The 72,089-nt window shown below is 48.1% G+C and overlaps 1 protein-coding gene and 1 long non-coding RNA gene across 2 annotated transcripts in view; both read right to left on the reverse strand.

Moving 5' to 3' along the window:
* Positions 1-18,362: 18,362 nt before the first annotated feature.
* Positions 18,363-59,206, reverse strand: rpusd2 (RNA pseudouridine synthase domain containing 2). The gene is made up of 4 exons (XM_073040374.1): positions 58,953-59,206; positions 57,502-57,716; positions 54,405-54,701; positions 18,363-19,524 (listed from the first exon to the last, which is right to left on the reverse strand). Exons 1-4 carry the CDS (start codon positions 59,182-59,184, stop codon positions 18,895-18,897), a joined length of 1,374 nt encoding a protein of 457 aa, XP_072896475.1. The 5' UTR covers positions 59,185-59,206; the 3' UTR covers positions 18,363-18,894.
* Positions 59,207-68,978: 9,772 nt separating this feature from the next.
* Positions 68,979-72,089, reverse strand: part of LOC140725218 (uncharacterized) — a 7,149-nt gene continuing 4,038 nt past the window's right edge. The window contains exon 2 of the long non-coding RNA XR_012098299.1: positions 68,979-72,089. This exon is cut by the window's right edge and continues 2,983 nt beyond it. This is a non-coding gene — a long non-coding RNA (uncharacterized lncRNA).

Below are 72,089 nucleotides of genomic sequence, written 5' to 3' on the forward strand. Positions count from 1 at the left end.
GAGAGATGTGTGAGTGAGTGAGAGAGAGAGTCAGAGTAGAGAGTGTGAGTGAGAGATGTGTGAGTGAGTGAGTGAGAGAGAGACAGAGAGAGAGAGAGTGTGTGTGAGTGAGAGATGTGTGAGTGAGTGAGAGAGTCAGAGAGAGAGTGTGAGTGAGAGAGAGAGTGTGAGTGAGAGATGTGTGAGTGAGTGAGAGAGAGAGTCAGAGAGAGATTGTGTGAGTGAGAGAGAGAGTGTGAGTGAGAGATGTGTGAGTGAGTGAGAGTGTGTGTGAGTGAGTGAGAGAGAGAGAGTGTGTGAGTGAGAGATGTGTGAGTGAGTGAGAGAGAGAGTGTGTGAGTGAGAGATGTGTGAGTGAGTGAGAGAGAGACAGAGAGAGAGAGAGTGACAGATGTGTGTGAGATGTGTGAGTGAGTGAGAGAGAGAGAGAGAGAGAGATGTGTGTGTGAGTGTGAGGGAGAGAGAGACAGAGTGAGTGTGTGTGTGTGAGAGGGTGTGTGAGTGAGTGAGAGAGAGAGAGTGTGTGAGTGAGAGATGTGTGAGTGCATAAGAGAGAGAGAGAGTGTGTGAGTGAGTGAGAGAGAGAGTGTGTGAGTGAGAGATGTGTGAGTGAGTGAGAGAGAGTGTGTGAGTGAGAGATGTGTGAGTGAGTGAGAGTGTGTGTGAGTGAGTGAGAGAGAGAGTGTGTGAGTGAGAGATGTGTGAGTGAGTGTGAGAGGGAGAGAGTGAGAGTGTGTGTGAGAGAGAGATCTGTGAGTGAGTGAGAGACAGAGAAAGAGAGAGAGTGAGTGAGAGATCTGTGAGTGAGTGAGTGAGAGAGACAGAGAGAGAGAGACACAGAGAGAGAGAGAGAGTGTGTGAGTGAGAGATGTGTGTGAGTGAGAGAGAGAGTCAGAGAGAGAGTGTGAGTGAGAGATGTGTGAGTGAGTGAGAGAGAGAGTCAGAGAGAGTGTGAGTGAGAGAGAGAGTGTGAGTGAGAGATGTGTGAGTGAGAGAGAGTGCGTGAGTGAGATAGAGAGAGATGTGTGAGTGAGTGTGAGGGAGAGAGAGACAGAGTGAGTGTGTGTGTGTGTGTGAGAGAGAGTGTGTGAGTGAGTGAGAGAGAGAGTGTGTGTGAGAGATGTGTGAGTGCATGAGAGAGAGTGTGTGTGAGTGAGTGAAAGAGAGTGTAAGTGAGAGATGTGTGAGTGAGTGAGAGAGAGTGTGTGAGTGTGAGATGTGTGAGTGAGTGAGAGTGTGTGTGAGTGAGTGAGAGAGTGTGTGAGTGAGAGATGTGTGAGTGAGTGAGAGACAGAGAGAGAGAGAGAGTGAGTGGGAGATCTGTGAGTGAGTGAGAGAGACAGAGAGAGAGAGTGTGTGTAAGTGAGAGATGTGTGAGTGAGTGAGAGAGAGAGTCAGAGAGAGAGTGTGAGTAAGAGATGTGTGAGTGAGTGAGAGAGAGAGTCAGAGAGAGTGTGAGTGAGAGAGAGTGTGAGTGAGAGATGTGTGAGTGAGAGAGAGTGCGTGAGTGAGCGAGAGAGTGAGAGATGTGTGTGAGTGTGAGGGAGAGAGAGTCAGAGAGAGACAGAGTGAGTGTGTGTGTGTGTGTGTGTGAGAGAAAGCGAGAGAGTGAGAGTGTGTGTTTGTGAGTGAGAGAGTGTGTGTGAGTGAGAGATCTGTGAGTGAGTGAGAGAGACAGAGAGAGAGAGTGTGAGTGAGAGATGTGTGAGTGAGTGAGAGAGAGAGTCAGAGAGAGAGAGTGTGAGTGAAAGATGTGTGAGTGAGTGAGAGAGAGACAGAGAGAGAGAGAGTGTGTGTGAGTGAGAGATGAGTGAGTGAGAGAGAGAGTCAGAGAGAGGGAGAGAGACAGAGAGAGAGTGTGTGTGTGAGTGAGAGATGTGTGAGTGAGTGAGTGAGAGAGTCAGAGAGTGAAAGAGAGCGTGTGAGTGAGAGATGTGTGAGTGAGTGAGAGAGAGTCAGAGAGAGTGTGTGAGAGATGTGAGTGAGAGAGTCAGAGTGTGAGTGAGAGAAGTGAGTGAGAGAGTCAGAGAGAGAGAGAGTGTGTGTGAGTGAGAGATGTGTGAGTGAGAGAGAGAGTGTGAGTGAGAGATGTGTGAGTGAGTGAGAGAGAGTCAGAGAGAGAGAGAGCGTGAGTGAGAGAGAGAGAGTGTGAGTGAGAGATGTGTGAGTGAGTGAGAGAGAGAGTCAGAGAGAGAGATTGTGTGAGTGAGAGAGTGTGAGTGAGAGATGAGTGAGTGAGAGAGAGTCAGAGAGAGAAAGAGAGCGTGTGAGTGAGAGAGAGAGTGTGAGTGAGTGAGAGAGTCAGAGAGAGTGTGAGTGAGAGATGTGAGTGAGTGAGAGAGAGTCAGAGAGAGAAAGAGAGCGTGTGAGTGAGAGATGTGAGTGAGTGAGAGAGAGAGAGAGAGTGAGAGTGTGTGTGTGAGAGAGATCTGTGAGTGAGTGAGAGACAGAGAGAGAGAGTGAGTGAGAGATGTGAGTGAGTGAGAGAGAGTCAGAGAGAGAAAGAGAGCGTCTGAGTGAGAGATGTGAGTGAGTGAGAGATGTGAGTGAGAGATGTGAGTGAGTGAGAGAGTCAGAGAGAGAAAGAGAGCGTGTGAGTGAGAGAGAGAGAGTGTGAGTGAGAGATGTCTGAGAGAGAGATCTGTGAGTGAGTGAGAGACAGAGAGTGAGAGAGAGAGTGAGTGAGAGATCTGTGAGTGAGTGAGAGAGACAGAGAGAGAGACACAGAGAGAGAGAGTGTGTGAGTGAGAGATGTGTGAGTGAGTGAGAGAGAGAGTCAGAGAGAGAGTGTGAGTGAGAGATGTGTGAGTGAGTGAGAGAGAGTGTGAGTGAGAGAGTGTGAGTGAGAGATGTCTGAGTGAGAGAGAGTGCGTGAGTGAGAGAGAGAGGGAGAGAGTGAGAGATGTGTGAGTGAGTGTGAGGGAGAGAGAGTCAGAGAGAGACAGAGTGAGTGTGTGTGTGTGTGAGAGAAAGCGAGAGAGTGAGAGTGTGTGTGAGTGAGAGATCTGTGAGTGAGTGAGAGATGTGTGAGTGAGTGAGAGAGAGAGTGTGTGAGTGAGAGAGTGTGAGAGAGATGAGTGAGTGAGAGAGTCAGAGAGAGAGAGCGTGTGAGTGAGAGAGAGAGAGTGTGAGTGAGAGATGTGTGAGTGAGTGAGAGAGAGTCAGAGAGAGTGTGTGAGAGATGTGAGTGAGTGAGAGAGTCAGAGTGTGAGTGAGAGATGTGTGAGTGAGTGAGAGAGACAGAGAGAGAGAGTGTGAGAGAGAGAGAGTGTGAGTGAGAGATGTGTGAGTGAGTGAGAGAGAGAGTCAGAGTAGAGAGTGTGAGTGAGAGATGTGTGAGTGAGTGAGTGAGAGAGAGACAGAGAGAGAGAGAGTGTGTGTGAGTGAGAGATGTGTGAGTGAGTGAGAGAGAGTGCGTGAGTGAGAGAGAGAGAGTGAGAGATGTGTGAGTGAGTGTGAGGGAGAGAGAGTCAGAGAGAGACAGAGTGAGTGTGTGTGTGTGTGAGAGAAAGCGAGAGAGTGAGAGTGTGTGAGTGAGTGAGAGAGTGTGTGTGAGTGAGAGATCTGTGAGTGAGTGAGAGAGACAGAGAGAGATAGTGTGAGTGAGAGAGAGAGAGAGTGTGAGTGAGAGATGTGTGAGTGAGTGAGAGAGAGAGAGTCAGAGAGAGAGAGTGTGAGTGAAAGATGTGTGAGTGAGTGAGTGAGAGAGAGACAGAGAGAGAGAGTGTGTGTGAGTGAGAGATGAGTGAGTGAGAGAGAGAGTCAGAGAGAGGGAGAGAGACAGAGAGAGAGAGTATGTGTGAGTGAGAGATGTGTGAGTGAGTGAGAGATGTGTGAGTGAGTGAGAGAGAGAGAGTGTGTGAGTGAGAGAGAGAGTGTGAGTGAGAGATGAGTGAGTGAGAGAGTCAGAGAGAGAAAGAGAGCATGTGAGTGAGAGAGAGTGTGAGTGGGAGATGTGAGTGAGTGAGAGAGAGTCAGAGAGATTGTGTGAGAGATGTGAGTGAGTGAGAGAGTCAGAGTGTGAGTGAGAGATGTGAGTGAGTGAGAGAGAGAGTCAGAGAGAGAGAGAGTGTGTGTGAGTGAGAGATGTGTGAGTGAGTGAGAGAGAGAGTCAGAGAGAGAGAGAGCGTGAGTGAGAGAGAGAGAGTGTGAGTGAGAGATGTGTGTGAGTGAGAGAGTCAGAGAGAGAGAGATTGTGTGAGTGAGAGAGTGTGAGTGAGAGATGAGTGAGTGAGAGAGAGTCAGAGAGAGAAAGAGAGCGTGTGAGTGAGAGAGAGAGTGTGAGTGAGAGATGTGTGAGTGAGTGAGAGTCAGAGAGAGTGTGAGTGAGAGATGTGAGTGAGTGAGAGAGAGTCAGAGAGAGAAAGAGAGCGTGTGTGAGAGATGTGAGTGAGTGAGAGAGAGAGTCAGAGAGAGAGAGAGTGTGTGTGAGTGAGAGATGTGTGAGTGAGTGAGAGAGAGAGTCAGAGAGAGAGAGAGCGTGAGTGAGAGAGAGAGAGTGTGAGTGAGAGATGTGTGTGAGTGAGAGAGTCAGAGAGAGAGAGATTGTGTGAGTGAGAGAGTGTGAGTGAGAGATGAGTGAGTGAGAGAGAGTCAGAGAGAGAAAGAGAGCGTGTGAGTGAGAGAGAGAGTGTGAGTGAGAGATGTGTGAGTGAGTGAGAGTCAGAGAGAGTGTGAGTGAGAGATGTGAGTGAGTGAGAGAGAGTCAGAGAGAGAAAGAGAGCGTGTGAGTGAGAGAGAGAGAGTGTGAGTGAGAGATGTGTGAGTGAGTGAGAGAGAGTGTGTGTGAGTGAGAGATGTGTGAGTGAGTGAGAGAGAGAGTGTGAGTGAGAGATGTGTGAGTGAGTGAGAGAGAGAGTCAGAGAGAGGGAGTGTGAGTGAGAGAGAGTGTGTGAGTGAGAGATGAGTGAGTGAGAGAGTCAGAGAGAGAAAGAGAGCGTGTGAGTGAGAGAGAGAGAGTGTGAGTGAGAGATGGGTGAGTGAGTGAGAGTGTGTGTGAGTGAGTGAGAGAGAGAGTGTGTGAGTGAGAGATGTGTGAGTGAGTGAGAGAGAGAGTGTGTGAGTGAGAGATGTGTGAGTGAGAGAGAGAGTCAGAGAGAGAAAGAGTGTGAGTGAGAGATGTGTGAGTGAGTGAGTGAGAGAGAGACAGAGACAGAGTGAGTGTGTGTGTGTGTGAGAGAAAGCGAGAGAGTGAGAGTGTGTGTCAGTGAGTGAGAGAGTGTGTGTGAGTGAGAGATCTGTGAGTGAGTGAGAGAGACAGAGAGAGAGAGTGTGAGAGAGAGAGAGAGTGTGAGTGAGAGATGTGTGAGTGAGTGAGAGAGAGAGTCAGAGTAGAGAGTGTGAGTGAGAGATGTGTGAGTGAGTGAGTGAGAGAGAGACAGAGAGAGAGAGAGTGTGTGTGAGTGAGAGATGTGTGAGTGAGTGAGAGAGAGAGTCAGAGAGAGAGAGTGTGTGAGTGAGAGAGAGAGTGTGAGTGAGAGATGTGTGAGTGAGTGAGAGAGTCAGAGAGAGAGAGTGTGTGAGTGAGAGAGAGAGTGTGAGTGAGAGATGTGTGAGTGAGTGAGAGAGAGAGTCAGAGGGAGAGAGAGTGTGAGTGAGAGAGAGAGTGTGTGAGTGAGAGATGTGTGAGTGAGTGAGAGTGTGTGTGAGTGAGTGAGAGAGAGAGTGTGTGAGTGAGAGATGTGTGAGTGAGTGAGAGAGAGAGTGTGTGAGTGAGAGATGTGTGAGTGAGTGAGAGAGAGAGTGTGTGAGTGAGTGAGAGATGTGTGAGTGAGTGTGAGAGAGAGAGAGAGTGAGAGTGTGTGTGTGAGAGAGATCTGTGAGTGAGTGAGAGAGACAGAGAGAGAGACACAGAGAGAGAGTGTGTGTGAGTGAGAGATGTGTGAGTGAGTGAGAGAGAGTCAGAGAGAGAGAGAGTGTGAGTGAGAGATGTGTGAGTGAGTGAGAGAGAGACAGAGACAGAGTGAGTGTGTGTGTGTGTGAGAGAATGCGAGAGAGTGAGAGTGTGTGTGAGTGAGAGATCTGTGAGTGAGTGAGAGAGACAGAGAGAGTGAGAGTGTGAGAGAGAGTGTGAGTGAGAGATGTGTGAGTGAGTGAGAGAGAGAGTCAGAGAGAGAGAGTGTGAGTGAGAGATGTGTGAGTGAGTGAGAGAGAGACAGAGAGAGAGAGAGTGTGTGTGAGTGAGAGATGAGTGAGTGAGAGAGAGAGTCAGAGAGGGAGAGAGACAGAGAGAGAGAGTGTGTGTGTGAGTGAGAGATGTGTGAGTGAGTGAGAGATGTGTGAGTGAGTGAGAGAGAGAGTCAGAGAGAGAGAGAGAGAGAGAGTGTGAGTGAGAGAGAGTGTGAGTGAGAGATGAGTGAGTGAGTGAGTGAGTGAGAGAGAGTCAGAGAGAGTGTGTGAGAGATGTGAGTGAGTGAGAGAGTCAGAGTGTGAGTGAGAGATGTGAGTGAGTGAGAGAGAGAGTCAGAGAGAGAAAGAGAGCGTGTGAGTGAGAGATGTGAGTGAGTGAGAGATGTGTGAGTGAGTGAGAGAGTCAGAGAGAGAGAGTGTGTGTGAGTGAGAGAGTGTGAGTGAGAGATGTGTGAGTGAGAGATGTGTGAGTGAGTGAGAGAGAGAGTCAGAGAGAGAGAGAGCGTGAGAGAGAGAGAGAGTGTGAGTGAGAGATGTGTGAGTGAGTGAGAGAGAGAGTCAGAGAGAGAGAGAGTGAGAGAGTGTGAGTGAGAGATGAGTGAGTGAGAGAGAGAGTCTGAGAGAGAAAGAGAGCGTGTGAGTGAGAGAGAGAGTGTGAGTGAGAGATGTGTGAGTGAGTGAGAGAGAGTCAGAGAGAGTGTGAGTGAGAGATGTGAGTGAGTGAGAGAGAGAAAGAGAGCGTGTGAGTGAGAGAGAGTGTGTGTGAGAGATGTGTGAGTGAGTGAGAGAGAGAGTGTGTGTGAGTGAGAGATGTGTGAGTGAGTGAGAGAGAGAGTCAGAGAGAGAGTGTGAGTGAGAGAGAGAGAGTGTGAGTGAGAGATGAGTGAGTGAGAGAGAGAGAGAGAGAGTCAGAGAGAGAGAGTGTGTGAGTGAGAGATGAGTGAGTGAGTGAGAGAGAGAGAGTCAGAGAGAGAGAGTGTGTGTATGTAAGACATAGTGTTCGTGTTTATTAGCAGAGGGGAAATTACTACTTTGCAAGCAATCTCTCTACAACAGACAAGCTTTAAAGAAAAACCAGAACCTAACCATACGGAACTATGCTTCCCAGCACAGCCCCATTACCTGTTTGAATTGAGCTGGATTTTGGAGGGTTTCAGTCATGCAGACTGAGGTCCAGCCTAAGAGTGACAGACAAGTTCAAGACGAGCTCCAACTTAACTGCACATTTGGCTGTGTAAAAGTAATGGGCCCTTTTTGTTTTTTTTTAGAAAACATACAGCGTAATACAGGTCCTTCAACCTACAAAGCTGTGCCGAACATGTTCTTACCTTCAAAATTACCTAGGGTTACCTATAGCCCTCTATTCTTCTAAGCTCCATGTACCTATCCAGGAGTCTCTTAAAAGACCCTATCGTTTCCGGCTCCACCACCGTTGCCGGCAGCCCATTCCACGCACTCACCACTCTCTGTGTAAAAAACTTACCCTGACATCTCCTCTGTACCTACTTCCAAGCACCTTAAAACTGTGCCTTCTCGTGCTGGCCATTTCAGCCCTGGGGAAAAGCCTCTGACTATCTACACAATCAATACCTCTCATCATCTTGTACACCTCTATCGGTTCACCTCTCATCCCCTGTCGCTCCAAGGAGAAAAGGCCGAGTCCACACAACCTATTCTCATAAGGCATTCTCCCCAATTGAGGGAACATCCTTGTAAATCTCCTCTGCACCCTTTCTATGGTTTCCACATCCTTCCTTTGGTGAGGCGACCAAAATCGAGCATAGTACTCCAAGTGGGGTCTGACCAGGGTCCTATATAGCTGCAACATTACCTCTCGGCTCTTAAACTCAATCCCATGGTTGATGAAGGCCAATGCACTGCATGCCTTCTTAACCACAGAGTCAACCTGCGCAGCAGCTTTGAGTGTCCTATGGACTCTGACCCCAAGATCCCTCTGATCCTCCACACTGCCAAGAGTCTTACTATATTCCACCATCATATTTGACCTACCAATATGAACCATCTCACACCTAACTGAGCTGAACTCCATCTGCAACTTCTCAGTCCAGTTTTACATCCCATCGATGTCCCACTGTAACCTCTGGCAGCCCTCCACACTATCCACAACACCCCCAACTTTTGAGTCATCACCAAATTTACTAACCCATCCCTCCACTTCCTCATCCAGGTCATTTATAAAAATCACAAAGAGTAGGGGTTCCAGAACAGATCCCTGAGGCACACCACTGATCACCGGCCTCCATGCAGAATATGACCCATCTACAACCACTCTTTGCCTTCTGTGGGCAAGCCAGTTCTGGATCCACAAAGCAATGTCCCCTTGGATCCCATGCCTCCTTACTTTCTCAATAAGCCTTGCATGGGGTACCTTATCAATGCCTTGCTGAAATCCATATACACTACATCAATTGCTCCACCTTCATCAATATGCTTAGTCACATCCTCAAAAAAATTCAATCAGGCTCATAAGACACGACCTGCCTTTGACAAAGCCATGCTGACTATTCCTTATCATATTATGCCTCTCCAAATGTTCATAAATCCTGCCTCTCAGGATCTTCCTCCATCAACTTACCAGCCACTGAAGTAAGACTCACTGGTCTATAATTTCCTGGGCTATCCCTGCTCCCTTTCTTGAATAAGGGAACAACATCTGTAACCCTCCAATCCTCCGGAACTTCTCCCATCCTCATTGATGATGCAAAGATCATCGCCAGAGGCTCAGCAATCTCCTCCCTTGCTTCCCACAGTAGCCTGGGGTACATCCCAGCTGGTCCTGGTGACTTATCAACTTGATGCTTTCCAAAAGCTCCAGTACATCCTCTTTCTTAATATCTACATTCTCAAATTTTCAGTCCGCTGCAAGTCATCACTACAATCGCCAAGATCCTTTTCTGTAGTGAATACTGAAGCAAAGTATTCATTAATTACCTCTGCCATCTCTTCTGGTTCCATACACACTTTTCCACTCTCACACTTGATTGGTCCTATTTTCTCACATCTTATCCTTCTGCTCTTCACATACTTGTAGAATGCCTTGGGGTTTTCCTTAATCCTGCTCACCAAGGCCTTCTCATGGCCCCTTCTGGCTCCCCTAATTTCATTCTTAAACACCTTCCTGCTAGACTTATAATCTTCTAGATCTCTATCATTACCTAGTTTTTTAATCTTTCATAAGCTCTTCTTTTCTTCTTGACTAGATTTACAACAGCCTTTGTACATCACGGTTCCTGTACCCTACCATCCTTTCCCTGTCTCATTGGAATGTACCTACTCAGAACCCCAAGCAAATATCCCCTGAATATTTGCCTCATTTCTTCGGTACGTTTCCCTGAGAACATCTATTTCCAATTTATGCTTCCATGTTCCTGTCTGAAAGTCTCATGTTTCCCCTTACTCCAATTAAGCGTTTCCCTGACTTGTCTGTTCCTATCCCTCTCCAATGCTATGGTAAAGGAGATAAAATTCTGATCACTATCTCCAAAATGCTCTCCCACAGAGAGACCTGACACCTGACCGGGTTCATTTCCCAACACCAGATCAAGTACAACCTCTCCTCTTGTAGGCTTATCTACATATTGTGTCAGGAAACCTTCCTGAGCACACCTAACAAACTCCACCCCATCTAAACCCCTCAACTCTTGGGAAACACCAATCAATATTTGGGAAATTTAAATCTTCCACCGCAATAACCCTGTTATCAATACTCTTTTCCAGAATCTGCTCCTCAATGTCCCTGTTACTATTAGGTTGTCTATAAAAAACACCCAGTAGAATTATTGACCCCTTCCTCTTCCTAACTTCCACCCACAGAGACTCCGTAGACAATCCCTCCAAGACTTCCTCCTTTTCTGCAGCCGTGAGACTATCTCTGATCAACAGTGTCACACCCCCACCTCTTCTGCCTCCCTCCCTGTTCTTTCTGAAACATCTAAAGCCTGGCAATTGAAGTAGCCATTCCTGCCCCTGCACCATCCAATTCTCTGTAATAGCCACAACATCATAGCTCCAAGTGCTGTTCCACGTTTTAAGCTCATCTGCTTTATTCATAATACTCCTCGCATTGAAATAGACACATCTCAATCCATTGGTCTGAGTGCGTCCCTTCTCTATCACCTGCCTATCCTCCCGTTCGCACTGTCTCCAAACTTTCTCTATTTGTGAGCCAACCTCCTTTTTCTCTGTCGCTTCAGTTCGGTTCCCACCCACCAGCAATTCTAGTTTAAACTCTCCCCAATAGCCTTTGCAAACCTCCCCACCAGGATATTTGGTCCTCCTGGGATTCAAGTGCAACCCGTCCTTTTTGTTAAGGTCACACCTGCCCCAGAAGAGGTCTTTTATTTAATAACTGTTTGCTTAATTTGTGTGTCATGCTTCTTACATTTGAATTTGATGATTAAATTGCATTTGTGTGGTCCACTTTCTGGTAGATTTTTCCAGCTGTCTTGTTGAGCCCATTATTGAGGGAGTGGGGTAATATATAATCACACATGGAGTAAGGATATGGTTTTCCTTCCCTAAAAAGCACTAGCAAACCAGTTAACAATGTTAGCGACCTCAAAGCTTAATCCCTGACTTTGTACAAAAATGTGAAGGGGATGAGAATCGAGAATGAAGGGGATACTCAGCAGATGTGGAGAGAGAAAAACAATTCATGTTTTTGGTCAAAGACTCTGATAGAAGAAATGATCAATGGCATCAAAATGTCTGTAACTGTCCCCTGTCAGCGATACTCACTTTGCTGTGCCCAATCCCTCTGCTGCTGAAAACTTATTTTCACAAAGGTCATGAAGTATTAACCCTTTCTCTCTCTCCACAAATACTACCTGATCTGCTGAAGGCATTTCATTTTTATTTTGGATGCCCATTTAAAAAAATCAGAAACTTACTCCTTGTTTTAACAACTGGTTTTATAAGTTCTTTGCACCTACACTACTTTTAGAACCATAGAACATTACAGCACAGAAACAGGCCTTTTGGCCCTTCTTGGCTGTGCCGAACCATTTTTCTGCCTAGTCCCACTGACCTGCACCTGGCCCATATCCCTCCATACACCCCTCATCCATGTACCTGTCCAAGTTTTTCTTAAATGTTAAAAGTGAGCCCGCATTCACCACTTCATCTGGCATTTTTTACATTTTTATGCTAAAAATGCAACCTGGGGTTAAAATCTTTCCATTTAAAGTCTCAAAGAACAAATTCTTAGTTCAAAATTGCAAATCTGTTTATGTAGTGCCCCGGTTAAGATTTTTACTGCTATGCAGTAGGTATTTCACTTTAGCAGTCTGTTCTGCTTTCAGACTGTTTGGGTTTGAGCTAAGAGGCTTGTTATTCGATTTAGGAATGTGCTTTCAGCCAATGGGGATAGTGGAATATGGAGCAGGCTCTGGAGAATGCAGGGTTGAAGGTCTTTGTTGGCAGGAGTTGGGGTAAGACAGGAGGGAAGTGGCTGAGGATGCTGTACTTGTTGGACAAGGTGCTTTGTGCTCCCTACATGACTCCCTTGTCCATTCATTCCCCCCCACCCCCATCCCTTCCCACTGATCTCCCTCCTGGCACTTATCCTTGTAAGCGGAACAAGTGCTACACCTGCCCTTACACTTCCTCCCTCACCACCATTCAGGGCCCCAGACAGTCCTTCCAGGTGAGGCGACCCTTCACCTGTGAGTCGGCTGGTGTGGTATACTGCATCCGGTGCTCCCGGTGTGGCCTTTTATATATCGGTGAGACCCGACGCAGACTGGGAGACCGTTTCGCTGAACACCTACGCTCTGTCTGCCAGAGAAAGCAGGATCTTCCAGTGGCCACACATTTTAATTCCACGCCCCATTCCCATTCTGATATGTCTATCCATGGCCTCCTCTACTGTCAAGATGAAGCCACACTCAGGTTGGAGGAACACCTTATATTCCGGCTGGGTTGCCTCCAACCTGATGGCATGAACATTGACTTCTCTAACTTCCGTTAATGCCCCTCCTCCCCCATCCCTGATATTTAATTTTTTTCTCTGCTCCCCCCTTTTTTTCCTCTCTGCCTGTTCTCCATCATCCTCTGGTTCTCCCCTCCGCCTTTCTTTCTCCCTAGGCATCCCGTCCCATGATCCTTTCTCTTCTCCAGATCTGTATCCCTTTTGCCAATCACCTCTCTGGCTCTCAGCTTCACCCTACCCCCCTCGTCTTCTCCTATCATTTCGGATTTCTCCCTCCCCCTTTCAAATCTCTTACTATCTTTCCTTTCAGTTAGTCCTGACGAAGGGTCTCAGCCTGAAATGTCAACAGTGCTTCTTCCAATAGATGCTGCCTGGGCTGCTGTGTTCCACCAGCATTTTGTGTGTGTTGCTTGAATTTCTAGCATCTGCAGATTTCCTCGTGTTTGCTGTGTGCAGATGAATGGCTTCAGGAACGAAGAACCAATACTCTCATGGGAGACCCATCTGTTCGAGATGGATTGCGAGCGACGTTTGGAAGGTGGTGTGTGCTTTCACGCAGACCTAGGGTCCAACACATGAGTGACAGACAAATTCAAGATGAGCTCCAGCTTAAGTGCACATTTGGCTGTTTAAGAGTAATGGCCCGTTTTGTTTCTTGTTCTTTCTTTTATTTAATAACTGTTTGCTTAAATTAACATTCTTAAATATACCTTATAAATTGTATGCAGTGTACGATGTTATTTCTTGCCAGGGGCAGTAACTCTTCACACAAACCAGGGTTTGGGGGGCAAGACACCCAACCTCATGGATTTGGTGGGGCCAAAGTTGTATACACCCTAGATGTACGAAGCCGGAGAAAGGTGAGTTTAATCACTGCAGAATCTAGTGGCTGTGTGCGAAGGGGTAACGAGCTGGTTTTCCAGAGACGCCCAGAAAAGGGGGTGGGGGTTTCATTTAATACAAATATTTTTGTTATGTCTCGTGATTCAAATTACAGTGTTAATAGAATGTCAATTATCTTAATATAGAACAGTATTTAACAGAGATTTATCCACCGTGGTCACACTATCTGGACTCTGCTTCACCGTGTTCCTCTGTCACCTCTGGACCTTGAATCTTGCAGCACACAGGAATTTGAGGACAGTCTCCAGCTGCAGTTGAGAACTGTTCCTATGTGTGTCCCAGGAGAAAAGCCTTTACAGAACACACCTCAACTAATATCTGTGTCCCTTCTCAGACCTGCGTGTCCTCTACAAGGAGATGGGTCACTACTTCATATCCAGTGTAGCCATCACAAGGGTGTTATTTACCCATTCTGCTCTGACCATATGTAAGAGATCAGCAGGCTGGCCCCTCCTCTCTACAAGGCAAGGTCTCATTGCTCATTTGAAAGTTCTTCTGATGGAGCATTCTGTCAGGATGTGTAACTTCTACCACTAAATCCCACCTTGTGATAAAATTATTTATAGCAGCAGCAACTTGGAAAACTCCACCCTACTGATAGCCTCGCAACCTTGCTTTTACCCAGAATATTCGACACATCAACTCCCAGAACCTTTTTATTTCAGCACACGTTCCATTGGATAGCTTCGTACCTACATATACTGGTCTTTGTTTGCACTCTGGTAAAAGGATTACTGGTTTGGAATTCTATTGTTGACCACCTACCAATGATGCCCACCAGGGTTAACTGTACCTGTGAAAACTGGATGTGACCAACAATATTCTCAGTAACATCCTGAGTAACATCAACGTAGCATGCCCAGAGTTTGAATCTTCCCATTTATTTTGGGGATTTAGGATGTCATTCTCAAGGCCAGCAGAGATTATTACCATCCCTATTCAACCTGGGACAGTACTGACAAGACACATTCTGGAACTGGCAGAGTAGTAACAGTGGTACAACTGAGAGGCTTCAGAGCTCCAGCCTGGGAAAGGAAACCAACCAGAAAATGCTGTAAACACTTAGCATCTACAGAGTTAAAACCTCAGATTTCTCCCCACACTTCCCAAACTATTTGGCAGGTCTTCAACAAAAGTATTCACCTCCCCTGGAAAGTTTTCAGTTTTACAACATTGAATCACAATGGATTTAATTTGGCTTTTTTGACACTGATCAACAGAAAAAGACTCCTTTGTGTCAAAGTGGGAAAAAAAGATCTTTTAAGGTGATCTAAATTAATTTCCAATATAAAACACAAATTAATTGATTGTGTAAGTATTCACCCCCCCCCCCCCCCCCAGTATGACACACCAAGTCATCATTTGCCGACTGGTTTTAGAAGTCACATAATTATATGGAAATCACCGTGTACAGTCAAGGTGTTTCAATTGATTGTGGTAAAAATACACCTGTATCTGGAAGATCCAACTGCTGGTGAGTCAGTATCCTGACAAAAACTACACCACAAAGACAAAAGAACACTCTCAGCAACTCCACCAAAATGTTATTGAAAAGCACAAGTCAGAAGATGGATACAAGAACATTTCCAAGTCGCTGACTATCCCTTAGTACAGTTAACTCAATCATCAACAAATGGAAAGAATATGGCACAGCTGTAAATCTGCCTAGAGCAAGCCATACTCAAAAACTGAGTGACCGTGCAAGAAGGGGACTAGTGAGGGAGGTCACCATGAGATCTATGACAACCCTGTAGGAGTTACAAGTTTCAGTGGCTGAGATGGAAGAGACTGTGCATACAACTGTTGCCTGCGTGCTTCACCAGTCGCAGCTTTATGGGAGAGTGACAGAGAGAAAACCACTGTTGAAAAAAACTGACTTGAAATCTCAGCTAGAATTTGCCAGCAGGCATGTGGGAGATTCTGATGTCAGCTGGAAGAAGGTTCTATGGTCTGATGAAACCAAAATTGAGCTTTCTGACCATCAGACTAAACAGTATGTTTGGCGTAACCCAAACATATGCACATCATCAAAAACACACCATCACTACCCTAACCCTACCGTGAAGCATGGTGGTGGCTGCATCACGCTGTGGGGATGCTTCACTGCAGCAGGCCCTGGAAGGCTTGTGAAGGTAGAGGGTAAAATGAATGCAGTAAAATACAGGGAAATCCTGATGCAGTCTGCAAGAGAACTGCAACTTGGGAGAAGTTTGTTTTCCAAGCATAAAGCTAGACAGGAATAGCTTACAAGCAACAAAGTTAACATCCTGGAGTGCCCAAGTCAGAGTCCAGACCTCAATCCAATTGAGAATTTGTGACTGGACTTGAAAAGGGCTATTCACCAACAATCCTCATGCAATCTGACACAGCTTGAACAGTTTTGTAAAAAAAAAAAATGGGGAAAAATTGCAGTTTGTAAATGTGCAAAGCTGATAAGAGACCTATCCACACAGACTCCAGGCTGTAATTGCTGCCAAAGGTGCATCTAGTAAATACTGACTTGAAGGGGAATGAATACTTATGCAATCAATTATTTTGTATTTTATATTTGTAATTAATTTAGATCACTTTGCAGAGATCCATTTTCTCTTTGACACAAAAGTCCTTTTCTGTTGATCAGTGTCAAAAAAGCCAAGTTAAATCCACTGTGAGTCAATGTTGTAGAACATGGGGGGGGGGGGGTGAATACTTTTTGTAGACACTGTACCTCCATTCCCTTTGCCACAGATACTGCCTGAACTACTGAGTGTTTCCAGCTATTCCCATTTTATTTCAGATTTTCAACATCTGCCTCTTTGATTATTCACATACAAAAGGCAATGTCTGGTTTGGACTGATTTCACAAGTGGAGATGTGACACTCAGGGATCAGCCCTCTATTCTCAAGTCAGATCGGGTTCAATCCATGAGGAAACTATTGCAGATCCATGGAATTTCACCTGTTGGTGCAGGAACACACAATCTGAGGTTCCCCGTGTCAAGATTAGCTTGTTAAATGTCAGTGAATTTTGAGTGTGAGTCCTACTCTAGAGGTCTGAGCTGGAAGACTTTGGCAGACCCAGCGTGGGCCTGAGGGAATGCTGCATAATTGGGGTTGCGGCTATTTTCCCTGTTTCTGCACTTTCCAGTAGAGGTAAAAGACATAAAACAGAGCAGGGAGTTAACCCCAACCTCTCAAACATTTATAATAGTCCGGTACCTCCTTTGTGTTCAGGATGTCTTCCAAGGAAGGGGTGCATGGCTGGACTTCGAGTTGAAAAGGTGATTGTGAAGGTGTGTTCCTGACCCTACCACAATACTGGCAACGTGCTTTACACACACCTAGCTTCCCCGTCCCAGTTCAGGGGCTGGCTCTGGGTTTAGAGCTCATCACCAAAGAGAAATGTCTAAGCTGGCAGCGAAACAAAGTGGGAAAGTCAGCAGCTTCCATTTCATCTAGCAGCTGCTGAGAGAGACCAGGTAGCTTATCAAACACAGAGCTGCCTATCAATGGCCAGCTCTCTCTGAGCCAGCTGAGGTACTGCCCTGAGTGCCAGGTCTCAGTGATGAACAGCCTCACTGCTCTTCCCAGCCAACACAGGCAGATTGTCCACACTAAGCCATGGGGCTGACTCACTGAGGGGAAGGATCAGAGAGTATGGACTCCAGCACACCACCACTTGGACCAAGCTTGTTATAGCATCAGAAGGAAAGGTGCAGTGAGTGTTCAGAGAGAAAGCCAAGAGCCTCCCAAGCACCAAGCTGATACGAGCCTTTGGGCCAGCTGGTCCCCACTGACCAAGATGCCCTACCCAAACTGGTCTTAGTTGCCAGCATTTGACCCATAACTTCCTAAATCTCTATGCACACAAGTGTCAGACAACGACCACATCATGGCTGAGTTCCCTACATTGAACCCAGGAGATCTCCACTGACCAGATAACCAAATAAGCCAGTATCATCAACAGTAGCAGCGGCTGGGTACCGTGGAGTAGTCTACCACTCTGACTATCCACAGCCCCGGCCTGGGTTTCCTACAAAGCACAAGAGTACTGAACTGTGGCCTAGTTAGAGAAGTTGTGTGTCGAAAGTAGATTATCACCACGCTTTAGGAATCCCTCTCATTTCACCAAACAACCCCCACTACTTCTGATCCCCCCCTTTCCTCCACCACCCATACAGCTGTGGTTAATAACCTTGTGGTTGTTAACTAGGGGTATTTGTGGGAATGGATCTGTCATCAGTCAGACAGGAGTAGGAATTAGATCTGGAGGCTGCAGTGTTAATGCAGTGCTATTGCCAAGTTAGTCTGGCAATAGGAGGGTCAGAGAGATGAGCAAAATGCAGGTCTAACAGCAGTGGGAGAGAACAATGAGTGATGTCCCTCTGCTCCATAAGAGGCCCATTCAAGAGTACAGTAAGGATGAACACTTGATCTCTCAGTCAACCTCACTGTGCCCTTGTCTGTCTTTCTGCACTTTATTTACTGTGTAATTACATTATATTTTGCTTTCATCAGCAAGGAAGTACGGAAGCCTGAAGACACACACTCAACAATTCAGGAACAGCTTCTTCTCTTCTGCCATCAGATTTCTGAATGGAAATAGAACCCATAAACTCTACCCACTATCTCACTCCTTTTCACCCTCTTTTTCCACTACTTATTTAACTTTTTAATATACTGTAATTTGCAGTTTTAAAATTATGTTTTGCTCTGTACTACTGCCACAAAACAACAAATTTCACAACATATGCTGGTGATATTAAAACTGATGCTGTAGGCTGATTTTTTCCTCCCCTTTTGTACTACCCTGATGTACTTGCATACGCCACGATCTCTCCAGATGTACTTGTCTATGCTACGATCTCTCTGGATGTACTTGTCTATGCTACGATCTCTCTGGATGTACTTGTCTACGCTACGATCTCTCTGGATGTACTTGTCTATGCTATGATCTCTCTGGATGTACTTGTCTATGCTACGATCTCTCCGGATGTACTTGTCTATGCTACGATCTCTCCGGATGTACTTGTCTATGCTACGATCTCTCTGGATGTACTTGTCTATGCTACGATCTCTCCGGATGTACTTGTCTACACTACGATCTCTCCGGACGTACTTGCGTATGCTACAATCTCTCCGGACGTACTTGCGTATGCTACAATCTCTCTGGATGGCACGCTACGATCTCCCTGGGTGTCACGCATACAAATGTCTTTCAATATAAATCAGTACATGCAACCTGTTGGAAAACCAAGAACATCACCTCACAGTCAGAAGGCCTGGGTGTGTGAGCAGCTCTTGGCTTCTCGACCCTGTGTAAGTGACGATTCTGTAAACCAACCACCTTTCTCCTTCTACTTTGTCATCGCTGGAATCACTTTGACACCACAGCCCAGGGTTTTCTTGACATTACTCTATTTTACCTTTACAGATCGTGTAGCCAAAAACAAGGAGTAACAACAAATACACGAAATACTGTGGAACCATCAGTCTCAGCAGCTAATAGGCATCAGGGATACCGCATCAGATCCACCCGACCAGTAAAGCTGTAGGAATGATTGGAGAAGGTGTTGAGCTCGTCATTCCCCTGCTCCTAGCAGCAGTACAGGGATCTAGGATGCTGGCTGGGTCCACTCCATCAGTTCCACAGTCCAGTAAGTGAGTGATTCCACTGCAAAATGCATCAGTACTGAGCCCATTCCTTCCTGGCCAGATTCCCAAGCAGGGGTACCTCTCGCCCGGACCACCAATCTCAGGCTCGTGGCCACGGTAACACCATCAGCCACCGAGACAGAGCACGGCCACAAAACAACCTCCTGCAGTGCAGGGAAAGCCGCCGTAAGCAGTCGCTCACACGAGGCAGCCTGACGCCTCATGGTATAACACTCCCGCACAGGCGCACATACAGACCAGCAGTGGGCCAATATTGTTCAGTTCTGGTCCCAGTCTGCTGCAGCCCAGGCGGGCAGCGGGGAGGAATACTCCCAATCTGGCCCCGTGTACCGTAGCGCGTGCAGATACATGACCAGGTCCTCGGGAGAGGGGTCTTTCCTGACCAGCCGACACTCTCCACATAGATTGTCCTTCACTGACCCCGGCAGCTGTGTGGGGTCTCCACCCCCGCCAGTGATCCCCTCCACGCCGCTGCTGGCCCCGGGCCGCTGTTCATCCGGGAGATCCAGCAGGTCGAGGCTCTCCCGCTGCCGGTGAAGCTCCACCAGGTCCCTCAGCAACTCCTCATCTGTCTTGTCCAGCCTCCCCCCTCTGGCACGGTGGGAGCCCCAGGCCTCAGTGTTGTACACGGGGTCGTTGACAATGGGGTGGCCCAGGTACTGGAGGTGGACGCGAATCTGGTGGGTGCGGCCAGTGTAGGGCCGGCAGCAAACTACACTGGACCGCCCGTTGTAGCTCAGCCTCTGGAAGGCAGTGCGGCAGGGCTTGCCCGCGGGGTGCACCCGGCATACGCCCACCTTGTAGGACACCACCAGGATGGGCTCCTCACATATCACGTTGCCATCAGGAAACTCCCCCTCCACTCGGCACACGTACTCCTTCTGCACCTGCAACGACAGCAACAGCTCAGTGAGTTGGTGAGGTGACCAGCAGCAACCCCCCCCCACCCCCACCCCTCCTTCCTTCACAGTGTCCTCCCAGGATCACAGGGAAATGCAGAGTTCTGGGCACAGCTCAGTACACTGGGAAAACCAGTCTCCCCGTGTACTCTGCACTGGTAAAGCAGCCAACATAATTAATAACCCCACCACCCCAGACATTGTCCCTTCTCCCCCCCCCATCAGATTTAAAATACCAAACCATCTACTATCATCAGGCTGAAGCACAGCTTCTGTCTCAATGTTATAGGACTATTGTATGACCCCCGAGTATGATAAGAAGGACTCTTGAGGGCAATCTGAAGTGAGAGGAATGATTTGAGGTGGACAGGGGTTACACTTGGGAAAAGGCACCCAGTGGTGTGGGAATACCAGCACACCTTATTGAACCGAAGCCCCAGGAAGCCTGCCACGTCCCAAACAGACACAATGGATGGTGGTCAGCTCCCTATTATCCCAGCCGGATGCTCACTGCCTGGGCAGAGGCTATGCGAAGGTCTGAGAGTCACTGAGCACAGCTGCAGACTCCTTAGCCCAAATCGTCGATGCTGACAAAGATACCTTCCTGAGCCAGTGCCATTGCACATGTTTGGCCAGCTCTCTCCACACCTTTCTATCCAAGTACCTGCCCAAATGGTGTAAATGTCTATAGCTCATTCGACACACACACCACCCTGTGAGGAAAATCTTGCTCCTCAGACCTCCATTTAGATCTTCCCTCTCACACTAAACCCATGCCCTCTAGTTTCGGAATCCCCTAACCTGCGGAAAAGACTGTGACCATCCACTGATCAAGACCCTTGTGATTTTATACACGAGAGGCATTTGATTGAGAAGAGATGTGATGGAATAACCGTGTTGAGACCAAGACTGGATCTTTTATTGAATGGCGAAGCAAGCTCGAGGGGCTCCTGATTATGTTCTTGCAATGCATGCTTTTCAACAACAAAAGGCAGCATAATAAATCCCAATTCTTTCCAAACCAATACAATTTCCAGCAGCAGGCAGCGCTGTCTAAGTGAATAAGCATGCACGGACACCCAGGGGTATACAGATACACAGTCCCCTGAAAGGGGTAACACAAGTAGGGCGAAGAAAGCATTTGGCACACTGGCCTTCACTGGTAAGGCCACAGAGTACAGGGATTGGGATGTCCTATTAAGATGAGCCACATTTACAGAAATATGGGTAGTTCTAATCTCTACATTACAGTAATGTATAGACTGGGTCTGATTTTCCTGAAGCAAAGAATACTGATGGGTGACGTAATAGACACAGTGTATAAAATTGTGAGAGATGTTAATAGGATATACAGCCAGAGTCTGAACAAAGAGGGAGTAGCTTTAATGTGAGAGCGAGGAAGTTTAAGGTGGTTGAGAGTAATTGGTATCAGGAAGGAGATGCCAGGAGGTGGTAGAAACCCAACAACAGTAAAGCAGCATCTGGTCCAGTGTTTTCATGAGAAGGACATAGAGGGATTACTATTTGATGCAGGCCACAGGGATTAGACACACGATGGTCAGTAGTGATGCTAAGGGCCACAGGGATTAGTATAGACACACGATGGTCAGCGATGCCGGGGGTCACAAGGATTAGTATAGACACACGATGGTCAGTCGTGATGCCGAGGGTCACAGGGATTAGTATAGACACACGATGGTCAGTGATGCCGGGGGTCACAGGGATTAGTATAGACACACGATGGTCAGTAGTGATGTCGAGGGTCACAGGGATTAGTATAGACACACGATGGTCAGTGATGCCGAGGGTCACAGGGATTAGTATAGACACACGATGGTCAGTGATGCCGAGGGTCACAGGGATTAGTATAGACACACGATGGTCAGTGAAGCCGAGGGTCACAGGGATTAGTATAGACACACGATGGTCAGTGATGCCGAGGGTCACAGGGATTAGTATAGACACACGATGGTCAGTGATGCCGAGGGTCACAGGGATTAGTATAGACACACGATGGTCAGTGATGCCGAGGGTCACAGGGATTAGTATAGACACACGATGGTCAGTGATGCCGAGGGTCACAGGGATTAGTATAGACACACGATGGTCAGTGATGCCGAGGGTCACAGGGATTAGTATAGACACACGATGGTCAGTGATGCCGAGGGTCACAGGGATTAGTATAGACACACGATGGTCAGTGATGCCGATGGTCACAGGGATTAGTATAGACACACGATGGTCAGTGAAGCCGGGGGTCACAGGGATTAGTGTAGACACACGATGGTCAGTAGCGATGCCGAGGGTCACAGGGATTAGTGTAGACACACGATGGTCAGTCGTGATGCCGAGGGTCACAGGGATTAGTATAGACATACGATGGTCAGTCGTGATGCCGAGGGTCACAGGGATTAGTATAGACATACGATGGTCAGTCGTGATGCCGAGGGTCACAGGGATTAGTATAGACATACGATGGTCAGTCGTGATGCCGAGGGTCACAGGGATTAGTATAGACACACGATGGTCAGTGATGCCGAGGGTCACAGGGATTAGTATAGACACACGATGGTCAGTGATGCCGAGGGTCACAGGGATTAGTATAGACACACGATGGTCAGTGATGCCGAGGGTCACAGGGATTAGTATAGACACACGATGGTCAGTGAAGCCGAGGGTCACAGGGATTAGTATAGACACACGATGGTCAGTGATGCCGAGGGTCACAGGGATTAGTATAGACACACGATGGTCAGTGATGCCGAGGGTCACAGGGATTAGTATAGACACACGATGGTCAGTCGTGATGCCGAGGGTCACAGGGATTAGTATAGACACACGATGGTCAGTGATGCCGAGGGTCACAGGGATTAGTATAGACACACGATGGTCAGTGATGCCGAGGGTCACAGGGATTAGTATAGACACACGATGGTCAGTCGTGATGCCGAGGGTCACAGGGATTAGTATAGACACACGATGGTCAGTGATGCCGAGGGTCACAGGGATTAGTATAGACACACGATGGTCAGTGAAGCCGAGGGTCACAGGGATTAGTATAGACACACGATGGTCAGTGATGCCGAGGGTCACAGGGATTAGTATAGACACACGATGGTCAGTAGTGATGCCGAGGGTCACAGGGATTAGTATAGACACACGATGGTCAGTGATGCCGGGGGTCACAAGGATTAGTATAGACACACGATGGTCAGTGATGCCGAGGGTCACAGGGATTAGTGTAGACACACGATGGTCAGTCGTGATGCCGAGGGTCACAGGGATTAGTATAGACATACGATGGTCAGTCGTGATGCCGAGGGTCACAGGGATTAGTATAGACATACGATGGTCAGTCGTGATGCCGAGGGTCACAGGGATTAGTATAGACACACGATGGTCAGTGATGCCGAGGGTCACAGGGATTAGTATAGACACACGATGGTCAGTGATGCCGGGGGTCACAGGGATTAGTATAGACACACGATGGTCAGTGATGCCGAAGGTCACAGGGATTAGTATAGACACACGATGGTCAGTGATGCCGAGGGTCACAGGGATTAGTATAGACACACGATGGTCAGTAGTGATGCCGAGGGTCACAGGGATTAGTATAGACACACGATGGTCAGTGATGCCGGGGGTCACAGGGATTAGTATAGACACACGATGGTCAGTGATGCCGAGGGTCACAGGGATTAGTATAGACACACGATGGTCAGTCGTGATGCCGAGGGTCACAGGGATTAGTATAGACACACGATGGTCAGTGATGCCGAGGGTCACAGGGATTAGTATAGACACACGATGGTCAGTGATGCCGAGGGTCACAGGGATTAGTATAGACACACGATGGTCAGTGATGCCGAGGGTCACAGGGATTAGTATAGACACACGATGGTCAGTGAAGCCGAGGGTCACAGGGATTAGTATAGACACACAATGGTCAGTGAAGCCGAGGGTCACAGGGATTAGTATAGACACACGATGGTCAGTGATGCCGAGGGTCACAAGGATTAGTATAGACACACGATGGTCAGTGATGACGAGGGTCACAGGGATTAGTATAGACACACGATGGTCAGTAGTGATGTCGAGGGTCCACAGGGATTAGTATAGACACACAATGGTCAGTAGTGATGCCGGGGGTCACAGGGATTAGTATAGACACACGATGGTCAGTGATGCCGAGGGTCACAGGGATTAGTATAGACACACGATGGTCAGTGAAGCCGAGGGTCACAGGAATTAGTATAGACACACGATGGTCAGTGATGCCGAGGGTCACAGGGATTAGTATAGACACACAATGGTCAGTAGTGATGCCGGGGGTCACAGGGATTAGTATAGACACACGATGGTCAGTGAAGCCGAGGGTCACAGGAATTAGTATAGACACACGATGGTCAGTGATGCCGAGGGTCACAGGGATTAGTATAGACATACGATGGTCAGTAGTGATGCCGAGGGTCACAGGGATTAGTATAGACACACGATGGTCAGTAGTGATGCCGAGGGTCACAGGGATTAGTATAGACACACGATGGTCAGTGATGCCGAGGGTCACAGGGATTAGTATAGACACACGATGGTCAGTGATGCCGGGGGTCACAGGGATTAGTATAGACACACGATGGTCAGTAGTGATGCCGAGGGTCACAGGGATTAGTATAGACACATGATGGTCAGTAGTGATGCCGGGGGTCACAGGGATTAGTATAGACACACGATGGTCAGTAGTGATGCCGAGGGTCACAGGGATTAGTATAGACACACGATGGTCAGTAGTGATGCCGAGGGTCACAGGGATTAGTATAGACACACGATGGTCAGTAGTGATGCCGAGGGTCACAGGGATTAGTATAGACACACGATGGTCAGTAGTGATGCCGAGGGTCACAGGGATTAGTATAGACACACGATGGTCAGTAGTGATGCCGAGGGTCACAGGAATTAGTATAGACACACGATGGTCAGTAGTGATGCCGAGGGTCACAGGGATTAGTATAGACACACGATGGTCAGTGATGCCGAGGGTCACAGGGATTAGTATAGACACACGATGGTCAGTAGTGATGCCGAGGGTCACAGGGATTAGTATAGACATACGATGGTCAGTGATGCCGAGGGTCACAGGGATTAGTATAGACACACGATGGTCAGTCGTGATGCCGAGGGTCACAGGGATTAGTATAGACACACGATGGTCAGTAGTGATGCCGAGGGTCACAGGGATTAGTATAGACACACGATGGTCAGTAGTGATGCCGAGGGTCACAGGGATTAGTATAGACACACGATGGTCAGTAGTGATGCCGAGGGTCACAGGATTAGTATAGACACACGATGGTCAGTAGTGATGCCGAGGGTCACAGGGATTAGTATAGACACACGATGGTCAGTGATGCCGAGGGTCACAGGGATTAGTATAGACACACGATGGTCAGTAGTGATGCCGAGGGTCACAGGGATTAGTATAGACATACGATGGTCAGTGATGCCGAGGGTCACAGGGATTAGTATAGACACACGATGGTCAGTCGTGATGCCGAGGGTCACAGGGATTAGTATAGACACACGATGGTCAGTAGTGATGCCGAGGGTCACAGGGATTAGTATAGACACACGATGGTCAGTAGTGATGCCGAGGGTCACAGGGATTAGTATAGACACACGATGGTCAGTGATGCCGAGGGTCACAGGGATTAGTATAGACATACGATGGTCAGTCGTGATGCCGAGGGTCACAGGGATTAGTATAGACACACGATGTTCAGTGATGCCGAGGGTCACAGGGATTAGTATAGACACACGATGGTCAGTAGTGATGCCGAGGGTCACAGGGATTAGTATAGACACACGATGGTCAGTAGTGATGCCGAGGGTCACAGGGATTAGTATAGACACACGATGGTCAGTAGTGATGCCGAGGGGCACAGGGATTAGTATAGACACACGATGGTCAGTAGTGATGCCGAGGGTCACAGGGATTAGTATAGACACACGATGGTCAGTAGTGATGCCGAGGGTCACAGGGATTAGTATAGACACACGATGGTCAGTGATGCCGAGGGTCACAGGGATTAGTATAGACACACGATGGTCAGTGATGCCGAGGGTCACAGGGATTAGTATAGACACACAATGGTCAGTAGTGATGCCGAGGGTCACAGGGATTAGTATAGACACACGATGGTCAGTAGTGATGCCGAGGGTCACAGGGATTAGTATAGACACACGATGGTCAGTGATGCCGAGGGTCACAGGGATTAGTATAGACATACGATGGTCAGTCGTGATGCCGAGGGTCACAGGGATTAGTATAGACACACGATGGTCAGTCGTGATGCCGAGGGGTCACAGGGATTAGTATAGACACACGATGGTCAGTAGTGATGCCGAGGGTCACAGGGATTAGTATAGACACACGATGGTCAGTGATGCCGAGGGTCACAGGGATTAGTATAGACATACGATGGTCAGTCGTGATGCCGAGGGTCACAGGGATTAGTATAGACACACGATGGTCAGTCGTGATGCCGAGGGTCACAGGGATTAGTATAGACACACGATGGTCAGTAGTGATGCCGAGGGTCACAGGGATTAGTATAGACACACGATGGTCAGTAGTGATGTCGAGGGGTCACAGGGATTAGTATAGACACACAATGGTCAGTGATGCCGAGGGTCACAGGGATTAGTATAGACACACGATGGTCAGTAGTGATGCCGAGGGTCACAGGGATTAGTATAGACACACGATGGTCAGTGATGCCGAGGGTCACAGGGATTAGTATAGACACACGATGGTCAGTGATGCCGAGGGGTCACAGGGATTAGTATAGACACACGATGGTCAGTGATGCCGAGGGTCACAGGGATTAGTATAGACACACGATGGTCAGTGAAGCCGAGGGTCACAGGGATTAGTATAGACACACGATGGTCAGTAGTGATGCCGAGGGTCACAAGGATTAGTATAGACACACGATGGTCAGTGATGCCGAGGGTCACAGGGATGAGTATAGACACACGATGGTCAGTAGTGATGCCGAGGGTCACAAGGATTAGTATAGACACACGATGGTCAGTAGTGATGCCGAGGGTCACAGGGATTAGTATAGACACAATACGGTCAGTGAAGCCGAGGGTCACAGGGTCAGTGATGCCGAGGGTCACAGGGATTAGTATAGACACACGATGGTCAGTGATGCCGAGGGTCACAAGGATTAGTATAGACACACGATGGTCAGTGATGCCGAGGGGTCACAGGGATTAGTATAGACACACGATGGTCAGTAGTGATGCCGAGGGTCACAGGGATTAGTATAGACCACACGATGGTCCAGTAGTGATGTCGAGGGTCACAGGGATTAGTATAGACACACGATGGTCAGTGATGCGGGGGTCACAAGGATTAGTATAGACACACGATGGTCAGTGATGCCGAGGGTCACAGGGATTAGTATAGACACACGATGGTCAGTGATGCCGAGGGTCACAGGGATTAGCTATAGTACACACGATGGTCCAGTGATGCCGAGGGTCACAGGGATTAGTATAGACCACACGATTGTCAGTGATGCCGAGGGTCCACAGGGATTAGTATAGACACACGATGGTCAGTGATGCCGAGGGTCACAGGGGATTAGTATAGACACACGATGGTCAGTGATGCCGAGGGTCACAAGGATTAGTATAGACACACGATGGTCAGTGATGCCGGGGGTCACAGGGATTAGTATAGACACACGATGGTCAGTGATGCCGAGGGTCACAGGGATTAGTATAGACACACGATGGTCAGTGATGCCGAGGGTCACAGGGATTAGTATAGACACACGATGCTCAGTGATGCCGAGGGGTCACAGGGATTAGTATAGACACACGATGGTCAGTGATGCCGGGGGTCACAGGATTAGTATAGACACACGATGGTCAGTGATGCCGAGGGTCACAGGGATTAGTATAGACACACGATGGTCAGTGATGCCGAAGGTCACAGGGATTAGTATAGACACACGATGGTCAGTGATGCCGGGGGTCACAGGGATTAGTATAGACACACGATGGTCAGTGATGCCGAGGGTCACAGGGATTAGTATAGACACACCGATGGTCAGTGATGCCGAGGGTCACAGGGATTAGTATAGACACACGATGGTCAGTGATGCCGAGGGTCACAGGGATTAGTATAGACACACGATGGTCAGTGATGCCGGGGGTCACAGGGATTAGTATAGACACACGATGGGTCAGTGATGCCGAGGGTCACAGGGATTAGTATAGACACACGATGGTCAGTGATGCCGAAGGTCACAGGGATTAGTATAGACACACGATGGTCAGTGATGCCGAGGGTCACAGGGATTAGTATAGACACACGATGGTCAGTAGTGATGTCGAGGGTCACAGGGATTAGTATAGACACACGATGGTCAGTGATGCCGAAGGTCACAGGGATTAGTATAGACACACGATGGTCAGTAGTGATGTCGAGGGTCACAGGGATTAGTATAGACACACGATGGTCAGTGATTGCCGAGGGTCACAGGGATTAGTATAGACACACGATGGTCAGTAGTGATGTCGAGGGTCACAGGGATTAGTATAGACACACGATGGTCAGTGATGCCGAAGGTCACAGGGATTAGTATAGACACACGATGGTCAGTGATGCCGAGGGTCACAGGGATTAGTATAGACACACGATGGTCAGTAGTGATGTCGAGGGTCACAGGGATTAGTATAGACACACGATGGTCAGTGATGCCGAAGGTAACAGGGATTAGTATAGACACACGATGGTCAGTAGTGATGTCGAGGGTCACAGGATTAGTATAGACACACGATGGTCAGTGATGCCGAGGGTCACAGGGATTAGTATAGACACACGATGGTCAGTGATGCCGAGGGTCACAGGGATTAGTATAGACACATGATGGTCAGTGATGCCGAGGGTCACAGGGATTAGTATAGACACACGATTGTCAGTGATGCCGAGGGTCACAGGGATTAGTATAGACACACAATGGTCAGTGATGCCGGGGGTCACAGGGATTAGTATAGACACACGATCGTCAGTGATGCCGAGGGTCACAGGGATTAGTATAGGACACACGATGGTCAGTAGTGATGCCGAGGGTCACAGGGATTAGTATAGACACACGATGGTCAGTAGTGATGCCGAGGGTCACAGGGATTAGTATAGGACACACATGATGGTCAGTGATGCCGGGGGTCACAGGGATTAGTATAGACACACGATCGTCAGTGATGCCGAGGGTCACAGGGATTAGTATAGACACACGATGGTCAGTAGTGATGCCGAGGGTCACAGGGATTAGTATAGACACACAATGGTCAGTAGTGATGCCGAGGGTCACAGGGATTAGTATAGACACACGATGGTCAGTGATGCCGAGGGTCACAGGGATTAGTATAGACACACGATGGTCAGTGATGCCGAGGGTCACAGGGATTAGTATAGACACACGATTGTCAGTGATGCCGAGGGTCACAGGGATTAGTATAGACACACGATGGTCAGTAGTGATGTCGAGGGTCACAGGGATTAGTATAGACACACGATGGTCAGTGATGCCGGGGGTCACAGGGATTAGTATAGGACACACGATGGTCAGTGATGCCGGGGGTCACACGGATTAGTATAGACACACACGATGGTCAGTGATGCCGGGGGTCACAAGGATTAGTATAGACACACGATGGTCAGTAGTGATGCCGAGGGTCACAGGGATTAGTATAGACACACGATGGTCAGTAGTGATGCTGAGGGTCACAGGGATTAGTATAGACACACGATGGTCAGTAGTGATGTCGAGGGTCACAGGGATTAGTATAGACACACGATGGTCAGTGATGCCGGGGGTCACAAGGATTAGTATAGACACACGATGGTCAGTGATGCCCGAGGGTCACAGGGATTAGTATAGACACACGATGGTCAGTAGTGATGCCGAGGGTCACAGGGATTAGTATAGACACACGATGGTCAGTAGTGATGCGAGGGTCACAGGGATTAGTATAGACACAACGATGGTCAGTAGTGCTGCCGAGGGTCACAGGGATTAGTATAGACACACGATGGTCAGTAGTGATGCCGGGGGTCACAAGGATTAGTATAGGACACACGATGGTCAGTCGTGATGCCGAGGGTCACAGGGATTAGTATAGACACACGATGGTCAGTCGTGATGCCGAGGGTCACAGGGATTAGTATAGACACATGATGGTCAGTGATGCCGAGGGTCACAGGGATTAGTATAGACACACGATGGTCAGTGATGCCGAGGGGTCACAGGGATTAGTATAGACACACGATGGTCAGTGATGCCGAGGGTCACAGGGATTAGTATAGACACACGATGGTCAGTAGTGATGCCGGGGGTCACAAGGATTAGTATAGACACACGATGGTCAGTCGTGATGCCGAGGGTCACAGGGATTAGTATAGATATACGATGGTCAGTCGTGATGCCGAGGGTCACAGGGATTAGTATAGACACACGATGGTCAGTGATGCCGGGGGTCACAGGGATTAGTATAGACACACGATGGTCAGTGATGCCGAGGGTCACAGGGATTAGTATAGACACACGATGGTCAGTGATGCCGAAGGTCACAGGGATTAGTATAGGACACACGATGGTCAGTGATGCCGAGGGTCACAGGGATTAGTATAGACACATGATGGTCAGTGATGCCGAGGGTCACAGGGATTAGTATAGACACACGATGGTCAGTGATGCCGAGGGTCACAGGGATTAGTATAGACACACGATGGTCAGTGATGCCGAAGGTCACAGGGATTAGTATAGACACATGATGGTCAGTGATGCCGAGGGTCACAGGGATTAGTATAGACACACGATGGTCAGTGATGCCGAGGGTCACAGGATTAGTATAGACACACGATGGTCAGTGATGCCGAGGGTCACAGGGATTAGTATAGGACATACGATGGTCAGTCGTGATGCCGAGGGTCACAGGGATTAGTATAGACACACGATGGTCAGTGATGCCGAGGGTCACAGGATTAGTATAGACACACGATGGTCAGTGATGCCGAGGGTCACAGGGATTAGTATAGACACACGATGGTCAGTGATGCCGAGGGTCACAGGGATTAGTATAGACACACGATGGTCAGTCGTGATGCCGAGGGTCACAAGGATTAGTATAGACACACGATGGTCAGTGATGCCGAGGGTCACAGGGATTAGTATAGACACACGATGGTCAGTGATGCCGAGGGGTCACAGGGATTAGTATAGACACACCGATGGTCCAGTGATGCCGGGGGTCACAAGGATTAGTATAGACACACGATGGTCAGTGATGCCGAGGGTCACAGGGATTAGTATAGACACACGATGGTCAGTGATGCTGGGGGTCACAGGGATTAGTATAGACACACGATGGTCAGTGATGCCGAGGGTCACAGGGATTAGTATAGACACACGATGGTCAGTGATGCCGAGGGTCACAGGGATTAGTATAGACACACGATGGTCAGTCGTGATGCCGAGGGTCACAAGGATTAGTATAGACACACACGATGGTCAGTGATGCCGAGGGTCACAGGGATTAGTATAGACACACGATGGTCAGTGATGCCGGGGTCACACGGATTAAGTATAGACACACGATGGTCAGTGATGCCGGGGGTCACAAGGATTAGTATAGACACACGATGGTCAGTAGTGATGCCGAGGGTCACAGGGATTAGTATAGACACACGATGGTCAGTAGTGATGCTGAGGGTCACAGGGATTAGTATAGACACACGATGGTCAGTAGTGATGTCGAGGGTCACAGGGATTAGTATAGACACACGATGGTCAGTGATGCCGGGGGTCACAAGGATTAGTATAGACACACGATGGTCAGTGATGCCGAGGGTCACAGGGATTAGTATAGACACACGATGGTCAGTAGTGATGCCGAGGGTCACAGGGATTAGTATAGACACACGATGGTCAGTAGTGATGCCGAGGGTCACAGGGATTAGTATAGACACACGATGGTCAGTAGTGCTGCCGAGGGTCACAGGGATTAGTATAGACACACGATGGTCAGTAGTGATGCGGGGGTCACAAGGATTAGTATAGACACACGATGGTCAGTCGTGATGCCGAGGGTCACAGGGATTAGTATAGACACACGATGGTCAGTCGTGATGCCGAGGGTCACAGGGATTAGTACAGACACACGATGGTCAGTAGTGATGCCGAGGGTCACAGGGATTAGTATAGACACATGATGGTCAGTGATGCCGAGGGTCACAGGGATTAGTATAGACACACGATGGTCAGTGATGCCGAGGGTCACAGGGATTAGTATAGGACACACGATGGTCAGTAGTGATGCCGGGGGTCACAAGGATTAGTATAGACACACGATGGTCAGTCGTGATGCCGAGGGTCACAGGGATTAGTATAGATATACGATGGTCAGTCGTGATGCCGAGGGTCACAGGGATTAGTATAGACACACGATGGTCAGTGATGCCGGGGGTCACAGGGATTAGTATAGACACACGATGGTCAGTGATGCCGAGGGTCACAGGGATTAGTATAGACACACGATGGTCAGTGATGCCGAAGGTCACAGGGATTAGTATAGACACACGATGGTCAGTGATGCCGAGGGTCACAGGGATTAGTATAGACACATGATGGTCAGTGATGCCGAGGGTCACAGGGATTAGTATAGACACACGATGGTCAGTGATGCCGAGGGTCACAGGGATTAGTATAGACACACGATGGTCAGTGATGCCGAAGGTCACAGGGGATTAGTATAGACACATGATGGTCAGTGATGCCGAGGGTCACAGGGATTAGTATAGACACACGATGGTCAGTGATGCCGAGGGTCACAGGGATTAGTATAGACACACGATGGTCAGTGATGCCGAGGGTCACAGGGATTAGTATAGACATAACGATGGTCAGTCGTGATGCCGAGGGTCACAGGGATTAGTATAGACACACGATGGTCAGTGATGCCGAGGGTCACAGGGATTAGTATAGACACACGATGGTCAGTGATGCCGAGGGTCACAGGGATTAGTATAGACACACGATGGTCAGTGATGCCGAGGGTCACAGGGATCACAGGGATTAGTATAGACACACGATGGTCAGTGATGCCGAGGGTCACAGGGATTAGTATAGACACACGATGGTCAGTGATGCCGAGGGTCACAGGGATTAGTATAGACACACGATGGTCAGTCGATGCCGAGGGTCACAGGGATTAGTATAGACACACGATGGTCAGTGATGCCGAGGGTCACAGGGATTAGTATAGACACACGATGGTCAGTGAAGCCGAGGGTCACAGGGATTAGTATAGACACACGATGGTCAGTGATGCCGAGGGTCACAGGGATTAGTATAGACACACGATGGTCAGTGATGCCGAGGGTCACAGGGATTAGTATAGACACACCGATGGTCAGTAGTGATGCCGAGGGTCACAGGGATTAGTATAGACACACGATGGTCAGTGATGCCGAGGGTCACAGGGATTAGTATAGACACACGATGGTCAGTGATGCCGAGGGTCACAGGGATTAGTATAGACACACGATGGTCAGTCGTGATGCCGAGGGTCACAGGGATTAGTATAGACACACGATGGTCAGTCGTGATGCCGAGGGTCACAGGGATTAGTATAGACATACGATGGTCAGTCGTGATGCCGAGGGTCACAGGGATTAGTATAGACACACGATGGTCAGTGATGCCGAGGGTCACAGGGATTAGTATAGACACACGATGGTCAGTGATGCCGAGGGTCACAGGGATTAGTATAGACACACGATGGTCAGTTGATGCCGAGGGTCACAGGGATTAGTATAGACACACGATGGTCAGTGATGCCGAGGGTCACAGGGATTAGTATAGACACACGATGGTCAGTCGTGATGCCGAGGGTCACAGGGATTAGTATAGGACACACGATGGTCAGTGATGCCGAGGGTCACAGGGATTAGTATAGACACACGATGGTCAGTGATGCCGAGGGTCACAGGGATTAGTATAGACACACGATGGTCAGTGATGCCGAGGGTCACAGGGATTAGTATAGACACACGATGGTCAGTGATGCCGAGGGTCACAGGGATTAGTATAGACACACGATGGTCAGTGATGCCGAGGGTCACAGGGATTAGTATAGACACACGATGGTCAGTGATGCCGAGGGTCACAGGGATTAGTATAGACACACGATGGTCAGTGATGCCGAGGGTCACAGGGATTAGTATAGACACACGATGGTCAGTGAAGCCGAGGGTCACAGGGATTAGTATAGACACACGATGGTCAGTGATGCCGAGGGTCACAAGGGATTAGTATAGACACACGATGGTCAGTGATGACGAGGGTCACAGGGATTAGTATAGACACACGATGGTCAGTAGTGATGTCGAGGGTCACAGGGATTAGTATAGACACACAATGGTCAGTAGTGATGCCGGGGGTCACAGGGATTAGTATAGACATACGATGGTCAGTGATGCCGAGGGTCACAGGGAATTAGTATAGACACACGATGGTCAGTGATGCCGAGGGTCACAGGGATTAGTATAGACACACGATGGTCAGTGATGCCGAGGGTCACAGGGATTAGTATAGACACACGATGGTCAGTGAAGCCGAGGGTCACAGGAATTAGTATAGACACACGATGGTCAGTGATGCCGAGGGTCACAGGGATTAGTATAGACATACGATGGTCAGTAGTGATGCCGAGGGTCACAGGGATTAGTATAGACACACGATGGTCAGTGATGCCGAGGGTCACAGGGATTAGTATAGACATACGATGGTCAGTCGTGATGCCGAGGGTCACAGGGATTAGTATAGACACACGATGGTCAGTGATGCCGAGGGTCACAGGGATTAGTATAGACACACGATGGTCAGTGATGCCGGGGGTCACAGGGATTAGTATAGACACACGATGGTCAGTGATGCCGAGGGTCACAGGGATTAGTATAGACACACGATGGTCAGTGATGCCGAGGGTCACAAGGATTAGTATAGACACACGATTGTCAGTGATGCCGAGGGTCACAGGGATTAGTATAGACATACGATGGTCAGTGATGCCGAGGGTCACAGGGATTAGTATAGACACACGATGGTCAGTGATGCCGAGGGTCACAGGGATTAATATAGACATACGATGGTCAGTCGTGATGCCGAGGGTCACAGGGATTAGTATAGACACACGATGGTCAGTGATGCCGAGGGTCACAGGGATTAGTATAGACACACGATGGTCAGTGATGCCGAGGGTCACAGGGATTAGTATAGACACACGATTGTCAGTGATGCCGAGGGTCACAGGGATTAGTATAGACACACGATGGTCAGTAGTGATGCCGAGGGTCACAGGGATTAGTATAGACACACGATGGTCAGTAGTGATGTCGAGGGTCACAGGGATTAGTATAGACACACGATGGTCAGTGATGCCGGGGGTCACAGGGATTAGTATAGACACACGATGGTCAGTGATGCCGGGGGTCACAGGGATTAGTATAGACACACGATGGTCAGTGATGCGGGGGTCACAAGGATTAGTATAGACACACGATGGTCAGTAGTGATGCCGAGGGTCACAGGGATTAGTATAGACACACGATGGTCAGTAGTGATGCCGAGGGTCACAGGGATTAGTATAGACACACGATGGTCAGTAGTGATGTCGAGGGTCACAGGGATTAGTATAGACACACGATGGTCAGTGATGCCGGGGGTCACAAGGATTAGTATAGACACACGATGGTCAGTGATGCCGAAGGTCACAGGGATTAGTATAGACACACGATGGTCAGTGATGCCGAGGGTCACAGGGATTAGTATAGACACACGATGGTCAGTGATGCCGAGGGTCACAGGGATTAGTATAGACACACACGATGGTCAGTGATGCCGAGGGTCACAGGGATTAGTATAGACACACGATGGTCAGTGATGCCGAGGGTCACAGGGATTAGTATAGACACACGATGGTCAGTGATGCCGAGGGTCACAGGGATTAGTATAGACACACGATGGTCAGTGATGCCGAGGGTCACAGGGATTAGTATAGACACACGATGGTCAGTGATGCCGAGGGTCACAAGGATTAGTATAGACACACCGATTGTCAGTGATGCCGAGGGTCACAGGGATTAGTATAGACATACGATGGTCAGTGATGCCGAGGGTCACAGGGATTAGTATAGACACACGATGGTCAGTGATGCCGAGGGTCACAGGGATTAGTATAGACATACGATGGTCAGATCGTGATGCCGAGGGTCACAGGGATTAGTATAGACACACGATGGTCAGTGATGCCGAGGGTCACAGGGATTAGTATAGACACACGATGGTCAGTGATGCCGAGGGTCACAGGGATTAGTATAGACACACGATTGTCAGTGATGCCGAGGGTCACAGGGATTAGTATAGACACACGATGGTCAGTAGTGATGCCGAGGGTCACAGGGATTAGTATAGACACACGATGGTCAGTAGTGATGTCGAGGGTCACAGGGATTAGTATAGACACACGATGGTCAGTGATGCCGGGGGTCACAGGGATTAGTATAGACACACGATGGTCAGTGATGCCGGGGGTCACAGGGATTAGTATAGACACACGATGGTCAGTGATGCCGGGGGTCACAAGGATTAGTATAGACACACGATGGTCAGTAGTGATGCCGAGGGTCACAGGGATTAGTATAGACACACGATGGTCAGTAGTGATGCCGAGGGTCACAGGGATTAGTATAGACACACGATGGTCAGTAGTGATGTCGAGGGTCACAGGGATTAGTATAGACACACGATGGTCAGTGATGCCGGGGGTCACAAGGATTAGTATAGACACACGATGGTCAGTGATGCCGAGGGTCACAGGGATTAGTATAGACACACGATGGTCAGTGATGCCGAGGGTCACAGGGATTAGTATAGACACACGATGGTCAGTGATGCCGAGGGTCACAGGGATTAGTATAGACACACGATGGTCAGTGATGCCGAGGGTCACAGGGATTAGTATAGACACACGATGGTCAGTGATGCCGAGGGTCACAGGGATTAGTATAGACACACGATGGTCAGTGATGCCGAGGGTCACAGGGATTAGTATAGACACACGATGGTCAGTGATGCCGAGGGTCACAGGGATTAGTATAGACACACGATGGTCAGTGATGCCGAGGGTCACAGGGATTAGTATAGACACACGATTGTCAGTGATGCCGAGGGTCACAGGGATTAGTATAGACACACGATGGTCAGTAGTGATGCCGAGGGTCACAGGGATTAGTATAGACACACGATGGTCAGTAGTGATGTCGAGGGTCACAGGGATTAGTATAGACACACGATGGTCAGTGATGCCGGGGGTCACAGGGATTAGTATAGACACACGATGGTCAGTGATGCCGGGGGTCACAGGGATTAGTATAGACACACGATGGTCAGTGATGCCGAGGGTCACAGGGATTAGTATAGACACACGATGGTCAGTGATGCCGAAGGTCACAGGGATTAGTATAGACACACGATGGTCAGTAGTGATGCCGAGGGTCACAGGGATTAGTATAGACACACGATGGTCAGTGATGCCGAGGGTCACAGGGATTAGTATAGACACACGATTGTCAGTGATGCCGAGGGTCACAGGGATTAGTATAGACACACGATGGTCAGTAGTGATGTCGAGGGTCACAGGGATTAGTATAGACACACGATGGTCAGTGATGCCGAGGGTCACAGGGATTAGTATAGACACACGATTGTCAGTGATGCCGAGGGTCACAGGGATTAGTATAGACACACGATGGTCAGTAGTGATACCGAGGGTCACAGGGATTAGTATAGACACACGATGGTCAGTAGTGATGTCGAGGGTCACAGGGATTAGTATAGACACACGATGGTCAGTGATGCCGGGGGTCACAGGGATTAGTATAGACACACGATGGTCAGTGATGCCGGGGGTCACAGGGATTAGTATAGACACACGATGGTCAGTGATGCCGAGGGTCACAGGGATTAGTATAGACACACGATGGTCAGTGATGCCGAGGGTCACAGGGATTAGTATAGACACACGATGGTCAGTAGTGATGCCGAGGGTCACAGGGATTAGTATAGACACACGATGGTCAGTAGTGATGTCGAGGGTCACAGGGATTAGTATAGACACACGATGGTCAGTGATGCCGGGGGTCACAGGGATTAGTATAGACACACGATGGTCAGTGATGCCGGGGGTCACAGGGATTAGTATAGACACACGATGGTCAGTAGTGATGTCGAGGGTCACAGGGATTAGTATAGACACACGATGGTCAGTAGTGATGTCGAGGGTCACAGGGATTAGTATAGACACACGATGGTCAGTGATGCCGGGGGTCACAAGGATTAGTATAGACACACGATGGTCAGTGATGCCGAGGGTCACAGGGATTAGTATAGACACACGATGGTCAGTAGTGATGCCGAGGGTCACAGGGATTAGTATAGACACACGATGGTCAGTGAAGCCGAGGGTCACAGGGATTAGTATAGACACACGATGGTCAGTAGTGATGCCGAGGGTCACAGGGATTAGTATAGACACACGATGGTCAGTAGTGATGCCGAGGGTCACAGGGATTAGTATAGACACACGATGGTCAGTAGTGCTGCCGAGGGTCACAGGGATTAGTATAGACACACGATGGTCAGTAGTGATGCCGGGGGTCACAAGGATTAGTATAGACACACGATGGTCAGTCGTGATGCCGAGGGTCACAGGGATTAGTATAGATATATGATGGTCAGTCGTGATGCCGAGGGTCACAGGGATTAGTATAGACACACGATGGTCAGTAGTGATGTCGAGGGTCACAGGGATTAGTATAGACACACAATGGTCAGTAGTGATGTCGAGGGTCACAGGGATTAGTATAGACACACGATGGTCAGTGATGCCGAGGGTCACAGGGATTAGTATAGACACATGATGGTCAGTGATGCCGAGGGTCACAGGGATTAGTATAGACACACGATGGTCAGTGATGCCGAGGGTCACAGGGATTAGTATAGACACACGATTGTCAGTGATGCCGAGGGTCACAGGGATTAGTATAGACACACGATGGTCAGTAGTGATGCCGAGGGTCACAGGGATTAGTATAGACACACGATGGTCAGTAGTGATGTCGAGGGTCACAGGGATTAGTATAGACACACGATGGTCAGTGATGCCGGGGGTCACAGGGATTAGTATAGACACACGATGGTCAGTGATGCCGGGGGTCACAGGGATTAGTATAGACACACGATGGTCAGTGATGCCGAGGGTCACAGGAATTAGTATAGACACACGATGGTCAGTAGTGATGTCGAGGGTCACAGGGATTAGTATAGACACACGATGGTCAGTGATGCCGGGGGTCACAGGGATTAGTATAGACACACGATGGTCAGTGATGCTGGGGGTCACAGGGATTAGTATAGACACACGATGGTCAGTGATGCCGAAGGTCACAGGGATTAGTATAGACACACGATGGTCAGTGATGCCGAAGGTCACAGGGATTAGTATAGACACACGATGGTCAGTGATGCCGAGGGTCACAGGGATTAGTATAGACACACGATGGTCAGTGATGCCGAGGGTCACAGGGATTAGTATAGACACACGATGGTCAGTGATGCCGAGGGTCACAGGGATTAGTATAGACACACGATGGTCAGTGATGCCGAGGGTCACAGGGATTAGTATAGACACACGATGGTCAGTGATGCCGAGGGTCACAGGGATTAGTATAGACACACGATGGTCAGTGATGCTGGGGGTCACAGGGATTAGTATAGACACACGATGGTCAGTGATGCTGGGGGTCACAGGGATTAGTATAGACACACGATGGTCAGTGATGCCGAAGGTCACAGGGATTAGTATAGACACACGATGGTCAGTGATGCCGAGGGTCACAGGGATTAGTATAGACACACGATGGTCAGTGATGCCGAAGGTCACAGGGATTAGTATAGACACACGATGGTCAGTGATGCCGGGGGTCACAGGGATTAGTATAGACACACGATGGTCAGTGATGCTGGGGGTCACAGGGATTAGTATAGACACACGATGGTCAGTGATGCCGAAGGTCACAGGGATTAGTATAGACACACGATGGTCAGTGATGCCGAGGGTCACAGGGATTAGTATAGACACACGATGGTCAGTCGTGATGCCGAGGGTCACAGGGATTAGTATAGACACACGATGGTCAGTGATGCCGAGGGTCACAGGGATTAGTATAGACACACGATGGTCAGTGATGCCGAGGGTCACAGGGATTAGTATAGACACACGATGGTCAGTGATGCCGAGGGTCACAGGGATTAGTATAGACACACGATGGTCAGTGATGCCGAAGGTCACAGGGATTAGTATAGACACACGATGGTCAGTGATGCCGAAGGTCACAGGGATTAGTATAGACACACGATGGTCAGTGATGCCGAGGGTCACAGGGATTAGTATAGACACACGATGGTCAGTGATGCCGAGGGTCACAGGGATTAGTATAGACACACGATGGTCAGTCGTGATGCCGAGGGTCACAGGGATTAGTATAGACACACGATGGTCAGTGATGCCGGGGGTCACAAGGATTAGTATAGACACACGATGGTCAGTGATGCCGAGGGTCACAGGGATTAGTATAGACACACGATGGTCAGTGATGCCGAGGGTCACAGGGATTAGTATAGACACACGATGGTCAGTGATGCCGAGGGTCACAGGGATTAGTATAGACACACGATGGTCAGTGATGCCGAAGGTCACAGGGATTAGTATAGACACACGATGGTCAGTGATGCCGAGGGTCACAGGGATTAGTATAGACACACGATGGTCAGTGATGCCGAAGGTCACAGGGATTAGTATAGACACACGATGGTCAGTGATGCCGAGGGTCACAGGGATTAGTATAGACACACGATTGTCAGTGATGCCGAGGGTCACAGGGATTAGTATAGACACACGATGGTCAGTAGTGATGCCGAGGGTCACAGGGATTAGTATAGACACACGATGGTCAGTAGTGATGTCGAGGGTCACAGGGATTAGTATAGACACACGATGGTCAGTGATGCCGGGGGTCACAGGGATTAGTATAGACACACGATGGTCAGTGATGCTGGGGGTCACAGGGATTAGTATAGACACACGATGGTCAGTGATGCCGGGGGTCACAAGGATTAGTATAGACACACGATGGTCAGTAGTGATGCCGAGGGTCACAGGGATTAGTATAGACACACGATGGTCAGTAGTGATGCCGAGGGTCACAGGGATTAGTATAGACACACGATGGTCAGTAGTGATGTCGAGGGTCACAGGGATTAGTATAGACACACGATGGTCAGTGATGCCGGGGGTCACAAGGATTAGTATAGACACACGATGGTCAGTGATGCCGAGGGTCACAGGGATTAGTATAGACACACGATGGTCAGTAGTGATGCCGAGGGTCACAGGGATTAGTATAGACACACGATGGTCAGTGAAGCCGAGGGTCACAGGGATTAGTATAGACACACGATGGTCAGTAGTGCTGCCGAGGGTCACAGGGATTAGTATAGACACACGATGGTCAGTAGTGATGCCGGGGGTCACAAGGATTAGTATAGACACACGATGGTCAGTAGTGCTGCCGAGGGTCACAGGGATTAGTATAGACACACGATGGTCAGTAGTGATGCCGGGGGTCACAAGGATTAGTATAGACACACGATGGTCAGTAGTGATGCCGAGGGTCACAGGGATTAGTATAGACACACGATGGTCAGTAGTGATGCCGAGGGTCACAGGGATTAGTATAGACACACGATGGTCAGTAGTGCCGCCGAGGGTCACAGGGATTAGTATAGACACACGATGGTCAGTAGTGATGCCGGGGGTCACAAGGATTAGTATAGACACACGATGGTCAGTCGTGATGCCGAGGGTCACAGGGATTAGTATAGATATACGATGGTCAGTCGTGATGCCGAGGGTCACAGGGATTAGTATAGACACATGATGGTCAGTGATGCCGAGGGTCACAGGGATTAGTATAGACACACGATCGTCAGTGATGCCGAGGGTCACAGGGATTAGTATAGACACACGATGGTCAGTAGTGATGCCGAGGGTCACAGGGATTAGTATAGACACACAATGGTCAGTAGTGATGCCGAGGGTCACAGGGATTAGTATAGATATACGATGGTCAGTCGTGATGCCGAGGGTCACAGGGATTAGTATAGATATACGATGGTCAGTCGTGATGCCGAGGGTCACAGGGATTAGTATAGATATACGATGGTCAGTCGTGATGCCGAGGGTCACAGGGATTAGTATAGATATACGATGGTCAGTCGTGATGCCGAGGGTCACAGGGATTAGTATAGACACATGATGGTCAGTGATGCCGAGGGTCACAGGGATTAGTATAGACACACGATCGTCAGTGATGCCGAGGGTCACAGGGATTAGTATAGACACACGATGGTCAGTAGTGATGCCGAGGGTCACAGGGATTAGTATAGACACACAATGGTCAGTAGTGATGCCGAGGGTCACAGGGATTAGTATAGACATACGATGGTCAGTCGTGATGCCGAGGGTCACAGGGATTAGTATAGACACACGATGGTCAGTGATGCCGAGGGTCACAGGGATTAGTATAGACACACGATTGTCAGTGATGCCGAGGGTCAGAGGGATTAGTATAGACACACGATGGTCAGTAGTGATGCCGAGGGTCACAGGGATTAGTATAGACACACGATGGTCAGTAGTGATGCCGAGGGTCACAGGGATTAGTATAGACACATGATGGTCAGTGATGCCGAGGGTCACAGGGATTAGTATAGACACACGATGGTCAGTAGTGATGCCGAGGGTCACAGGGATTAGTATAGACATACGATGGTCAGTCGTGATGCCGAGGGTCACAGGGATTAGTATAGACACACGATGGTCAGTGATGCCGAGGGTCACAGGGATTAGTATAGACACACGATGGTCAGTGATGCCGAGGGTCACAGGGATTAGTATAGACACACGATGGTCAGTGATGCCGAGGGTCACAGGGATTAGTATAGACACACGATGGTCAGTGATGCCGAGGGTCACAGGGATTAGTATAGACACACGATGGTCAGTGATGCCGAGGGTCACAGGGATTAGTATAGACACACGATGGTCAGTGATGCCGAGGGTCACAGGGATTAGTATAGACACACGATTGTCAGTGATGCCGAGGGTCACAGGGATTAGTATAGACACACGATGGTCAGTAGTGATGCCGAGGGTCACAGGGATTAGTATAGACACACGATGGTCAGTAGTGATGTCGAGGGTCACAGGGATTAGTATAGACACACGATGGTCAGTGATGCCGGGGGTCACAGGGATTAGTATAGACACACGATGGTCAGTGATGCCGGGGGTCACAGGGATTAGTATAGACACACGATGGTCAGTGATGCCGAGGGTCACAGGGATTAGTATAGACACACGATGGTCAGTGATGCCGAAGGTCACAGGGATTAGTATAGACACACGATGGTCAGTAGTGATGCCGAGGGTCACAGGGATTAGTATAGACACACGATGGTCAGTGATGCCGAGGGTCACAGGGATTAGTATAGACACACGATTGTCAGTGATGCCGAGGGTCACAGGGATTAGTATAGACACACGATGGTCAGTAGTGATGTCGAGGGTCACAGGGATTAGTATAGACACACGATGGTCAGTGATGCCGAGGGTCACAGGGATTAGTATAGACACACGATTGTCAGTGATGCCGAGGGTCACAGGGATTAGTATAGACACACGATGGTCAGTAGTGATACCGAGGGTCACAGGGATTAGTATAGACACACGATGGTCAGTAGTGATGTCGAGGGTCACAGGGATTAGTATAGACACACGATGGTCAGTGATGCCGGGGGTCACAGGGATTAGTATAGACACACGATGGTCAGTGATGCCGGGGGTCACAGGGATTAGTATAGACACACGATGGTCAGTGATGCCGAGGGTCACAGGGATTAGTATAGACACACGATGGTCAGTGATGCCGAGGGTCACAGGGATTAGTATAGACACACGATGGTCAGTAGTGATGCCGAGGGTCACAGGGATTAGTATAGACACACGATGGTCAGTAGTGATGTCGAGGGTCACAGGGATTAGTATAGACACACGATGGTCAGTGATGCCGGGGGTCACAGGGATTAGTATAGACACACGATGGTCAGTGATGCCGGGGGTCACAGGGATTAGTATAGACACACGATGGTCAGTAGTGATGTCGAGGGTCACAGGGATTAGTATAGACACACGATGGTCAGTAGTGATGTCGAGGGTCACAGGGATTAGTATAGACACACGATGGTCAGTGATGCCGGGGGTCACAAGGATTAGTATAGACACACGATGGTCAGTGATGCCGAGGGTCACAGGGATTAGTATAGACACACGATGGTCAGTAGTGATGCCGAGGGTCACAGGGATTAGTATAGACACACGATGGTCAGTGAAGCCGAGGGTCACAGGGATTAGTATAGACACACGATGGTCAGTAGTGATGCCGAGGGTCACAGGGATTAGTATAGACACACGATGGTCAGTAGTGATGCCGAGGGTCACAGGGATTAGTATAGACACACGATGGTCAGTAGTGCTGCCGAGGGTCACAGGGATTAGTATAGACACACGATGGTCAGTAGTGATGCCGGGGGTCACAAGGATTAGTATAGACACACGATGGTCAGTCGTGATGCCGAGGGTCACAGGGATTAGTATAGATATATGATGGTCAGTCGTGATGCCGAGGGTCACAGGGATTAGTATAGACACACGATGGTCAGTAGTGATGTCGAGGGTCACAGGGATTAGTATAGACACACAATGGTCAGTAGTGATGTCGAGGGTCACAGGGATTAGTATAGACACACGATGGTCAGTGATGCCGAGGGTCACAGGGATTAGTATAGACACATGATGGTCAGTGATGCCGAGGGTCACAGGGATTAGTATAGACACACGATGGTCAGTGATGCCGAGGGTCACAGGGATTAGTATAGACACACGATTGTCAGTGATGCCGAGGGTCACAGGGATTAGTATAGACACACGATGGTCAGTAGTGATGCCGAGGGTCACAGGGATTAGTATAGACACACGATGGTCAGTAGTGATGTCGAGGGTCACAGGGATTAGTATAGACACACGATGGTCAGTGATGCCGGGGGTCACAGGGATTAGTATAGACACACGATGGTCAGTGATGCCGGGGGTCACAGGGATTAGTATAGACACACGATGGTCAGTGATGCCGAGGGTCACAGGAATTAGTATAGACACACGATGGTCAGTAGTGATGTCGAGGGTCACAGGGATTAGTATAGACACACGATGGTCAGTGATGCCGGGGGTCACAGGGATTAGTATAGACACACGATGGTCAGTGATGCTGGGGGTCACAGGGATTAGTATAGACACACGATGGTCAGTGATGCCGAAGGTCACAGGGATTAGTATAGACACACGATGGTCAGTGATGCCGAAGGTCACAGGGATTAGTATAGACACACGATGGTCAGTGATGCCGAGGGTCACAGGGATTAGTATAGACACACGATGGTCAGTGATGCTGGGGGTCACAGGGATTAGTATAGACACACGATGGTCAGTGATGCTGGGGGTCACAGGGATTAGTATAGACACACGATGGTCAGTGATGCCGAAGGTCACAGGGATTAGTATAGACACACGATGGTCAGTGATGCCGAGGGTCACAGGGATTAGTATAGACACACGATGGTCAGTGATGCCGAAGGTCACAGGGATTAGTATAGACACACGATGGTCAGTGATGCCGGGGGTCACAGGGATTAGTATAGACACACGATGGTCAGTGATGCTGGGGGTCACAGGGATTAGTATAGACACACGATGGTCAGTGATGCCGAAGGTCACAGGGATTAGTATAGACACACGATGGTCAGTGATGCCGAGGGTCACAGGGATTAGTATAGACACACGATGGTCAGTCGTGATGCCGAGGGTCACAGGGATTAGTATAGACACACGATGGTCAGTGATGCCGAGGGTCACAGGGATTAGTATAGACACACGATTGTCAGTGATGCCGAGGGTCACAGGGATTAGTATAGACACACGATGGTCAGTGATGCCGAAGGTCACAGGGATTAGTATAGACACACGATGGTCAGTGATGCCGAAGGTCACAGGGATTAGTATAGACACACGATGGTCAGTGATGCCGAGGGTCACAGGGATTAGTATAGACACACGATGGTCAGTGATGCCGAGGGTCACAGGGATTAGTATAGACACACGATGGTCAGTGATGCCGAGGGTCACAGGGATTAGTATAGACACATGATGGTCAGTGATGCCGAGGGTCACAGGGATTAGTATAGACACACGATGGTCAGTGATGCCGAGGGTCACAGGGATTAGTATAGACACACGATGGTCAGTGATGCCGAGGGTCACAGGGATTAGTATAGACACATGATGGTCAGTGATGCCGAGGGTCACAGGGATTAGTATAGACACACAATGGTCAGTAGTGATGCCGATGGTCACAGGGATTAGTATAGACACACGATGGTCAGTAGTGATGCCGATGGTCACAGGGATTAGTATAGACACATGATGGTCAGTGATGCCGAGGGTCACAGGGATTAGTATAGACACACGATGGTCAGTAGTGATGCCGATGGTCACAGGGATTAGTATAGACACATGATGGTCAGTGATGCCGAGGGTCACAGGGATTAGTATAGACACACGATGGTCAGTGATGCCGAGGGTCACAGGGATTAGTATAGACACACGATGGTCAGTGATGCCGAGGGTCACAGGGATTAGTATAGACACATGATGGTCAGTGATGCCGAGGGTCACAGGGATTAGTATAGACACACAATGGTCAGTAGTGATGCCGATGGTCACAGGGATTAGTATAGACACACGATGGTCAGTAGTGATGCCGATGGTCACAGGGATTAGTATAGACACACGATGGTCAGTGATGCCGAGGGTCACAGGGATTAGTATAGACACACGATGGTCAGTGATGCCGAGGGTCACAGGGATTAGTATAGACACACGATTGTCAGTGATGCCGAGGGTCACAGGGATTAGTATAGACACACGATGGTCAGTGATGCCGAAGGTCACAGGGATTAGTATAGACACACGATGGTCAGTGATGCCGAAGGTCACAGGGATTAGTATAGACACACGATGGTCAGTGATGCCGAGGGTCACAGGGATTAGTATAGACACACGATGGTCAGTGATGCCGAGGGTCACAGGGATTAGTATAGACACACGATGGTCAGTCGTGATGCCGAGGGTCACAGGGATTAGTATAGACACACGATGGTCAGTGATGCCGGGGGTCACAAGGATTAGTATAGACACACGATGGTCAGTGATGCCGAGGGTCACAGGGATTAGTATAGACACACGATGGTCAGTGATGCCGAGGGTCACAGGGATTAGTATAGACACACGATGGTCAGTGATGCCGAGGGTCACAGGGATTAGTATAGACACACGATGGTCAGTGATGCCGAAGGTCACAGGGATTAGTATAGACACACGATGGTCAGTGATGCCGAGGGTCACAGGGATTAGTATAGACACACGATGGTCAGTGATGCCGAAGGTCACAGGGATTAGTATAGACACACGATGGTCAGTGATGCCGAGGGTCACAGGGATTAGTATAGACACACGATTGTCAGTGATGCCGAGGGTCACAGGGATTAGTATAGACACACGATGGTCAGTAGTGATGCCGAGGGTCACAGGGATTAGTATAGACACACGATGGTCAGTAGTGATGTCGAGGGTCACAGGGATTAGTATAGACACACGATTGTCAGTGATGCCGAGGGTCACAGGGATTAGTATAGACACACGATGGTCAGTAGTGATGCCGAGGGTCACAGGGATTAGTATAGACACACGATGGTCAGTGATGCCGGGGGTCACAGGGATTAGTATAGACACACGATGGTCAGTGATGCTGGGGGTCACAGGGATTAGTATAGACACACGATGGTCAGTGATGCCGGGGGTCACAAGGATTAGTATAGACACACGATGGTCAGTAGTGATGCCGAGGGTCACAGGGATTAGTATAGACACACGATGGTCAGTAGTGATGCCGAGGGTCACAGGGATTAGTATAGACACACGATGGTCAGTAGTGATGTCGAGGGTCACAGGGATTAGTATAGACACACGATGGTCAGTGATGCCGGGGGTCACAAGGATTAGTATAGACACACGATGGTCAGTGATGCCGAGGGTCACAGGGATTAGTATAGACACACGATGGTCAGTAGTGATGCCGAGGGTCACAGGGATTAGTATAGACACACGATGGTCAGTGAAGCCGAGGGTCACAGGGATTAGTATAGACACACGATGGTCAGTAGTGCTGCCGAGGGTCACAGGGATTAGTATAGACACACGATGGTCAGTAGTGATGCCGGGGGTCACAAGGATTAGTATAGACACACGATGGTCAGTAGTGCTGCCGAGGGTCACAGGGATTAGTATAGACACACGATGGTCAGTAGTGATGCCGGGGGTCACAAGGATTAGTATAGACACACGATGGTCAGTAGTGATGCCGAGGGTCACAGGGATTAGTATAGACACACGATGGTCAGTAGTGATGCCGAGGGTCACAGGGATTAGTATAGACACACGATGGTCAGTAGTGCCGCCGAGGGTCACAGGGATTAGTATAGACACACGATGGTCAGTAGTGATGCCGGGGGTCACAAGGATTAGTATAGACACACGATGGTCAGTCGTGATGCCGAGGGTCACAGGGATTAGTATAGATATACGATGGTCAGTCGTGATGCCGAGGGTCACAGGGATTAGTATAGACACATGATGGTCAGTGATGCCGAGGGTCACAGGGATTAGTATAGACACACGATCGTCAGTGATGCCGAGGGTCACAGGGATTAGTATAGACACACGATGGTCAGTAGTGATGCCGAGGGTCACAGGGATTAGTATAGACACACAATGGTCAGTAGTGATGCCGAGGGTCACAGGGATTAGTATAGACATACGATGGTCAGTCGTGATGCCGAGGGTCACAGGGATTAGTATAGACACACGATGGTCAGTGATGCCGAGGGTCACAGGGATTAGTATAGACACACGATTGTCAGTGATGCCGAGGGTCACAGGGATTAGTATAGACACACGATGGTCAGTAGTGATGCCGAGGGTCACAGGGATTAGTATAGACACACGATGGTCAGTAGTGATGCCGAGGGTCACAGGGATTAGTATAGACACATGATGGTCAGTGATGCCGAGGGTCACAGGGATTAGTATAGACACACGATGGTCAGTAGTGATGCCGAGGGTCACAGGGATTAGTATAGACATACGATGGTCAGTCGTGATGCCGAGGGTCACAGGGATTAGTATAGACACACGATGGTCAGTGATGCCGAGGGTCACAGGGATTAGTATAGACACATGATGGTCAGTGATGCCGAGGGTCACAGGGATTAGTATAGACATACGATGGTCAGTCGTGATGCCGAGGGTCACAGGGATTAGTATAGACACACGATGGTCAGTAGTGATGCCGAGGGTCACAGGGATTAGTATAGACATACGATGGTCAGTCGTGATGCCGAGGGTCACAGGGATTAGTATAGACACACGATGGTCAGTGATGCCGAGGGTCACAGGGATTAGTATAGACACACGATGGTCAGTGAAGCCGAGGGTCACAGGGATTAGTATAGACACACGATGGTCAGTGATGCCGAGGGTCACAGGGATTAGTATAGACACACAATGGTCAGTAGTGATGCCGAGGGTCACAGGGATTAGTATAGACATACGATGGTCAGTCGTGATGCCGAGGGTCACAGGGATTAGTATAGACACACGATGGTCAGTGATGCCGAGGGTCACAGGGATTAGTATAGACACACGATGGTCAGTGAAGCCGAGGGTCACAGGGATTAGTATAGACACACGATGGTCAGTGATGCCGAGGGTCACAGGGATTAGTATAGACACACAATGGTCAGTAGTGATGCCGAGGGTCACAGGGATTAGTATAGACATACGATGGTCAGTCGTGATGCCGAGGGTCACAGGGATTAGTATAGACACACGATGGTCAGTGATGCCGAGGGTCACAGGGATTAGTATAGACACACGATGGTCAGTGATGCCGAGGGTCACAGGGATTAGTATAGACACACGATTGTCAGTGATGCCGGGGGTCACAGGGATTAGTATAGACACACAATGGTCAGTAGTGATGCCGAGGGTCACAGGGATTAGTATAGACACATGATGGTCAGTGATGCCGAGGGTCACAAGGATTAGTATAGACATACGATGGTCAGTCGTGATGCCGAGGGTCACAGGGATTAGTATAGACACACAATGGTCAGTAGTGATGCCGAGGGTCACAGGGATTAGTATAGACACACGATGGTCAGTGATGCCGAGGGTCACAGGGATTAGTATAGACACACAATGGTCAGTAGTGATGCCGAGGGTCACAGGGATTAGTATAGACATACGATGGTCAGTGATGCCGAGGGTCACAGGGATTAGTATAGACATACGATGGTCAGTCGTGATGCCGAGGGTCACAGGGATTAGTATAGACACACGATGGTCAGTGATGCCGAGGGTCACAGGGATTAGTATAGACACACAATGGTCAGTAGTGATGCCGAGGGTCACAGGGATTAGTATAGACATACGATGGTCAGTGATGCCGAGGGTCACAGGGATTAGTATAGACACACGATGGTCAGTGATGCCGAGGGTCACAGGGATTAGTATAGACACACGATGGTCAGTGATGCCGAGGGTCACAGGGATTAGTATAGACACACAATGGTCAGTAGTGATGCCGAGGGTCACAGGGATTAGTATAGACATACGATGGTCAGTGATGCCGAGGGTCACAGGGATTAGTATAGACATACGATGGTCAGTGATGCCGAGGGTCACAGGGATTAGTATAGACACACAATGGTCAGTAGTGATGCCGAGGGTCACAGGGATTAGTATAGACATACGATGGTCAGTGATGCCGAGGGTCACAGGGATTAGTATAGACACACGATGGTCAGTGATGCCGAGGGTCACAGGGATTAGTATAGACATACGATGGTCAGTGATGCCGAGGGTCACAGGGATTAGTATAGACACACAATGGTCAGTAGTGATGCCGAGGGTCACAGGGATTAGTATAGACACACAATGGTCAGTAGTGATGCCGAGGGTCACAGGGATTAGTATAGACACACAATGGTCAGTAGTGATGCCGAGGGTCACAGGGATTAGTATAGACATACGATGGTCAGTGATGCCGAGGGTCACAGGGATTAGTATAGACACACAATGGTCAGTAGTGATGCCGAGGGTCACAGGGATTAGTATAGACATACGATGGTCAGTGATGCCGAGGGTCACAGGGATTAGTATAGACACACGATGGTCAGTGATGCCGAGGGTCACAGGGATTAGTATAGACACACGATGGTCAGTGATGCCGAGGGTCACAGGGATTAGTATAGACACACAATGGTCAGTAGTGATGCCGAGGGTCACAGGGATTAGTATAGACATACGATGGTCAGTGATGCCGAGGGTCACAGGGATTAGTATAGACATACGATGGTCAGTCGTGATGCCGAGGGTCACAGGGATTAGTATAGACATACGATGGTCAGTGATGCCGAGGGTCACAGGGATTAGTATAGACACACAATGGTCAGTAGTGATGCCGAGGGTCACAGGGATTAGTATAGACACACAATGGTCAGTAGTGATGCCGAGGGTCACAGGGATTAGTATAGACATACGATGGTCAGTGATGCCGAGGGTCACAGGGATTAGTATAGACACACGATGGTCAGTGATGCCGAGGGTCACAGGGATTAGTATAGACATACGATGGTCAGTGATGCCGAGGGTCACAGGGATTAGTATAGACACACAATGGTCAGTGATGCCGAGGGTCACAGGGATTAGTATAGACACACAATGGTCAGTCGTGATGCCGAGGGTCACAGGGATTAGTATAGACATACGATGGTCAGTGATGCCGAGGGTCACAGGGATTAGTATAGACACACGATGGTCAGTGATGCCGAGGGTCACAGGGATTAGTATAGACATACGATGGTCAGTGATGCCGAGGGTCACAGGGATTAGTATAGACACACAATGGTCAGTAGTGATGCCGAGGGTCACAGGGATTAGTATAGACACACAATGGTCAGTAGTGATGCCGAGGGTCACAGGGATTAGTATAGACACACAATGGTCAGTAGTGATGCCGAGGGTCACAGGGATTAGTATAGACATACGATGGTCAGTGATGCCGAGGGTCACAGGGATTAGTATAGACACACAATGGTCAGTAGTGATGCCGAGGGTCACAGGGATTAGTATAGACATACGATGGTCAGTGATGCCGAGGGTCACAGGGATTAGTATAGACACACGATGGTCAGTGATGCCGAGGGTCACAGGGATTAGTATAGACACACGATGGTCAGTGATGCCGAGGGTCACAGGGATTAGTATAGACACACAATGGTCAGTAGTGATGCCGAGGGTCACAGGGATTAGTATAGACATACGATGGTCAGTGATGCCGAGGGTCACAGGGATTAGTATAGACATACGATGGTCAGTCGTGATGCCGAGGGTCACAGGGATTAGTATAGACACACGATGGTCAGTGATGCCGAGGGTCACAGGGATTAGTATAGACACACGATGGTCAGTAGTGATGCCGAGGGTCACAGGGATTAGTATAGACACACGATGGTCAGTGATGCCGAGGGTCACAGGGATTAGTATAGACATACGATGGTCAGTCGTGATGCCGAGGGTCACAGGGATTAGTATAGACACACAATGGTCAGTAGTGATGCCGAGGGTCACAGGGATTAGTATAGACACACAATGGTCAGTGATGCCGAGGGTCACAGGGATTAGTATAGACACACGATGGTCAGTGATGCCGAGGGTCACAGGGATTAGTGTAGACACACGATGGTCAGTGATGCCGAGGGTCACAGGGATTAGTATAGACACACGATGGTCAGTGATGCCGAGGGTCACAGGGATTAGTATAGACACACAATGGTCAGTAGTGATGCCGAGGGTCACAGGGATTAGTATAGACACACGATGGTCAGTGATGCCGAGGGTCACAGGGATTAGTATAGACACACGATGGTCAGTGATGCCGGGGGTCACAGGGATTAGTATAGACACATGATGGTCAGTGATGCCGGGGGTCACAGGGATTAGTATAGACACACGATGGTCAGTGATGCCGAGGGTCACAGGGATTAGTATAGACACATGATGGTCAGTGATGCCGAGGGTCACAGGGATTAGTATAGACACACGATGGTCAGTGATGCCGAGGGTCACAGGGATTAGTATAGACACATGATGGTCAGTGATGCCGAGGGTCACAGGGATTAGTATAGACACACGATGGTCAGTAGTGATGCCGAGGGTCACAGGGATTAGTATAGACACACGATGGTCAGTGATGCCGAGGGTCACAGGGATTAGTATAGACACACGATGGTCAGTAGTGATGCCGAGGGTCACAGGGATTAGTATAGACACACGATGGTCAGTGATGCCGAGGGTCACAGGGATTAGTATAGACACACGATGGTCAGTGATGCCGAGGGTCACAGGGATTAGTATAGACACACGATGGTCAGTGATGCCGAGGGTCACAGGGATTAGTATAGACACACGATGGTCAGTGATGCCGAGGGTCACAAGGATTAGTATAGACACACGATGGTCAGTGAAGCCGAGGGTCACAAGGATTAGTATAGACACACGATGGTCAGTAGTGATGCCGAGGGTCACAAGGATTAGTATAGACACACGATGGTCAGTGATGCCGAGGGTCACAAGGATTAGTATAGACACACGATGGTCAGTGATGCCGAGGGTCACAGGGATTAGTATAGACACACGATGGTCAGTGAAGCCGAGGGTCACAGGGATTAGTATAGACACACGATGGTCAGTAGTGATGCCGAGGGTCACAGGGATTAGTATAGACACACGATGGTCAGTAGTGATGTCGAGGGTCACAGGGATTAGTATAGACACACGATGGTCAGTGATGCCGGGGGTCACAGGGATTAGTATAGACATACGATGGTCAGTAGTGATGCCGAGGGTCACAGGGATTAGTATAGACACACGATGGTCAGTGATGCCGAGGGTCACAGGGATTAGTATAGACACACGATGGTCAGTGATGCCGAGGGTCACAGGGATTAGTATAGACACACGATGGTCAGTGATGCCGAGGGTCACAAGGATTAGTGTAGAGACAGCAGTGATGTCAAGGGCCACAAGGCCTGTATCTATGATTTTTAGATTCTTTCAGACTCCGTAAGGGGAGGACCTGGGCCGAGAGATGGGCTTGGCGCCCATTCTAAAGGGCAGAACACAATTCTGGTACTACGGGAATTGAAACAGCAACTGTGGGATGACGTACTTCACTGTTCAAGATGCCAGGGCTATGAAAGTCCCTGGCTCAACAGGAGTTTACTGGTTCCTGTATAATCTAGTACAGTGTGGTATAATCCTAGTCTCATGGCTGCTTGTGAGATTCATCCTGAACCAAGCCTGCCCTTGTATGCACGTACCTGTCTCTCTCGGACCTGTTGATCAATTTTCTTGGAGACCTCCAATGTCCGGGCAAACATCAGGACTCCGGATGTGAGCCGGTCCAACCGGTGAATGGTGTGAAGCTCGATCAGATTGTACTCCTTGCCCAGGATGAAGATAACAGTGTTGTGTCGAAATCGGCCACAGGGGTGGACGGGGATTGAAGCCGGCTTATCCACCACAACCAGGTCCTCGTTCTGGCTCAGAATCGTGATTGGCTGGGCAGTGACTGGCGGCTCGTGCCTGTGCACTGTGTTCCGCATGAAGTCGTTGTCCTGGAAGAAGGCAAAGAGCGTGCTTTAATCTAAGCAAGCAAACGTCAACCCCACTGCTTCCACCCAAGGTCCAGGATCACAAGCAGCAAAAGGACTGTCTATAAGGGAGTCTTCTGGGCCCTTGAGTGGAAGTGTTGCACAGAACAGTGCCAAACAAGTCTTTATAGTTCATGGACTCCCAGGCTGTCTGTCATTTCTATGGTCTGGAAGAGTCTGCGTTCCAGCTATATATTCAACGTGAGATGTTAGAGCCCTCTTCCAGCATTTGAAGGGGCTGCTCCTCACATTCTGATTTCACTTCAGCCCACTCTGATCTTCAGACATCCGGTGGGGGTAGTTGGGACTGAAGATCATCTTGTACATAAATAAACTAGCCTAGAAAATCCCATAAGATCCACAGCAAGCTGGTAGGTTAAACTGAAAACTGGCTTAGAGAAGAGAGAGGGTAGTGGTGGTGAAGTGTTCTCTAATTGGAGGTCCACGACTGCGATGATCAGTGCTGTGACCTCACATTGGTCATAGATAGTAATGATACAGATTAAAGTGTCAGTGGCCCGGTTAGAAGGCTGAAGTCAAAGCTGAGTTCAACATTTGTAGATGACGTGAAGATTGTGGAACTGTGGATAGTGAGGCAGGTTGTCAAAGGATATAGATCAGCTGGAAATTTGAGTGGAGAAATACAGTCAAGTGTGAGGTGATAGATTTTGGGAGGTCGTGCAAGAGGACGGCATACAGTAAACAGCAGGGCCCGGGGGAATATGATGTACAGAGATCTTGGGGTGCAAGTTTCAGCTCGCTGAAAGTAGATAGTGAAAATGTGGTGTGGGGCATACTTACCTTCGTCAGTGGGGGCACTGAGCTGAGATGTCAGCAAGGCACATTACAACTGTATAAACATATTGGTGCGGCCACACTTGGAGTATTGTGTACACTGATCGTCACATTACAGGAAGCACGTGGAATCTTTGGAGAGGGCGGTCACCAGAACGTTGCCTGGATTGGAGAGGCTGGATGAATTTACATTGACTTCCCTGGATTTTCAGAGGCTGAAGAGTAGCCCGATACAAGTTCATGAAATTGTGAGAGGCATAGATATGATAGGCATTACCTCCCCCCCTGCCCCCCCGTGGATAGATGTCAACTACTAGAGGACATAATTTTTGAATGAGAGGGGTGAAGTTTAAAGGAGATGTACAGAGTAGAATTAATTTTTAAGAGAGTGTCAGGTGTCTCAAAAGTGCTGCCAGGGAAGTGGTGACAGCAGATAAGAGAGCAATTTAGACAGATGTGAACATATTGGGAGCAGAGGGATATCGACCACGTACATGCAGGCATGGTTAGATTAGTTTCATGGTGAGCACAGATGTGGTAGGCCAAAAGGCCTGTTGATGTTCATTCTGTTCTGAGTTCTAAACCTTCTTCAAAATCAAGGAGATAAAATGGTAGTGGGCCGGTCTGGGTTAGTGAGGGACTCACCTGTGGTAGATTGAGGGAGGGACCCACACAGCATTCACAAACATAAACACAGTGTCTGGGTTCCTGCCTCAATCTACCACAGTTGAGCTCCTCACCAGCCTAGTCACGCCCACTGCCTTTCTGGTATCCTTAGTGCCCTGGAGAGATTGTGGCACCAATCACTCGCAGCCCAGGTCGTCTGCCACCTGAGGGTTACAGGGCAGGGAAGCCTTCACCCGGTGACAGAGAGAAAACTAAATGGGCCCGAGAGAATGATCAGACACCGCTCACAACAGTGGTATGATTATCTAGCAGTACTTAACATACGTTGCTATTAACATGGCATTCATTCAGACACAGCAGCCCCTCTGGAGCAACAGCTCAATCTTGTATCTTTTCACCATCTAAGACTACAGATACAGCCGACTGAGAGTCACTGGATAACAGTGAGCACATCATGTTGCAGCAGTGCACATTCCAACATGACGAGTCTTGACATTTTGGTGTGATCACAAGACCCTGTTGGACCGTACACTGCACGTCTGATTCACTGGTTCATTGGCAAGACCAATGGCGGGGGCAGCATTGCTTCGGTTGTTGAGTGGATGAGGCCCTCATCCCTCAGGGTCGCCTGTTGCGGCCGCTGTGAAAGGGATCGCCGGAGCTGGCTGTGTGCCACTGGATTCCGTGCTTTGGTGGGGAGGGGGCGAAGGTGGCTCCTCCCGTTGGTGCTGCCCTCCAGTGTTCACTCGTTGAAGACAAGCTGGATTATGTTAATCTCTGGCTGCATATGCGTGATGACCAATGGCTGTGGGCTCGCAAAGAAGTGACTCTAGACAACATCTATGCACCATCAATCTGCAGGCCAGGACACTCAGACTCCGGCTGTGTTATTATTTATATAATATTACTTTCTATAATTGTGTGTTTTTCTTCTGTCATACTGATATGTGCTTTGTGCTGTGTGTAACGATTGATACTGTGTCTTGCACCTTGGCCCTGGAGGAAAGCTGCTTTGTTTAGCTGTATGATTGTATGACAATTAAACTTGAACATCCGGACGATTTGCACTCATGGGAGCAAGTCCCCCAGACAAGGAAAGGTATCGGCACAACTCCCAATGACAAGATACAGGTACTCCCCCCCCACTGACAGGGGAAAGCGCGGGCACGCCCCTCACCAATGAGGTATAGGCACATCCGTCACTGACAAATGCATATGACCTACTGCAAACATTGAACACAGTCACGCACGACTGCTGTAAAATATAAAGGGTTTCCCGTTGACCTTGACCGGCCACTGAGAGGTGACGTGAGCTGCACTGAACAGCTGACCGTTGTCGTACCTTTAAGATGGTGTCGAGGTTGGCGGGTTGCTCGTTGAGCCGGATTCTGCCCGCTTTGGCTGCCTCTGTATAGTACTCGATGGGCTCCACCCGAAACTCCGTACTGAAGACATCGCGCAGGGTCTTCCCCACCCAGCGGCCCTTGCAGTAGGTCTGGAAGTCAAAGTAGTAAGGAAGGACCTTCCTCAGTCCATTCTCGAAGTAATACTCCGTCTCTGAGGGAGAAGCGGGAAGCAGTGTCACCAAGCAGACAGACCCCAGCACACACCACCTTGATACCCAGTCTAGACACTCACAGATCCTGGATGGACTGGGTCTGCATCCGGAAGAGCAACCAGCTGGGGTCCAGGGTTTGGAGTGTTGCCACTTCAGGTGGAGGAAGCGCAGGAGCCCCAGCTTTTGCTGCCAATCCCTCACTCGGAGAGCAGATGGGAATGAGACCGAGGGAGGGCAGGTAGCTGTTTACCAGATGGGTAAACCCACCCCAAGCCAGTGGGAGAATCAAGATTGGAAATGAAGTCATTGGGCATTTGGAGGCCAGGGGGAGCATGGAATTAGCATGAGCCATTTTGGGTAAACGGCCTCTTCCTCTGACACAGGCTAAGAGGATGAGAAAAATGGGTCCCTTCAAGATGAAGGAAAAGCTTGTGCTTCAGCAACAAGTAGCAAGCACAAAAGATGGACTGACAGGGAAGGTCTGGTAAACCACTACCATCCAGAGCTCAGACAGCACCCTCACCAGGCTCAGTTCCCATGAGGGGTGGCAGTGTGTCGAAACCCAGAAGGACTGAGAGGAAGAGCTGTTGAAGCATGTAAGGTGCCCTGGAGGGCTCAACCACCACGAACAGGGCAAAGTGACAACCCCGTCCCACCCAGCGCTTTAAACTGCAGTGCCGTCCACTGGGGCTGGCTGTGGTCCCAAACCGTGTGAAGTACTGCGAAAGGCTCAAGGAGGGAGCAGTAAACTGATGGTGTCACATCGCATGGTGGGATCTGCTAGGACCGGGCGGGGAGGCGAGCAGACTTCTTTGGTCTCAGGCCTGGCTGGGCTCCTGACCACACAGTGGAGCATCAGGGCAAGGGGAGTGGAGTGGGGCAAAGTGAGATGGAAGGGGCTCAGGAAGTGAAGGGCAGGAGCGATCAAGGTAATGAACCGGGGAGCGGGGTAGGTAGTCCGGGCTGGGAGGGTGACAGGCCTCGATGTGTGTAGGAAGATCGCAGTTGGGAAAGAAGTGCATTCAAAACCATGAAATTAGAGGGATCAGATTAAAATAAATAAAGGAGACGTTTAAAATTAATTTGCATTCGGTGCGGAGCTGCCGAAGCCCACCCGCACTCTCGTAATGAAACCATTTACTGTACTCAGTTTCGGCCCTCTCTCACCACTACAGAGGGCACCGTGAAACAACGAGACGATTTATGGTGCTCCACTGGGGCCCGCCCGCACTCACCGCTGAAGTGCTGATGACTGAAGCTGACACCCAGATTCTTCTTGCTGGGCGGGGGCACGTAGCGTTCGCCCGGCCGGCCGTTCTTGCCCTTCTTGCTCCGCTGCTTTTTGGTCGGGGGTTGCCTGACTCCCGGCTCTTCCTCCAGCCCTTTCCGTTTATCGCCGCCGACCGCCCCGCTCATCCTGGCGGCAACCATGCGATAAGCAGGCAGGCGGCAACGCGACCACCACATAGACTTCCGGTTGGATACGAAGGACCCGCGCTGCGTCCCGAAATATGCCTGATCCACTGACTCTTGCACTTTAAATGCGAGGTGTGAATCTGCGGGCCAGAGCACGCACACAGGCGGTGGGTGTCACTCACCATGTCAACACTACAATAATCCCATTTATCCGCATTGGCATTCAAGTATTTGTACCGATGTTCCCTAACCTGCTGTGACAGTATCTACCACGACCATTTCTTTCAGACCCCCAATCATCCTCTGTGGAGTAAAATACCCACTCATTTAGAGGGGAACTAGAGCTACACCTCGATGACCTTCATCTCATACGGACGAATGAGGAGATGTGTAGGAGCTGCAGAGAGGTAGTCGGTCACCCTTAAGTTGCAGGAGGCAGATACCTGGGTGACTGTCAGGAGAGGGAAAGAGAGTAGGCAGCCAATGCAGAGAAGCCCTCCAGCCCTCAATAATAAGTATACCGCTTTGGATACTGTTGAGGACTATGACCTAACAGGGGGAAGCCACAATAACTGGGTCTCTGGCACCGAGACTATGGCTCAGAAGGGAAGGGGGAGAACAGAGCTACAGTAGTGATAGGAGATTCTGTGGACGTCAAAGAGACTCCTAAATGGTATGTTGCCTCACAGGTGCCTGGGTCAGGGAAGTCTCAGATCGAGTCCACAGTATTCTAAAGAGGGAGAATGGGCAGCTGGAAGTTGTACACGTTAGCACCAACGACATAGATAGGAAACGGGATGAGGTTCTGAAGAGAGATTTTAAGGAACTAGGTAGAAAGTTGAAAAACAGGACCTCCAAGACAGTAATCTCTGGATTGGTGCCTGTGTCAGTTGCAGTGAGGTTAAGAATAGGATGATTTGGCAGATGAATGTGTGGCTGAGAAACTGGTGTAGGGGGCAGGGTTTCTGATTTCTGGGTCATTGCGATCTCTTCTAGGTGTACGAAGAGGATGGGTTACACCTGATTCTGAGGGGAACAAATATCCTTGTGGACTGGTTTGCTGGACCTGTTGAGATGGAGTTATAGGGCTGAGGATGGTGCAGTTGGTATATAAGTATATACAGAGTGTAGTGATACTATGAGGAAGGACAAGCAGGAGATAGGGCAAAATTAAAAGGAGTGATTCATACAGGACTGAAGGTGTTGCATTTGAATGCACGCCGTATATGGTGCAAGGTAGATGATGTTCAGTGCAGTTAGAGATTGGCAGGTATGACATCGTGGGCATCACTGAGACGTTACTGAAAAAGATTATAGTTGGGAGCTTAACATCCAAGAATACACATTGTATTGAAAAGAAAGGGCAGGTAGGCAGAGGGGATTGCTCTGTTGGTATAAAATTAAATGAAATCTTTAGAGGTGATGTAGGATTGGAAAGTGTAGAATTCTTGTGGGTAGAGTTAAGAAACTGCAAGAGTTAAGAACACTGATGGGACTCCAAACCATAGCCAGGATGTTGGTTACAAATTACAACAGGAGATAGGAAAGATATGTAAAAAGTGCAATGTTACGATAGTCATGGGGGGGGGGGAGGAGGGATTTCAATGTGCAGATAGATTGAGAAAATCAGGTTGGTGCTGGATCCCAAGTGAGGGAATTTGTAGATGCCTATGAGATGGCTTTTTAAAACAACTTGTGGTTGAGCCCACTAGGGGATCAGCTATTCCAAACTGGATGTTGTGTAATAAACTAGATTTGATTAGGGAGCTTAAGATAAAAGAACACTGAGGAGGCAGTGATAATAATATAATAGAATTCACCCTGCAGTTTGAGGAGGAGAGGCTAAAGTCAGATGTATCAGTATTACAGTGGAGTGAAAGGAATTAAAGAGGCTTGAGAGAGGAGCTGGCCAACGTTGATTGGAAGGGGACACTCTCAGGGATGGCTGGAGATTCTGGGAGTAATTCGGAAGGCACAAGACAGATACATCACAAAGATGAAGAAGTATTCTAATAAGTGGATGATGCAACTGTGGCTGACAATAAAGGTCAGACATAACAGGGCATATAAAAGAGCAAAAATTAGTGGGAAGTTAGAGGATTGGGAAACTTTTAAAAACCAACAGAAGGCAACTCATATACACAATATGCTGGAGGAACTCAGCAGCATCTATGGAAGAGTACAGATGACGTTTTGGGCTGAGACCCTTCATTAGGACTGGAGAAAAAAAGCTGAGGAGTAGATTTAAAAGGTGGAGGAGGGAAGAGAGAAACACAAGGTGATAGGTGAAACTGGGAGGGGATGGGATGAAGCAATGAGCTGGGAAGTTGATTGATGAAAGAGATAAAGGGCTGGAGAGGGGGGGAGTCTGATGGAAGAGGACAGAAGACCATGGAAGAAAGAAAAGGGGGAGGAGCACCAGAGGGAGGTGATGGACAGGCAAGGAGATAAGGTGAGAGAGGGAAAAGGGATGGGGAATGGTTTGAGTAATCGATGTTCATGCTCTCAGGTTGGAGACTACCCAGGTGGAATACAAGGTGTTGTTCCTCCAACCTGAGTGTGGCCTCATTGCAACAGTGGAGGAGGACATGGATGGACATATCCGAATGGGAATGGGAAGAGGAATTAAAATGGGTGGGCACTGGGAGATCCCACTTTTTCTGGCAGAAGCTGTCTCCCAATCTACGTCGGATCTCACTAATATACAGGAGGCCACACTAGGAGCACCAGACACAGTATATGACCCCAACAGACTTACAGGTGAAGTGTTGCCTCACCTGGAAGAACTGTTTATGGCCCTGAATGGTAGTGAGGGAGGAGGTGTAGCACTTGTTACGTTTGCAAGGATAAGTGCCAGGAGGGAGATCAGTGGAGAGGGATGAATGGACGAGGGAGTCGCTTAGGGAGCGATCCCTGTGGAAAGCAGGAAGTGGGGGCGGAGGGAAAGATGTGCTTGATGATGGGATCCCGCTGGAGATGGCGAAAGTTGCGGCGCAATTATGAGCTGGACTGCAAGGCTGGCGGAGACAAGAGGAACCCTGTCCCTGGTAGGGTGGCAAGAGGATGGGGGTAAGAGCAGACGTGTGTGAAATGGAAGAGGGCAGCGTTGACAGTGGAAGAAGGGAAGCTCCTTTCTTTGAAAAAACAGGACATCTCCTTCATTCTGGAATGAAAAGCACCCTGCGGCACAGATGGAGGAATTGAGAGAAGGGGATGGCGCTTCTACAAGTAATACAGTGGGAGAACAGAAAGCAACTGAAAACCCATGAGGAGAGAAAAGATGAAATATGAAGGTCAATAATATGAAAGAGGATACCAAAGGTATTTTCTAAAGAGTAAAAGAGAGGCAAGAGTGGATATCGGACCACTAGAAAATGACACTGGAGAAGTAGTAATGGGGGACAAAGAAATGGCAGACTAATTTAATTAGTATTTTGCGTCAGTCGTACCTGTGGAAGACATAGCAGTATACCAGAAGTTCTGGAGTTTCAGGGTTCAGAAGTGAGTGCAGTTGCTATTACTAAAACAAAGGTGCTTGGAAAGCTGAAAGATCTTAACATTCTGAAGGAGGCAGCTGAAGAGATTGAGGAGGCATTAGTAATGATCTTTCAAGAATCACTAGGTTCTGGAGGACTGGAAAATTGCAAATGTCACTCCGTTCTTTAAGAAGGGAGGGAGGCAAAAGACAGGAAATTATAGACCAGTTATAATTTCAGTGGTTGGGAAGCTGTTGGAGTCCATGTTTAAGGATGAGGTTTCGGGGTACTTGATAGGCCAAAGTCAGCACGGGGAGAATCTTGCCTGAGAAGTCTGTTGGAATTCCTTGAGGAAATAATCAGCAGGGTAGACAAAGGAGAGTCAGTGGATGTTGTTTACTTGGGTTTTCAGAAGGCCTTGACTAGGTAATGCACATAAAGCTGCTTAACAAGAAAGACAATAGCGTAGATAGAAGACTGGCTGACTGGCGGGAGACAAAAAGTGGGAATAAATGGGGCATTTTCTGGTTGGCTGCCGGTGACTAGTGGTGTTCTGCAGATGTCCCTGTTGGGATCACTTCTTTTCTCTTATACTTCAATGATTTGGGTGACTGAATTAATGGCTTTGTGGCCAAATTTGCAGACAAGGTGGAGGGGCAGGTAGTGTTGAGGAAGCAGGGAGTCTGCAGAAAGTCTTGGACAGATTGATAGAATGGAAAAAGAAGTGGCAGATAGAAAATAGTTTAGGGATGTGTATGGTCATGCACTATGGTAGAAGGGATATTTTCTAAACGGTGAAAATTACACAATCAGGGGTGCAAAGGGAGCCCTTGTGCAGGATTTCCTATAGGCCAGCTTGCAGATTGTGCTGGTGGAAGCAAAGCAAAGACAATGTTAGCATTCACTACAAGGGAACTAAAATATAAAAGCAAGGATGTAATGCTGAGGCTTTATAAGGCACCAATAAGACCTCACGTGGAGTATTGTGAGCAGTTTTGGGCTCCTTATCAAGGAAAAGATGTGCTGACATTGGAGAGGGTTCAGACCAGACTCTCAAGTGTGATACTGGGGATGAAAGGGTTAACATATGGGGGACATTTGATGGTTCTGCACCTGTATTTGCTGGAGTTTAGGAGAATGGAAGGAGGGGATCTCATTAAAACCTATAGAATATTGAAAAGCCTAGAGAGAGTGGATGTTTCCTATAATGGGGGAGTATAAAACAAGAGGGCAGAGCTTCAGAGCAGAGTGAACAGAGATGAGGAGGAATTTCTTCAGCCAGAGAGTGATGAATCTGTGGTTCCTACATGTGATTGCGGAGGCTAAGTCATTGGGTATATTTAAAGTGGAGGCTGATCGGTCTTTGATTTGTCAGGATGTCAAAGGTTAGGGGGAGAAGGCAGGAGAATGGAACTGAGAGGCCTAATATATCAGCCATGATGGAAAGGCAGAGTAGACTTGATCGGGCAAATGGCCTAATTCTGCTTCTATATGTTCTAAGTACTCCCTCAGATCCCCTCTAAACCGCTAACCTATGCCCTCTTAGACACCACCAAGAGAAAAAGGTATTCTACTATCTATCCTATTTATCCCCACATCATTTTAGATACTTCTATCAGGTCACCTCTCAGCCTTCTCTGCTCCACATCAAAATTAAGCCAGCCTATCTGATCTCTCCTTATAGCTGAAATCCTCTAATCCAGGCAACATCCTGATGAATCCACATCACCTCCCCTCCAAAAGGAAGGTATATCAATTATGGCACACCAAGATTATTAATTACGGTTTTAATTTCCTTGCCTAATAAAAAGATGTTCTTGATGCAGAGAGCAGTGAAGATGCTCAGGACTCGGTCCTGGGACGATTAATCTAGATGTGAAACTGGATATCTAAACAGGGAAGTTGTAGGTGGGATCATTCGTTGGAATCTAGAGTTAGGGCCACAGTTCAAAATAAAGGATACACCTTTATTATGGAAACAGGCAGATTTGGAATTCTGTGCCCCTGAAGGATGTGGGTCCGAGCCAAGAAAGTAGAAACTTACGAATTTCTAGATTTATCGGGAAAAGTCTGGCATGAGGGGTTGAGGCAGAAGATCAGCTATAACTGTGTTGAATTTTCATGTTTGAGGGCCTCAAACAATCTGCAGAGAAACTCAGTAGGCCATGCGGCATCTGTGGAAGGGAAGTTTAACATTGAGTTGAAATCATACATCGGAGGGGATGGTGTTTTCCTCCAACAGATTGTCTGTTGCTCCAGATTTCAGCATTTGAGGGGTTTGATGGTCTGTTCCTGATTCTATTTATGTAATGATTTGATCTGTATAAGCTTTTCACTGTATCTTGGTACATGATAACAATAAACCTATACCAATCTGTGAATGTTGTATATTTAAGATTCTATGACTGCTGGCAAATCCTGCAGCAGCTGCACCCCCTAGCCTGGAAATCTGTTCCCAAGAGATCAGAGGGAGATGGATTCAGAACAAAAGTGGAGAATAGATCTTCTAAATCCACTCCCCACTATCGAACTCCTTTGCTGAGACTCAAGATCAGGAACCAAATCAAGACCAAAGAACAAGAGACACTGGATCAGGCTTAAAAATAAATAATTGTTCAGTCTTTCTTTTGTTACAAATGAGGAGTAACTCTGATGGGCAGAAGGGTGCAAAGTGCCCCCCCCCCCTTTTTGAGAATCGCAAAATCGCTACTATTTCTACTGAGGTAGAAATTCAGCCGGGAGCTAGTGGTAAAAGTAAGGAGGAAGAAAGGCAGGCTGGCAGGAGGGTTCCTAGCTTGACCTGTTTTAATTGTGGAAAGGTTGGTCATATTGCATCTAAGTGCTTTGCTCCAAGGAAGGAGACAGGAAAAGCGAACGCGGCAGTCCCTACAGGGTGTATTGTGTCGATCAGCAAATTGACGAGTAAGCCCCAGGTAGATAGAATACGAGAGGGGCGTGAGAAATTTATTTCAGAAGGGACCGTGTCTGTGAAAGAGGGAGAAACACCAGTTCCAGTGAGGATCTGGAGAGATACTGGAGCTGAGCAGTCATTGATTCTCGGTAAAGTACTAGATTTTGGTCCTGAGACGGGAGAGGTAGTTTTGAGAGGCATAGGAAAAGGGACAGAAGCTGTACCTTTGCATGGGATCATTATAAATTGTGATCTGGTATCTGGACCAGTTGAAATAGGGGTACGGTCAGAATTACCGAGAGAAGGCGTGGACGTCCTTCTTGGTAATGATTTAGCAGGTGGTGACGTTTGGTCAGAAATGAAGCTGACGAGCAAGACTGTAAGTGTTGAGGACCCGCCCCTAGATTCCAAGATCTATCCCGCATGCGCGATCACTCGCAGCATGTCGAGAAAGGCAGCTGAGAAAGAGACCAGTTTAAATCAGTCCCGTGTCGATTTGGCTGAGACGTTTTTACCGACCCTGTACCAAGAGGGGTTAGGGGATGGAAAAACGAAGAATAGGGAGGTGAAAGAGAGTAACGGAGTGGAGGTAGACCTACCCTTAGCCAGGAGGAAATGTATAGAGGCACGGAGTAAAAATGAGAAACAGATAAGGCTGTTAGAAGGTCCAGGGTTGGACATGGATGATCTGTCTGGCTTGACAGAACTGTTTGAAGAAGTTGAAAATTTTAAATGTGTTCCCGATAACGAAATAAGGGCAGTCCTAGATGAAAAGGACACCATTACCTTGAAGGAGTCTGCTGGGTTAGCAAATGAGGTTGTTTTAACCCGCAGGGTTGAGTTTACTCCGGATGGGAGTTGCCCAGAGAGTAGCTGGGAGGATCAGGGGGAACTTAGAATTTGAAAAGGGGATGGGTATTGAAAGCCTGGAAGAGGCAGATGTCCCGTTTGAGTGTGTTCAAGATGTGGATGCACATGGTACTGAACCTAGTAATGAAACTCAGGAAAAGTCTGAGGTATCTGATTTAGTTGAAAAGGAATGCAGTCCTTTCGGGTCAGATGGACTTGGTTCAGTGAAGAAAGGGTTAACCTTGGTACCAGAGGGAAGTGAGAATTCCCAGTTGTTTGTGTTAGAAGGTGTGTTAAAAGTTAGTGAGGAGATAAAAGGTGGTGATGTGAATATTATTGAAGGAGAAGGGAAAAGTGTAGTTCCTAAATTGAATTAAAAAAATGTAAAGTCTGGATTGGTGTCAGAAGCAGTTACCAGGCTGAAGGAACAATGGCTTGTTAACAAGGTGCCTGTGAATCAATTACAGGTTGATTTGAAATGTAAAGGTACCCCACTCGCTAATGTTATTCAAAGGTGTGCTGTGAAGAGGCAGAATTTGAAATGTTGTTTGGACAAAGAGGGATCACTTGCAGATGTTAAACTGAAAACTAATAGAATGAAGGGTCCTGAAGATAAAAATAACGACTTGCTTAAAAATAAAGAATTGTGTGGAAGTTCAGAAAATGGGCCAAGTTTGAAAAACATTGTTGATAAAATAACTGCTATGAAAGGAGTATGCGAAAGCCTATTCCACACTGGTGAGCAAGCTAACCACGTGAGAGTTAAGTGGAAAAGAGGCGAAGGTTGACAAAATGCCACTTTAAATAACAGGATCTGGTTTTGAGGGATTTCGACAAAGCATGTAAATAATAAAGACAACACCATGGAAGATTGACTGTTAAGTTTAAAAGTAAAATAAAGATTAGTATTTGCATAAACTTTTGTAATGTACTACAGAATAATCACACATGTATTGGTTCACATTTTGTAATATATACTTAAGATCACAACTCTTTAAGTTTTGTTTTTGCTGAAGAAAAGGAATAAAAATAGGTGGTTATTAAATTGGAGTCTGATGCTACAGGAATTTTATTAGGTACAAGATATTAAGATATTAAAGGAAGTGACAATGTAATCGCTAAATGTTTAGATGCTAAGTTGAATGTATAACTATTACTCTGTAGTGGAAAAACTCTTTTGTATTGTGTTAAGATTCTGAAATTCTGGAAGACTCTGTATTAGATAATTTTCCCCTTCGGTGAAAATTCTTAGAAGGATGGGGGTGTTACGAATGAGGAGCAACTCTAATGGGCAGAAGGGTGCAAAGTCGCCCCCCCCCCCTTTTTGAGAATTGCAAAATCGCTAATATTTCGGGTCTGATACCAAGGAAATGAGAGAGATAACAGCAAAAGATAGTTGTTATTGATAAACAGCTCATGTCAGTTAATGAGAGAGAGACAACGCAGGGATACACAAAGTGGAATGTCTCCTCCTAACAAAAGCAGAACGGAACCACTGATTACTGCTATTGTCTCTTGGAGAAGGATTGTGTATTGAGTACTGTTCTATTCATTGAAACCCCTCAGGGGGCAACCAGAGGGGGCGGGTTTGATGGGTTGCATCATCCCAACCTGATTGACACCTGAGACCCCGTGAGTGGGGATAAAAGTAAGGTCTGGGGAACACCCCTCAGACGCACCAGGAGAGACGCTACCAGACCGGTGGGGGCTTGTGTGTGTGTCCACCCTTGCCTGGGTGACGAGTCCACCACGTAACGGCCTAGCTAAAGGACGGAGGGGTCATACGTGAATGGCCACAACAACAACGCATCGACGGATCAAGATTGTAAAGGAAAGTCAGCAAGTCAATAGCTGTTACTCTCTCTCTCCAACAATTGCAACACAGCGACCGACAACTACCGCAGCCTGCGTGAACTGAACTTTATACTCACATATGACAATTCATTATCCCCTAGACAACGATAGAGCTTATTTCTTATTATTATTATACCCGCACTTTTAGGTTTAGTATTGATGACATATATTATCTGTATATTTGCATTGATATTATTTTTGTGTATTTTTACTAATAAATACTGTTAAAAATAGTATCACCAGACTCCAACGGATACTCCTATCTTTGCTAGTAAGATACCCAGTTACGGGGTTCGTAACACTTTTTAAAGAATTTTGTCCTAGTTTCCAACTGCCTATAAAGTAAATTTTGTTAAGACATCGGAATCAGTTTCTCTGTGGTACCAGCAAAGCTAGTTGAAATTGTTCTACTGTATTCCCATCAGGAAGAGATTGTAATAGTAACACTGTTAAGGGTCATAAATTGTAATGGGAAGTTCTCCATTAATTTTAATCTGTAATAAATGGTTCATCAAGACACCAGCTCATGGTTTACAATTCATAGCATTCTAAAATTGCTGAGCTCGGCTGTGGTGAAAGTGGGTTGGGGTTGCTCAGTTTTGAGGCTAACAACCTCCCAAATGTAATTGACAATACACAGGATAACTATAATGCATCTTCCATACGATAAAATTAATCCTCTATTTGTAAGGCATTGGAGAATTCATCTGGCTACAAACACTTATCTGCAAAGAAACAGACAAAAATACAGCAAATAAACACTGGTGCACCCTTGGAACACGGGTCTTTTATTGCTGTTAGTTCTGTACAGAGGTGAAATTAGAGCAATTAAACTGCTCCAGGGATCATTCTACATATGAGCGATTCATGCAATTCTTATCCCTTCTCTCTGAAATGCATAGTTTAATGCAAGCTGCCTCATGCATCTAGAAAACATAAAGCACTGGTATTCCATTAAAAAAAATCAAATAACAAATTTAGACAGCAGAATGTTTTATAAACCCAGTGAAACACAGCGTTTATTGAACAGACACATTTGAGGACTGAGGCAGCGTGCTCCAATATAGCACTTAATCACACCAGCTTGAATCAGGCACTACACATGACTTGTACAAAGGGAAACCTGGGACTGAATGTAGTCAGCTGGCTGCGCTTTAAGCTTTATATGGACAGCTGCATCAAGCACCAGGTTACCGTCAGTGAAGCTTCCCATCCCGACTTTCGAACAGGTCAACCTGTAGCAGACATCGCTGATGGGCATTTGAAAACACACCAGCAATTACCTCAGAAGGGATGTTTAAAAAAATAATAAAATACATTGTTTCTAACAAAATCTCAATCTGGACAGATTACACATGTCCTAAAATATGGAAGAGGCACTTCTAAATACATTGAGTAATTTCTTTAAAAAAAAGTAAAAACAGAAGCTAATGCAGCACTGATAAAGACTGAGAGCACCCAGGGAACTACAGACTAATTGGATTACAAGTGCAGAGTAATGATTCACACTAAAGGAGAAACCAAAAATTGAATTGTCAGTGAATTAAAAAAATTGGAAATTTAAAATGGAGAGAAAACACTGGAAATACGCGACATCTATGGGAAAATGTTAACTTTTTGTCTCTTCCCATGTGGCTGAACCTGCCGAGTATTTCCAGCCTTTTCTGTTTCCATAATGAAGTCAGCACAAATTCAACCTGAAACCTTCTTCAACCAACTTTGAAAAAGTATCGAAGTGAACAAGGAATATACATTAGTAATTGATTTAATTTCAGTAGATAGCTGTAATGGATTAATAAGAAAGATAGAATCAATAAGCAGCTGCTTCCAGGTGTGGATGACTGCAGATCAGAGTCAGTCCTTGGGAATGGTTGTGCATAATGAGTTATAGTTTGGACTTGAAAACAATTTGCAAATTTTCCGATGACACTGAATAAACTGCCAATTTTTGAAGAAAAACAAAAAAAATTATAATAATGGAAGGAGTCCTGAAAATGATGAAGGATTTTATTGTAGGGAAAGGAATGGCTTCTCTGGGGAGGAAGGCCAGATGAGTCAGCCAATGAGCACTGAGCCCTCACTAAAGGGAAGAACCAGAGCCTAATGAACTGGGACAGCAATGCAAGAAAGCCTCCACATACTGCTGTCTCTATCAGTGGCTACGGTGAGTGTTGGAAACGTACCAGATTTTACCCAATTTCACCAGCTTGGAAACCAGGAAACAGGGAGGGAGAGATTCCCTCCACTGGAAAAATGGAACCCAAGCTCATCCCGCTCCTCGGAGTGAAGAGGGGGGAATGGAACATTACTATTCACCACTTGGGAAAGCAGAACATCTTTAAATTGCCAGTTAGGGAGAACAGATACACTATCTACAGTCTGAGAAAAAGACACAACATACACCTCTCAGAGTGAGCAGAAGTGTTCTCAACCTTGCCACTACATGGACCTGGGCTGACTTAGAAAAATTCTTCAGTATAGATCCACGGCTCCTGATCAGCGAGAATGGACAGGGTAGAAGTTGTTGGTGCACGACTGAGAGGGAGAGCTGGATAAAGACACAAACAGCTTGTGAGGCAAACAAACCAGCAGCTGAATGACCATGGACTGGAGGAAGCTGCTGGTAAAATGATACTAAACACAGAACCAGTGCCTGAGTCAGAGCTGGTGCCTCAGCCCCATACAATCACTGTCCTGCCAGCTCAATACCTCGCCCTCTCTGTCTCCTGAAACACAATCAGCTTTGCTGGCTGGACAGCAAACAGGATGGTACATCTGCCATACATTTTAATTCCTATTGCTGTGTGTTATGCAGTGGACAGATTTTGTTACAGACTTGGCTATTGTATACTGTACACTTGTGAACATGCATTTTTGAAGATGTGGCCCTCTTTTTCCCAGGTTCTTATGATCAGTCCAAGGTTCTGCCAGCATCTAGCAGAGACTTTCCACTCGGGCTCCAGCTGCCTGCACTTAAATGGATGTGGCGACGAGCCTCAAACATAATGGCAGCAACCCTTGCTATACTGGGCAAACACCTGGCTCATGAAGGAGGAGCATTTAGAGTCTGAAAAGTGTGCTGTACTCAGGACTGAACTTCTTGGGATTGATTGCTCTGGGTCATATCCGTTAAGACCGTTGTCTCGCATTTGTCCTTTTTCCAGAAGTACTCGAGTGCTGCAGTTCTGAGACAGGCTCCTCCTGGTGTTGGAGCGATGACTGCAAGAACCAGCCAAGCATTCAGATCCTTGTCAGCCACAGATATTGCTGCTGGACTTGTACCAGCCAAATACAGAGATATCCCAGTCCCTTTGAAGTCAAGGTTTCCAGGATTAGATGATAGCCTGTACCAGAATAACTGAGTTGAGGTCCGTTTGGTCATTCTACAGCCAGTTCGTTCCGAGGTCTTCCTCTCTTATACCGTACAGCATTACTAACACACATACAACAGTTATTGCTTCTAATGGCAGATACTCTAAAATCATATGGCTTTATTTGCATTTTAGTGTGACTACAATTTGTGCTAAGAGTTTCATTTGCAGTTGAAACCCAGGAGGTATTTAATAATCTTATCCAAAGCAGAATTGTTTTGCAAAGCACTATTTTTAAAAAAGAAAAGGGACCTTAGTATTAATCTGACCTTTGTGAAGTTAGTCTCAGTTAGCGTGAAGGATGTTTCAAGACAGGGTTGTGCGATTAACTGCTTCAAAGCCTCCAGATGCTCAATAAATGGCACTAAAATCCACCCTCATCACAACAAAGGATCAAGAACAAGCAAAGTAAATTATGACAAATCAGCATTCTGTGCACATACGCTGCCACTCTGTATTAGAGAACCAGCGTTAAAAGCACTACCAACCAGCCAG

Source organism: Hemitrygon akajei, chromosome 3 (assembly GCF_048418815.1).
Source record: "Hemitrygon akajei chromosome 3, sHemAka1.3, whole genome shotgun sequence".
NCBI classification, from domain to species: Eukaryota; Metazoa; Chordata; class Chondrichthyes; order Myliobatiformes; family Dasyatidae; genus Hemitrygon; species Hemitrygon akajei.

Excerpts from the sequence above, each read along its gene's own strand:
- rpusd2 (XM_073040374.1), bottom strand. The coding sequence starts at position 59,184 with ATGTGGTGGTCGCGTTGCCGCCTGCCTGCTTATCGCATGGTTGCCGCC. Across the intron at positions 57,717-58,952 it reads CAGTCATCAGCACTTCAGCG|AGACGGAGTATTACTTCGAG; the intron begins GTGAGTGCGGGC and ends CTTCTCCCTCAG. Across the intron at positions 54,702-57,501 it reads ACCTCGACACCATCTTAAAG|GACAACGACTTCATGCGGAA; the intron begins GTACGACAACGG and ends GCCTTCTTCCAG.